Raw genomic sequence first — 60,948 nt, 5'->3', positions numbered from 1 at the left:
GCTTTCTAGAATACCTTGTGGAGAAGCAGAAGAGGATGCAGACTCTGAGGAGTTCAAGCAGAGAGTGTCAAATCTTATAAACCGCATCTGGCAGTCTTCAGATGAATTTAATGTCCTTGAAGCTGGAGCAGTGGGAGCTGTTTGTATGAGGCACGATGTGTGGTTACTGATGAACACTGTGGATGGAGAAACTCAGGAGAACGGATCTGAAGTAGCAGCAGTAGAGACACTCTTGTGTAATGAAGATGCTGTTCCTGAGAATTTGGATGAGCCAGAGCCATGGCCAGGCCAGCCTTCTCTTCCTAGTATGACCCAAAGAGATTGGCATGATCTGCAGAGAGCTGATGCGAGTTTAGCTTGTATGATTGAAATTATGGAGAGGGGAGTCATTAAGGAAACTCTGGACATAGGCAAGGAACTGCCAGAAGTGCGTTTGCGACTGAGAGAGAACTCAAAGCTGGTGTTGAAAGAAGGTGTTTTGTACCGTAAAATTAAGAGGCCAGCAGGAGAGACCTTTTACCAGCTAGTCATACCACAAAGCCATAGAGGCCAAGCATTTGAAGGTGTGCATGATGAGGTTGGCCACATGGGCTTCGAACTATTGAATAAGCAAGAGCCAGATTCTATTGGCCTAAGATGACAAAACATGTGGAAGACAAATGCAAAACATGTGAGAGATGTGTACGGAGAATTGGTGAACATTAAGGTTCAAGGGCCCCTTGAGTTAGTATGCATGGACTTTCTTACATTGGAACCAGACTCCAAAGACATACGGAACATATTGGTCCTCACTGATTATTTTACCAAATACTCGCAAGCCTTTCCTACCCGTAATCAGACAGCCAAAACTGTAGCAACTGTACTATGGGAAAACTTCATCAGTCACTACGGATTTCCTCGCCGGCTGCATTGTGACCAGGGGGCCAATATCGAGTCAGAGGTGGTTTCCGAGCTGTGCAAATTGTCAGGGGTCAAATCCAGAACCACTCCCTATCACCCCAGGGGAAACCCTGTGGAGAGGTTTAATAGAACCTTGTTGGACTTGCTTGGAACCCTGAGTGAAAAGAAAAAGGAGAACTGGAGAAAGTATGTTAAGCCTTTAGTCCATGCATACATTTGCACATGCAATGACACGACAGGGGAGGCTCCATTCCTTTTAATGTTTGGTCGCCAGCCGCGACTTCCAATTGATCTCTCCTTTGGTATTAGCCCAGAAGGTCACAATATAAAAACACACTCCACTTATGTGAGAGACCTGAAAAACAGACTCAAGCAAGCATAACGTTTGGCGTCAGAGAATGCAGAAAAACGTCAGTTGATGAACAAAAGGCGCTGGGATGCCAAGGTAACTGCTGCAGTCATTGAAGAAGGTGACAGAGTCTTGATCAGAAATTTGGGCCTCAGGAGAAAGCATAAAATAGCTGACATTTGGGAGCCAAATGTCTATGTTGTAGTAAAACAACCAGATGAGAACATCCCAGTTTATCTTGTCAGGGAGGAGAACAGTACTGGGAGGGAGCGGATTCTACATAGAGATCTTTTACTGCCCTGCGGATTCTTGCCTGCAAAGCTGAATGATGATGACGAGGAGCCAGGGACCAACCAAAGGCCAGTGACACGAGCTTCACAACCAGTGGCAGAAAAGGGGTCTTCTGATGATTCTTTGGAAAAGATGGATCTGTCCGGCACTGAGGCAAGTGTATTATCAAAGGAGGATAAAGATGGACATTCAGAAACAACACTGAATCCTGATGCACCTGAATTATTTTTGGATTCAAGCGAGTGGCATAGTGAGGTGGATCCTGAAATTCAAAAATTCAAGAGGCTGTAAATAGTTCTGCTGAGTTTGAGGAGGAAGGAGGGGAAAGAGAAGTAGAGGATGAGCCTGCAGTGACTCCAGTCTTGAAAGACAGTAGACCATGCAGAAAGAGACTACCCCCTGCATATCTATCAGATTGGCTACAGAGCCAGTTATAAGCAGCAGATGGTAGTTACCATGCCAAGACTCAGAACTTTGTAGTATTCTAACGGCATTTAAGAGGCAGATTGAAATTCTTGCTCAGTCACTTAGAGAAGGAACTAACGGGGACGTTAGAATTTAAGCCGGGGAGGATGTAACCCACTCAAAATATTAATGATCAAATAAGTTGTAATCCACTCTAAAAAGAAAAAAAAAATTATTAACATCCTCAGAAAATTATAGTAAACTACATTAATTAAAAAGAAAAGAAATAGATGAATAATAATTATAAATAAATAAAAGGAAAAGATTATGGGGTAGTTCACGCTGTTACATCGCGCTGCAGCACATGTTCAGTTTTCATCCGTATAACCTCACTAATACCCTGATTTTATGCTAGATGGGAGAGATCTTGCTCTGTGGGACTACTTTGCTGTGCCCTGTGATGCTGACCGACTGCTGATGCCATGCAAACGGACCCGTGAGGATTTGTTGCTGCTGTGTTTTTTTTTTAATATATATAAGGATCCAAGTAAGAGAGCGCGTATTTCACATTCTTACAATTTTTTTTCTTCAAGATTTTGTTTACCTGCAGGTGAAATTTTATTTTGAACAGAAAGGCCTAAAGACAAATTTTTTTTTGTATTTCAGAACAAAAGGACTGCATTAAGGTGAACCCCACCCACATTGACGTTCAATTCACGGACGCTTAAAAGAAAAAAAAAAAAAAGAAACCACATTCTTGTGCTCTTGTCGCATTGGTACATTGAAAGTAAAAACAAAAGTTCCTACCACGGTATGCTTAGGCCTGATATTTCTTTATTCAGACTCTACAGTAGTACATTGCTATCTGACCCACATAAAACAAGTTTCTCGTTAATCCCTTATTGTATACACAAGGTGGACAGTGTTCCTTGTGTACTAGGTTACAAAAACTTCACAAATGCAGCAGTATCTCCACGTCTTATGTCATGAGAATCCATCACTGTAGCAATCCGCTTCAATGCTATCTGGTGGAGCTGGCCAAATTTATCATTCGGAGCTGCTAGACTGTCAGTGTATAGTGTGGGGGAGTGTAAGTAGGCATCTGCAATCAGTCTTACTTTCTCCAACTTTAGGTAGTCTACTAACACCTGGTATTTGAACAGCTCAGTCCCATCAACTGGTAGAAGATTCTCTAGTGCAATTTTCAAGCGAGTAAACTCACTTGGGTCTCGGCTTACAAAATTGGGGATAGTTCGGTGAGGCCCACAGTAAGAGGCCTCCGTCATGGAGTTGTAGTTACTGAGTGATGGTCTGGGAGGAGGTGGCTACAGCTTTGGGGTGCCCAAGGAGTGCTGTTGGACACCTGGCTGTTGTTAAAGGTGGTGCTGCGTCGTCAGTTGATTCCAATGAGCTCTACCGGATACGGGGGTGTTCTTAGTTAATACTGGAGAAGGGTAAGGAGTCCCACTGGTATGGTATTTCCCTTGGGACGAGATATTATGGACTAGAATTTGTGTGGATGGTCTCTCTGTGGATGTCATACCTTGGTTGCTTGCTAGGGTCTCATTCTTGAGGACTTGAAGCTCATTCATCATCTGGTCAAGGCATTCAGAGAGAGGCTGGTTGCTAGGCGGTGGCACATCCTCTCGCTTATCTGGCCATGGTGGCGGTGCAGGCCAGTCATCATCTTCCTCAATATCTGGTTCAATCTTACAGGGTGACCATAGCTGTGATGAGGCAGGCCCTTGCTGCTTAATACATGAATCTCACTTCAACTGATTATTGTGAAAGGGAGTCTAGCCAAGCTGAAGATGGCGAACAGTATCAACAAGTTTTTTCATGTCTGCTCTGATTGACCGAATTTCGGCTAAATCTGATGAGATATACTGTCGTGATTGATGAAGTAGAATGCACTCATGCTGAATCTCTTCTAACTCTGCTCTGATATCACTTCCGGGCTGTCTAAAGAGCACATGTGGCTGAGAAGAAGTGGGGTGATCTCTCAGCCTCCCATTAAGTTCTTGCTCTGGGTGCAGCTGGTGTGCTGGCTGATTCCCTGCTTTGTGTGTCAAGTTCCTGACTGCGTAGCACATATCAGTCTCTGTTAGGATTTCATCCTGCCTCAGCTGCGGGTGGGGTGGAGAACCATGAGAAGAGCTGGAGTGGGTCATACTGGCCTTTCACTCCTGATGCCCTGTCCACTCCTCTTCATGTCCATAATGATAACCAGCTAAATCTACTTCATAATCTTCATAACGGAGTGGGGGCCATATGTATCAAATCAAATCAAATTTATTTGTATAGCGATTTTTACTATGGATGCTCTCATAAAGCAGCTTCACAGAATTCCAGAAAAGACAAAGTTTTAACAAGAATGTAAAAAATGTAAAAAATCCCCCAGCGGGCAAGCCAGAGGCAACAGTGACGAGGAACCAGGCTCACCAGGGGAGACCCATCCTCCTCTGGTCAAACTACCTACAAGTGATTATACTACTAATACTAATAGCAGTAGTATTGGTATTAGGAATAGCTAGGAGTCTATGAGAACATCAGTGTAGGGTGGGCAGCTAGTCCAAGGCAGGTGGTGGTAGCTGGGGCATGGGCAGCTGGTCTGAAGTAGGTAGCAGGAGGGCTCGACAGTCTGTCGTCCTTCAGTGTCCGGCCGGACATGTGGGCGATTGTATACTATAAAAAACAGGGAGAGTGAATTAGTTTTCACTTGGGACGTCCGCCTTGAGCATCATACTCTTCAGTAGGATCCATCTTTAGGGGTAAACACAGTAACATCCAGCTTGAAGGACCATCAATGTACTGAAGAGTACAGTTAGAAGTTGTGAAAATGGGCACTGGTTAAATTTATACTCTGTTCACTCCAGTGTGTCGGCCAGAACACCACTTGAGACTTGAGACGTCAGTGAGTGCAAAGGTTTAATAGCAGACATGGACATTGATGTTACATAGTTGTGGAAGAGAGAGTAGACTCAAGATGATAGAGCTGTGAGATCGAGTCGGTGTCACCAATCTGTACTATGTTATCATTAACACACAGTCTCTGGTTTTACCATGAACAGAGTTATACTGTGTAGGTAACACACAGCACCATCTGCTTCCTACCAGAAATGACGTCTGACATACACAGCCGCATGACCTATACCTTCAGCCAATCATACCAAAGCAACTGGATAATCATATTACAAACAAAACAATTTTCAAATAATTCCCTAAGGAGCCTAAATCTTCTTGTACTATTAGGTCTTTTGAACAATTAATGTCTATGTTACATTTACATCCTTTATTAAAAGAAAATGAGAACAGTAGCACTCAGCTATATCGAGTAGATTCATATTGGGAAACATTGGCTGAAACAGATAAACAGCTTAGATATAAAGTTCATGTGATTCTTGTAAGCACAGTGTGATGAGAAGGTTACATTGCATACAAAATATTTTGACTAAAATGAAAAATGTGCACAAATAGCAACTGCATTTTTTAAAACTCTTACATTTGTAAAGTCTTTTGTCAAAGCCTCAAAACAAAGAAAGGAATTTTTCCAGCTGTCGCTGCTGTCCATAATTTTTCGTTATTTCATTCCAAAATGAATCTTAGTTTTATGTAAAAATGCTTCAAAAAAGGAAAAAAGAACCTACATGGATCAAAGATAAAAGCAGCTAACAGAGAATAAATAAGCAGCCATGTAAACAGCTGTTGTGGCTGCTTTATCCAGCTGCTTACAGTAACAATAGTTATGAGAAACTCACATTTGTTTGTTGCTGTGGGTCAAAATGTAAAACTTAAATGTGAATGAGGTCAGTATTAAGTCATTTTTAGCCGCCCAATAAGCAATCCAGTTTTATTTTACTGGCCATTGATCCAGTGGTCAATCGCTTTGTTGTTCAATATGACCACAAGATAGGTTATCTGCACACTGCAAAAACTGATATCTTAGAAATGGAAAACATCCTAAATCTAGTCAATATATGTAATGTTTCACTTTATTACATTGCTTTACGAATATTGTAAGATGATGTAACTTATTTGTAGACATTTTACTTGTGTATTATATATATATATATATATATATATATATAACACACAAGTAATATATACTATTATATATTATAAACTACAATAATATAGCATTTGTTTTTTGTCATGTATTATTATATTTATCTTATTTTATCTTTTAAAAGTGTCTTTCTTGAAATACATACTATTATCTTTGTTATTTCTCAAAACAAGTAAAATGATCTGGCAATGGAATGAAATACATTTAATAAAATACAAGATAAAATGACTCTAGGTGTCTAGGAATGAGTAATATAAAATTCTTACAATTAGTAAGAACATTTAGATTGGCTGTTTCATGAAACACTTGCAAATCTTGCAGTCAAGTTTCGATTGCTTTGCAGGATGCTTTACATTTCTGCAATTTAGTTCTGTGTAGGTTTCAAGCAACTGAAGTTGCATTAAAGGTTGACTGAAGCAGCTGCTTTATTTCTCACTGTAAAAGACTGCTGACTAGAGTTCTCATTTGTTTTATTGTACGCTCTATTATAAGATCAATACAAAGAGCACTTGTGCACAAACCAGAGCAACACATGTTGGAGTTTTATGATGCTGACAGAGCAGACGGTAATCAGTCCTGTTGTTGACATGGACTTGGAGAGCAAAACACACTCGACGTGAGTTTGTGCATGTCGTTTTTCCACCACTGTTAGGAATCTATGGGGTGGAACAGGCTGTTAAGGGAATGTGTGGGAGTCCCTCATGTTCTTTTACTTCCAGACTCCGTTCAGTGAATCCCAAAACAAAAGGCTCTCAGAAAGTGTGTAAAATCAGCGCAGCAAGGCTGTCTACAGGATCTGACAAACAGTCTTCGTGCTTGAATCTTGCAGGTCCTCAGGTTGTCCGGGGGGGAATATATACAATGGGAAAGAGACCGTTCACCGCTGGCCTAGACAGCACAAAGACCTTTGGTTGCTATGGAGATTTATGTGTAAACCAAGCCACTGTGCCAAAGGTTAAACGTATGCTGAGGGACTAGGGTTGAGCTCAACATCTGGAACTGCAGGTTGGGCGAATCAGCGAGGCCTGTGGTGGCGTTTCATACAAAGAGCTCTTCCCTGGAGAGGATGTTTACATATCCTGATTGTGGGGTCAACGCTGAGTGGGAGAAAGAGAACGAGAAAAAGAATAGCACCTCTGGGAGAGCTCTGTGAGAGATAGCTAGAACAGCAGGACGCTCAGGCTGAGCTTCTCCAGAGCACAGCAGCAGTGTGTACTCAACCTGTTCACCCAAAATATAAATTACTCCTCTCTTTAATCCATCGCTCATGGATTAGATCCCAAGGTGCTGAAAATTCTCTTAAACCAGGTGGGCACCAGGAACATATAGGAACCTGTTTCACCTTGGCATCATCTAACTACACTGCCAAGTGGCCTTTTTAGCAAGACTAGACAAGATTGCACTGTAAACATTATATCTTGGCAAGTAAAAGCATCTTAGTATGCAGTTAATATGCATAAATTTTCATTATGAAATTAAGTTTATTCAAGTCAATTCTAAACGGTGTTATTTGTTTTAAGTCACTTTCTAGTTAAAAGTGTGCAGCCATTTCTAATTAAGTCTAGTAAAGTGTTCAGTCATTTCTAGTTAAGTCCTTTCTAGTTAAAAGTGAAATGTTAGAGTTAAAAAGATAAAAACACTTGAAATAAGCAAACTGATCTGCCCATAGAATAATTTTCACAAGAAAAAAATATTTAAACTATATGAATAGGTTTAATAAGCTTAAAATATTTTTACAACCATCTCATTTTGAGAAATCCCATATGGAAAAAACAGACATGTATTTTTACATATTTCAAATACATTTCAAATACATTGCAGTAAATGCTGAAATACTGCCACGATTGGCCCCTCCCTGTCCTGTCCATGTGCTTGTGTTGTTTACTTCCCAGTCCTGTCCATGTGCTTCTTTGTTTTGGTTTTTAGTCCGGCCCCTTGTTTTGTGACTCCGCCCCTGATTGTACCCACCTGTTTTCCACCTGCGTCCGGTTATCCCTCGTTATCCCTCGTTATCCCTGTTTGTATTTAAGCCCTGTGTTTTCCTGAGGTTCTTGCTGGTCTTTGTTTGTTTGTTTGATATGTTTGATCATGTTGGGTGTATTGTATTCTCGTAGTGTTTGGTTCTTGCTTGAGGTTCTGTGATCATTTTGTCATGTCTATCCCTCCTGCTCTCCGTATCGGCTGTTTGAACCTGGACCGTTTTGACCATGACCCTGGATTTGCCCTTAATAAAAGTCGCTCATCTCCGCATATGTGTCCGCCTCCTCGCTCCCCACCATTACAAAAAGACCAGCCACCAGAGGACACAGTGAGTAAGCGACACACTGGTCTGTGGTTGTTCTGTTGGGATCAAACTCCAGCTGTTTTTACGCAGCCCAAGTTACCTGTGTCCCAACACCGCCAAGCCAGTGAGAGCAAATACCCTGGTGCTGAGGGAACATGAGCAACTCGTCAGTCCCGTAAGAAGGCGAAGGACCATTCCGTCTTCGATTTGGACAACGTGAGCTCAGGTAAGCGCCTTGGGTCTGCCCGTCTTGAGCTATGCTGCAGGGAGGAGTGACCTGCAGTGCAAGACATGGTCAGATGGAAGGAACATTCAGAAAACCCTTTAGACAGTACTTGGCTCGCAGACTTGGATGTCGCTGCAGGCTCGCCTGCCTCTGTGGACGTCGCAGCCCCTTTGTTCCCACCCTCGCCTGTGTCTGCTGTTCCCCGTGGGCCACCTGTTTCTGCTGTTCCCCATTGGCTTCCTGTTCCTTCTGTGTCTGCTTCTGTGTCACCTGTTTTGTCTGTCCCTTCATTTTTGCCCTTCTCTGTTCCTGGTGTGGTTTTGTTCCCTTCTGTTGTGTCTGTGCCCGTTTCCATTCCCGTTCCTGTTGTGGTCTTCATTCCTGTCTCTCCTTCCGTTTCTGTCCTAGTTTCTGTCTGTGTCCGTTTCTGTGCCTGTATCCATTTTGGTTCCTGTTCCCCTGTCTTTTGCGTGATCTGTCTTGTGTTCGTTTTCTTCGTCCTGTTGTGCCTCCGGTCGTCTCTCGTGTGGCATCGTTTTGTGTTGTGCCTTCTCATCCTCCCTCTGTGTTTTGTCCTTGTTCTGTTTGTGTTTTGTCTGTTCCTGTGTCTGGTGTTGTCTCCTGTTTTCTGTGTCTGTACCCTTGTCTTCTGTTCCTTGTTCTCGTGTCCCTGCTTCTGTGCCCATTTCTGCTTTTGTGTCTGTATCTGCTTGTGTGCCTGTTTCTCTGCCTGTGCCCTTGGCTTCTGTTCCTGTTTCTCTGCCGGTTCCGTCTGTTCCACGTGTCCTTTGGCCTGTCCTTGTTTAGTTCTGTCTCTGTATTTGGTCTATTGGTCTATTGTGTTTTTGTTTGTGTTTGTTTTTGTTTAGGGGTGCCTTGGGGAGGGGGGCGTGGCTGGGTTAGTATACTGTCACAAAGGGCCCCTCCCTGTCCTGTCCATGCGCTTGTGTTGTTTACTTCCCAGTCCTGTCCATGTGCTTTTTTGTTTTGTTTTGGCTCCTGCTCTCAGTATCAGCTGTTTGAACCTGGACCATTTTGACTATGACCCTGGATTTGCCCTTAATAAAAGTCGCTTATGTCCGCATATGCATCCACCTCCTCGCTCCCCACCATTACAAGTACATTCAAACACTAAAATGTATTTCAGGATATATTGCCAAGTTAACAAAATATATTTAAAAATGCATTTATTTTAAAATGTAAAGAGAAACATTACACTCAGAAATTATGATTTGATATCTTGTTTATTTGAAATACATTGTGTGTGAGTGTCTTACTGCAGATGTACATGGTTAATGTAAAGTACAGTGCAGATCACAGATGTCAGTGCTGTTTAGGTATATCTGTAACCTTTACTACAACTACATACAACTGAACAAATATACTACCATACTAATGAATGTATTTTTTTAAAAGTTATTTAAGAAATACATTTTTGGTAAGTTTCATATATTACAAAAAATATATCTGAACATATTGGAACGTGTGGAACATTTTTTTTTCTATATGGGAAATTACATATATTGATTAGATTTACAATGGTTACAGAAATGCATCGTCTTTTTAGGCCTCACAACCAAGTGGCCCAGACCCTTGATTTACAAAGCCCTGAAAGCAGCAGGAGTGTTACAGACTGTCTTTATAAAAAAAATTGTCCACTCTTTCACTCATCACTACCCATTTCACAGATCAAATTTCTCTGAAAAACATGATACCCTCTCCCCCGTCCACTCGAATCTGACTGATACATCAGTCGCCTACAGAAGCCCTAAAGGGTAAGAAAGAAAAAACTATTGAAAGTGTGTTCCTAGCTCCGCCACTATATGAAAAAATAAATTGGCTAACACTTAGCCACATAGCATGCAAGACTTGCTTTAATCAGCAGGGGGCAGCTTTTATGTTTGTTCTGTTTTACATTACTTTTCAGGGAGCAAGAAAAACAGCACATTCTCCATCAATCTGAAGAATGTTTTTAAGATGCTAAGAGCCCTTTAATCATGCAAAGTGTTCTTTTGAGTGCTCATGGTTCTATCTAGAACTGCTTTCTTTACTAAAGAACCCTTGAGGAACCATCTTTATTAAGAGCATACACTCTTCAAAAAGGTGGTTCTTCAGGGTTATTTTGTAATAGGAATTGTTAGAGTGTACTTAAAATGGAAAAGCACAGATGTAGGTTACCTGGAGCTTTAACTGAAATATAATCTCAAATAGACATGCGTACATAAGCAAATGTTGCCAGTTCTGAAATGTTCACACGCACGTCATCCATGCAACTCTAGGCATCCAGAGTCAGTCAGCACATTAACAGGAACGTGCCTTTCAGTGAGACATGTGGAAGAGTCTAAACTCTTCGAAAGCATTTACCGAGCATCCAGGCCTGAGAGAGCTGGAGTGGAAACAGAAGGTCTCAGAGTTGGGCAGTAAACACAGTGGGTGGCAGAGATGGAAGGAGATACAGGTGCTGTGGCTGAGAGAGCCGGAGCAGAGCAGGTGAGGCGCTTTGTGATCGTGTCACTGTCAGATGTAACAATAGCAGGTATCAGATTTAATGCTGTCAAATCCAGCTGCTCTGAGCCATATCTCTGTATCTCTGTTCCTTCACTTTTCTTCCTTATTTTCCACGGAGTCACGCCAGGACTCGCCCGTACAGCACTCAACTGATACAATCACACAGTCACACAGCTCCACTTAAGTCAGGCCATACATACCTGAAGACGGAGATAAGATACTCTTTTTAATGGGTCATAACTACACAGGTGATGTTTTTACAGAATAGATCAAAATATTTACAATTATGCACAACAGTACTTCATTAGAAAAGCTAAATTTAGTAAACAGGCTGTGCAATTACTGCAGTTAATTCTGCATTGAAGAAAAGTTTTGCATTGTATGTAATTTTGCATTATTTTTAACTCAAATTTATTTAACTCAATTATATTTAATTCTGAATTGCATAAGAATTTGCATTGCATTTAACTATACTTGGTGTGTAATTCTCTATTGTATTTAACTCTAAACTATATCGTATATATACAATTATACTATATACTATACTATATACTATATATACTATATTCTGTTTTGCAGTTAATTCTGCATTGTATTTAGGTCTGTACTACATTTAATTCTGCATTGCATAAATTTTGCATTTGACTGTGCATTGCATGTAATTCTGCATTGTATTTAACTCTAAATTACATTCATTTTCATTTAATTATACATTGCTTTTTTTAGGGGAAGTGGAACAAAAATCTAAAATAAGGCATTTATTAAAATACAAACAACACCTACATGGAGTATGACATATCTCTGGCTTTAACATAGTCATTATGTCAGCCTAGTTAGCCCTAGCCACTAGTTAGTAGTGCAATTAGGCCAAAAATTTAATTTTATTTGGCAGCTCCATTTATGAAAAGTCTTACATTTATAATTATTCTGCTTCTTAATGGAAAGGAATTTTGAAGATTAAATAATAGAAACACCTACCTGTATACACTTCTATACATGCACTATAAATACTATATAAGACAGAAAATATCTAGGAAGTTAATAACGACAATAAGTGTAAAGAAGTGAAACAGTAGAATGTAATAGCTGTTGATGATTTCAGCTTTTGTACTTTAATTTGTTTCTCCTCGTCACTATTTTGTTATTTCTCCACAGTTCTCTACTGTAGAGTCACCATCTGCATGCTCATCATCATCTCTGTAACAGTGCTGACCAGTTTAGTCTCTCTGAGCTCCAAACTGTACTCATTATGAATCATATTAGTCATTTAGACTCTGCAAACATGTTACATATTGCACATTATAAACAGTGTAATACTGCCACCTGGTGGGAGACTAAAATAATGAGTCCACTTAAAAGGTCTCATCTTACGTGTTTTAATGTGTGTTTGTGAAATTAATTGTGTGCTTCTTTCACATTTATTCTAACCTTATTTATGATACATAGATGTAGATGCTAAGCGAGCTGGGTCACTTCCCTTTAATTCAAAAATTCAGATCTGACTGACTCCTACTCACACTCACTCATCCTCCATCTGATCAGAGAAATTAAACAATACGACAGCAGCGAGCACAAGAACAAGATTCCGTCTCCAGTGCCTCTTCAGCTATCTTCAAATAGGCAGAGACCATATTTTGGTTTTCATAGAAGAGGATGGGGGAAAGGTGGGCAGCACAGGTCAGATTAAAGTAAGCAAATGTCAACATGAAAGCAAAGCCAAATCCCCAACTTCAGTTCCTAAATATGGTTATTATAAGTGAAAGTATAAATATAATATGTATACACACACACACACACGAATACAGGGTGATTCATCTGATTTCAAAATTATTTATTTCACTTGTTCTCATTACAGAATTGTTTAATTGAGCATAAACTTTATTATGTAATTATTATTAATTATTAAGCACTCAGTATGAACCTCCTCCAGCTGTACGGACAACATCAACACCATAGTCTAATGCATCCTGTACTCAGTTGAGCATATCAGATGTCACTTCACTCACAGCTTTTCTCCAATGAGATTTTGGAGATCATCCAGTGCTGTGGAACAATACTGTTGGAGGTTCACTTCCAACATATATATATATATATTCCATATATATCAGGAATTAACTTTGATATACAGGGAATGAACATTGATATATATATATATATATATATATATATACTAATCTTACATATAGCTCACTATATGTGTATATATATATACACACACATATAGTGAGCTATATGTAAGATTAGTATGCTCTGCTATCATCTTCCTTCCAAGGCTGGACCTTAGACAGCCTTAAACAGAGCCTACAGTTTGAGCAGAAGCTGTGTGTCCTCTTTTTGTAGAGCATCACAATACTTATTTGTACTGCAGTAACAGCAGGTTTTCCTAGGAAGGGATTAGTATTATTAGTAGTCTTTTCACCCTTATGTATACAGACAGACAGTGTAGATAATATATGTCTCAGGATTACATCTGGACTGAATGTGTGGTCAGGAAAAGCTTGAGAAACAGAGCATAAATTTTATCAGGCCTCATTCTTAAACATGTTATTGATAAAGATCTTAAGAAAAAGTCTATGTGGGATTCATAACGTGTTCTTAAAGCGCAGAACTGTTCTCACCTTTGTGCTCTTGATTGTGTGCAGTCTTTCTTACCTAAGAACAAATCCCTAGTAAGAAAACATTGAATGAATCAATGAATGAGTCAAACTGTGTTTAAAGTGGGTTTAAAGGAGAAAATTCTTCTTAAGAACAATTAGTGAATAGGACCACTGAGAGGACGTGAGAGTTCAGCATAAGTGAACACCTCCATCTAGTGGAGCGTTTAGAGAATAACAGCTACAATAAAATAGGCCACTAAAGAAAAAAGAATGATGTTCTAAAATTGCTGTTTATGAATGCAGTCTTGTTTTAATGAGCTTCTGCACACTTTACATGACTAATGAGCCAAAATAGTCAGCAAAATGAACAACTGAGGAACAACAGTTCATCACACTTTGAAGCAAAGATTTCCCCTCTGCAGTTACATCACTCTCCTCAGAAGATGGCCTCGTTTTAATTCTCAGGAGATTCTCCATCCTCTTTTGTTCTCTATTCCCATCTGTGCTGTCTGTACCTTCAACTCATGACTGCTGATGTAAAAGTACATCATGATGCATCGATCTTTGGTGGTGATTCAGCTGTACTAATCTTAAATTCTGAATGTTGATAAACATTCAATAAGGTATGCACTCATTTTTTCACCAAAAAACCCAGCTAATTTTAAATGTAAAAATCCAAAATAAAAGCTTGGTCTGTTGCCTTTATTGTGTATATTGCACTGCTGTGTTAATAGCTGCTGCAGGTACATTTGCATATTCATTTGTTTTCCAATAAAATACTCAAAAATAACTGAACGTGGTGAAATTTGTCAGAGATTTGCCCCCGTATTGATGGTTTTCTCTTACTGGCCATGCTGGAGAATATTTTGTAAATCTTCATTATAATAAATACTACACTATTAAAATCATGATTCTTCAAGGGCTCTTGAGTATATGGTTCTAAAAGAAAATGGTTCTAAAACCATGAACATGCCAAGAACCATTTGCATGCTTAAATAGCTATCTCCATGAAGAAATGGTTCTTCTGACTGATGGAGAATGTGTTGTATATGGTTCTATATAGCACCACGAGGGGTTCTGCTATTATGATCTCAAGCTCAAGAACAGGGGTCGTCAACTTGCTCATCCACAGCAACTTGCAGCTCTTTTACTGTCCTGTTGTAACTGTACAGCAGAATTAGATTTGGACATAAAATTTTTTTTTAAAATCCTGCTTTACAGTAAAATAAAGCTGTGCTGATCGTTCAACACAGTTTAACAATAAATGGTCTTAAACACTGGAGTTAATATAGAACTGTTAATTCACCCTCTAACCCTGAAGATCAGCACAGACTGCTGGTCACAACAAGCATCGCTTGTTTGGAGAATCACTTCAGCTGGTTTCCTGAAACTGTCATACACTAAAATAGCATTCGTTTCCAGCTTCTTGTTCGAATTGTCCAATTCCACCTTAAATAGGTGCAGCAGTTTAAGGTGGAACGGAAAAATTAAAACAAGAAGTTGGAGAATGAGAAGCTTAGTTCAGCTCTGTAAAAAAATCGAATGCTGAGAGACATTTTACAAGAAACTGTTCTACTTTTAGAAGATTTTCCTGCAGGAGATGTGAGAAAAGTAGCTATAGCTGAGCTAAATCTTAAAGCAGAGCTAAGTAAGTCTGTTGTTTTGTTTATATTTTTAGCTTGCACTAGTACTTTAACACATACTGAGACATACTTACAGCCAAGATGGTAAAATGGACATTTTGTGGCTTCTAAGATGCATTCATTTTTGTTAAGTGGCCAACCCCTGCTGTAGAAGACGCCTTTTTGCTGCTTTATAAAACTATCTACAACATATTCTCCATCAGTCTGAAGAACATTTCACCATGCAATAACCATTTAAGTATGAAAATTAAAGATCATGATTTTATGCAGAACCATTGTGTTTACTAAAGAATCCTTGAAGAACCATCGTGAAGAGTGCAGTTTTATGTCTAATATCTTCTAAAAAAGGGTGTCAAGGGCAAGCTAGTCTTGTTAAAGGGATAATTTTATTGATATTTCTGTTTTACTTCTATTATTCACTTCTCTTAATCCAAATGGAGCTGATCAGCTGAGAAGCATTTCTGAAGTTTGCTTCTTTAGTGTTAGAGCTATTAGTCTAATGTAGTTAACAGGCAATGGAAGAAAATCCTCCACCAATAAGCATCATCAAGTTTAGTAATGTCTAATAGATTTGATTATGTGGTTTCTGATACTGTGTAACTGTTATGTATAAACATGGACTAAAGTACACTGCTCAAAAAAATAAAGAGAACACTTAAACAACACAATATAACTCCAAGTAAATCAAACTTCTGTGAAAGCAAACTGTCAAACACTGATTAACAATCAATTTCACAGCTGTTGTGCAAATGGAATAGACAACAGGTGGAAATTATTGGCAATTAGCAAGACACACTCAATAAAGGAGTGGTTCTGCAGGTGGGGACCACAGACCTCTTCTCAGTACCTTTCTGCTTTCTGGCTGATGTTTTGGTCACTTTTGAATGTTGGTGGTGCTTTCACACTCGTGATAGCATGAGACGGACTCTACAACCCACACAAGTGGCTCAGGTAGTGCGGCTCATCCAGGATGGCACATCAATGCGAGCTGTGGCAAGAAGGTTTGCTGTGTCTGTCAGCGTAGTTGTCCAGAGGCTGGAGGCGCTGCCAGGAGACAGGCCAGTACACCAGGAGACGTGGAGGAGGCCGTAGGAGGGTAACAACCCAGCAGCAGGACCGCTACCTCTGTCTTTGTGCAAGGAGGAACAGGAGGAGCACTGCCAGAGCCCTGCAAAATGACCTCCAGCAGACAACAAATGTGCATGTGTCTGCACAAACGGTTGGCATTTGCCAGAGAACACTAGGTTTGGCAAATTCGCCACTGGCGCCCTGTGCTCTTCACAGATGAAAGCAGGTTCACACTGAGCACGTGTGACAGACGTCTGGAGACGCCGTGGAGAGCGATCTGCTGTGTGAGGTGGCATTTCTTTGGAGGGCCGCACAGCCCTCCATGTGCTCGCCAGAGGTAGCCTGACTGCCATTAGGTAGCGAGATGAAATCCTCAGACCCCTTGTGAGACCATATGCTGGTGTGGTTGGCCCTGGGTTCCTCTTAATGCAGGACAATGCTAGACCTCATGTGGCTGGAGTGTGTCAGCAGTTCCTGCAAGATGAAGGCATTGAAGCTATGAACTGGCCAGCCCGTTCCCCATCCGCCACCTCATCAGGATCATGCCCAGGCATTGTAGGGAGGTCATACAGGCACGTGGAGGCCACACACAATACTGAGCCTCGTTTTGACTTTTAAGGACATTACATCAAAGTTTGATCAGCCTGTAGTGTGTTTTTCCACTTTAATTTTGTGTGTGACTCCAAATCCAGGCCTCCATTGGTTAATACATTTGATTTCCATTGATGATTTTTGTGTGATTTTGTTGTCAGCACATTCAACTTTGTACAGAACAAAGTATTCAATGAGAATATTTAATTCATTCAGACCTAGGATGTGTTATTTGAGTGTTCCCTTTATTTTTTTGAGCAGTGTACATTAGCATAACGCTAAAAGTGCTAGCAGCCACCTGGAAGACTTAATTTTGTCCATGTTTATACACAAGTGAGTCACATAATCAAGACTATTAGAAAAACTGAACACCTCCACACAGTTTGGCATCTGTGTGTGATGACTTAATCATGCAGTTAGCACCATGCTAGTTGGTGGGTATAAGCTTCCATTACCTGTTAGCTATATTAGCCTCATAGCTCCATTGTTAACACTGTAGAAGCAAACTTTAAATATCAAACATGTCACAGCTGATCAACTACATTTGGGTTAAGTGGAGCAAACAGATCAAACTATTGCTTTAAATATACTCTTTTGTTAGATGAAGGCTTTTTGCTGGCTGATCTGTCACTGCATCAAAGACTAAAGGCAGAATTCATGCATAATAGACGTTCTTCCCTCGATCCCATGAGACGAGTTCACTCCCTCCATCACTCTCCTATCACATTGGTTGCTAGGTTAGGGCTTCTCTGTTGCTAGGCAATGGCCCCAGGATGCAGACACTGAGGATGCTCTCGGGGGAGGTTAAAGGATGATGTTAGCATCACTGTAGATCATTAATGATGAAAGAGGCTGAGCCCACTGTGGTTAAACACTAAGAGAGTCACTTCCCGTAAATCCAACAGGATGTGGAGAATTTCTGAATACATTTCCATTAAAACTGGGCACGCCAAGCTTTTTAAACTCTTTTAGTACAAACAATCGTTTCTTTTGGTTGCTGTCACTGACCATTTTAAAGCCTAATTAGGTTTATTTAGTAATCCTGCAAATATCTGTGCCAATATTAGTGACAGTGCTGCCTTGGGAATGAAGTCAAAGGCCACGCCCAAGTTATCCTCCTGCTCTTCATAGCAAGCAGCAAGTTCAGCTACAGCCTTCATTCTGCTACTCAACAGTCTCTTACTTTATATTTATTAGTATTTAGTATTAAAGTATTTTAATAATAAAATATCACTCCATACTGCTCCATATTTTCATTCTGCTTTATTACATATTATACACTAAAAAAGAAGGTTCTTCAATGGTTCTTTAGTAAAGGCAATGGTTCTGTATAGACATGTGAGCCCTCAAAGAACCACTTGAATACATAAATTATGACCAAGGGATTCTTCTCTACAATGAAAGCCCTAGTTATATAAGCTTCTTTAAAGAAGCTTATATCACTAAACTTCTACTATTGTTACAGGCCAAAGAACTTAAGAAGCTAAAAAGCTCAATACTGTACTCCATTTTGTTGCGCTGTACTGGTATGATGTGCAATAACAACTGATATGAAAAAAAAATCGATATTCAATGTTTTCAGTGGTGTGTAGTTGTAATAAAGCTTACAGATGTAACTTATGTATTGACGTTTGTGACCTGCATTGTACTTCACATTAACCATGTCTGGAGTAAGACACATGTACCTCAAATAAAGATGTCAAATTATAACTGCATTTTATCAGTACCTACAACACTAACTTTTATCATGCTCAATGTTCATTTACTAATATTTAAAATGAAGATGCGGGAATGCAAATTAATTTCAAAAAGTATCAGACAGGAAAATGCATTATACAGGATTTTGGATATTTTCATTTATTTAAAATGGATCTGGATGGATTAGCTTTACTTATTGGCTGATGTGAAACATACTGTACTCACAAAAAAGTCTACGTCTACACAGAACTGTTAAAATCAAAACCAAACCATTTCACAATGCAAAGAACCATTTAAGCAGGCGAATGGTTCTTTATAAAGCCAATCGCTTAATTGAAGAACCCTTGAAGAACCATGTTAACTATTCTAAAACCAAGCAGGGCCACCCATGTCAATAAGTACTGTTAAGGCTGCTCTTCACTTCTCCACTCTATTTTACTCTCTATTTTATGGTATGCAATCTATCACAGATGCTGTAGCATGCAAAATGAATCCACTATGTCTAAAATCTAATCATTTTTTTGTATGTTGTGACCAAACATTTTAAGAGACAGAACACAATTGGTGTGGCAGCAGAATTAGAAATGGACATGGCGAATATGAATAACATGTAATCTGAGGAACACTGTAAAAACACAGAAATACAAATACATTTTTAACACATTTAAACATCACTGAGAGTGAGAAAGTAAACAGTGTTGGAGTTGGAGTACCAAATGTACCAAATTCTTTTCTATCTATCTATCTATCTAAAGTTCTGTACCATATATTGGAGTTCTTATTTTCAGCTGCTCAGTAAGCCATCTTATGTTTTTTGTCCATTGATCTGACAAAATCAATCATTTTAAAGTATCTGACTTGACATAATGATGTAATGTGTCACTGGCGTTTCAACCGGCTCTTTCATTTAAGAAATCGAGACACTTGCAAAAAGCCAGCCTAACATACACAGAACCAAGCATTAAATATATATAAAACAACCCTGGATAGACATAACAATGTCTAAAAGATTCAAACGAAAGCTTAAAACCATGTACAAACATAATAAAAATGCTTCAAATATACAAATATAAATGTGATAAAAAAGATATATTTAAAAAAATATGAGTGGAGTGACTGAATGTTCTGCGTGCAACTTTTGGCACTTTTCCACTATCAAGCCAAATGGTTCTTTGGGCTGTACTGGGCGGTTCTGTGCTGGTCCGGACTCAAGAGACAGCTTACAGTTTTCGGTTTCCATCTGTTGTAACACTAAATCAGAAACAGAAAATACTCGAGAAAGCTACATAAACAAGTGGTTAACCGCTAACAGGCTAAAAGCCATGCACACACCACCCACTCTAAAACACGTTTGATTCCATCTGTCACTCCAGCTTCAGTCTTCTGGTGTGCTCTCATCTGCTTTATCCTCTAAACAGGTGTTATTTGAACATCTGTTACAGAAACATCCTATATTTGTGAATGCAGACCATGCCTTAGTAAGTGAGATAATGACAGGAGGTAAATTTTGGGCTTGAGTTCAGTACGGCTTCTGCGGGTTGCGAGAAAGCCGAACCCCCTATATTAAAGATCAATTGCAGGCGTGGACAAGGTGGAGAACAAAGGGGAGGAGGTTAGTTGCGAAAATTCATCAGGAGTAGGAGGAGTGAATAACTGGTATTTATAGGATGCTGGAATTAAGTAGGAGTTTAGGCATGGTCTTTTCTCACACTTCAGTTATGTCATAACTCCATTTGTGGTGGGTTTCACCTGTAGCTGAATAACTAACCACCTTAGCATTAGCACCGCCCGGGAGACTACAGCTCTAAGCACCACAGAACAATTCTATTTTTTTTTTTATCTTTCTGTCATTTCAGCATCCGTCATTTGAATTTGATACAAGTCTTCGCCCAAACAAGTATTTTTAATCATCAGTTCACTAGAACCAAGCCCATAGTGCAGTGGGAGGCAACATGCACGGGTGTAAGGCACTACAGAATATGTTCGATTTCAGTTTTCTGTCCCTTCAACACCAGTCATTCGACTTTGATCTTGCTGTTGTAAGTTTTATTGCTTGTGATGTCAGAGTACCAGTTAGTACAATCGAACCTGCACTGGAGTGTTCAGATCTTTTTAGCTATGCCAAGTCAGCTAGGAGAGAGGAGCTTTCTAGCATTAGCTTAGCTAGCTTTCTGTCCCTCTCACATCAGCTGCTCATTTCACTTCCACAGAACTGAGTTATTATCATCTAAACTTGTGTCAGTAAAGCTTTTGTTAGTCAGAATCAAACCTACATCGTACAGCCTTGTATCTACATCGTTACATCATCCCACCCAACAGTTATGTGGCCCCCAGTACAGTTAGCAAACAGCACCGTAAAATCCATGTTTTTAAGCTTTCCATGTCAAACTGTGTCCATGTGGAAATGCCACTGGAAAGGTTGCCCTCTGTGCTCAGAACTGTTCAGCCCTGGAAAAGAGGCCTTTGAGTTTTTTTAAACTGTCAGAGACAGAAAACCCTTATTACATTTTCTGCTCTTAGAATTTGTGTGTTCTTCTTTAGTTTTAGTATTGGAATTATAAGGATAATGTATAGAAGCTTATAGTACACCAATTAACCTGATGCTAACTGCCTAAATCATCACTCACTATCCTGAAACTGCGTGGAGGTGTTGAGTATCTCTAACAGGCTTGTTTATGTGGTTTCTGACACTGTATGACTCATTGTTATCTATAAACATAGGCTAAAGTACTTTCTCATGAAGCTAAAAACAGCAAGAGCCACCTGGACGACTGAGTGTTTACAGATTACAGTGTGTAATACAATGTCAGAAACAAAGGTTGTGTGCAGGTACTTTTTGTTCATCAAGGTACAAACAATGGAAATGTTCCCTCAAAGGTACAACAGTGGTTTTAAGGTCCAATTGTGAATCTTAATCTTTTAAATCTTTTAAATCTTTTTTTCCAGGTAAAAGTGCATATTTGTATCTTTTGATAACCTAAAGTTTTAAAACAGAACAATAAAATATAAAACCTGGAGACCAGATAGGGTGTGTGGATGCAACATGGAAAATAGAATTTCAATGGATTATTATGGTACAGTTATGTTCCATGACGGTACTGCGATGTACCCTTGAGTATTCCACCCCAGTGACAAGTGGGTTACTGTCCCAGTGACAGTTCTGAGATTGTCAGAAACCACATGAAATTACTTCACATGATGGCTGGTGGGGTATAAGCTTCTGTTAGCCACATTAGCCTCGTAGCTCCAGTGTTAAAATTGAAGAAGCAAACTCCAGACACCAAACACGTCTCAGCTGATTGAACAGATTTGGGGTGACATAAGAAGGGAAACTAGAGTGAATTTGTCAAACTTTCTCTTTAATGTGAGCAGTCACTCAGAGGCCAGAGCTGCTACTTCAAAGGATTTGTTCTGAGAGATCAAAGGCTGGCGTTGTTTATGATGTGACTGGATGATGTGATATTAGAAATTCCAGAGAAACAGAGTCAAATATCCATCCATATATCATTCAGCAGAGCAGAGGGACTGTGAGAGAGAGCGAGAGAGAGGCAGGGGAACCTTTACTCTGGGCTAAACACTCAAGATCAACAGGGTCTTTTTTCAGCCACTAACATAACTTTTTAAATAGAAATGTAATTGAAATTTAAATTTTGAATGTCCCTTTCAAATAGTCTGGTTCCAATCACCACCACTGTGAACAACTCAAGATTCTCTAGTGCAGAAATGTTTAAAAAACTGGTGGACTTCCCCTGTAACACTATGAATGTTAGAAAGTGTAAGAACATGCAAGTAAAAACTGATAACTATCTCTGTTTTAAATGCCAGGTCACAGCACTTGATTGCTTGCCGATGATATCAATATTTTTGGCAGCACACTGTAAAGTACAGAGATTCTGAGGGCTGCTGGACTGTTTACATGGGAACGCCACTGGCCTCTATCTCTGTTCACCATGGTTATAATAAAAATATTTATGTTATGTGTTGCCGTGCATTGATTTTTAGTCTGGAGTTAAATGATGAGTAGCAGTTGGTGAGAAGGGGACGTGAACTCTCCATAGCTTAGGACCTCAGCTAGCAGTCTGGACAGCATTAGTGACATTTCTTGGCAGTAACCAAAGACATTCTGTATATAAACACACTTCGTTTTTTAGCCATGGCCTTTATAAGGAACAACATAGTCCAGCACTAATATCCAGCACCATAATAGGCTTCAAATACACTGTGACTTGTAATAACAGGCCCCCAGTCACACGCTGTTCATTAGAGCTGAACAGGAAGTTTTCACAAGAAATTCAGTTGAGATCAATATCACAGCCTGGTTGCTCCACCAAACAAAACACAGCAGTTTCACAATTAATGTGCAAGAGCATCATAACCCTTCAACATGCACACATAACCCTTAAACACGCACACAGTCAACATTTTATTGTCTTTATGTTCAAAATAGTGGATAATTTTAATGCACCAGTAGTGCTGTTTTACTTTTGCAACCACAAAAAAAAAAAAAATTATAGAAATTAGTATCCACAAGTAAGCATGATGTCTTTTGCTGGATGCTAATAGTTGGCTATAGGATGCACCAGTTAGAATGTCAGTGACTAGATCCTAATGACAACATGATGCTTACTGCTGAGTATAGCTACCATAGATAGAAGCTATCCAACAGTTAGCAAGATGTTATTTGCTTGAAGCTAATTGGAAGCTTCATGATGCTAATGTCATTTGCCTGATTATAACTGGTGACGTGATGCTAATTAGCAACTGTTATTTTCCGTGAATGGAAGCCGGTATCCACCAGTTAGCATGATATCTTTGCTTGATACTAATTGTTTGCTACATTATGCTAACTGGTGACTATACTTCCATGAAAAGAAGCGTTTCATCTGTTAGCATACCATTTGCATGTAGTTTGTAGCTAGCCTTGCCTTCTCTAGCAAGAGGAAAAGCTTGCTTGTATCAAGACACTAGTGTGCATCAATTAGCATGATGTCATTTGCTTGATGCTTAATGGTGGCTATAAATGCTAACTGGTGACTATTACTTTCAGTGAATGGAAGCTGACATCCACCAGTATAGTGTCATTTGCTTCTTCATAATTGGTGGCCACATGATGCTGAAAGACGACTATTAGTAGCAAGGCAAGGCACACACTTATACACTGCTGTCATAAACAGTGCTTTACAAATGGGAAAATCCACTCATTTTACTACTACTCATTTTACTATTTTACAAATACTACTATTTTAAATATTAAACAAGAATAAAAATTAAAGCCATAACAGAACCATTATTAAAGCAATAAATTAAAAACTTCAATTAGGTCAAAAAAGTGCCGTTGCAGAGAACGCATGAAGGTGTTCAACGTTGGGGTGCTGATATTTTAAACAGCATACATGACATGAATGTTTACATTACTTGCAATTATTTTTTTACATTTGACATTTTATAGTAATGTGTCATACTCACTAAATGAAGCGAGACTGGTCATTTCATTTGATCCATCCATCTTAAAATTTACATACAATGTAAAGTGCAAACGCCCACTTTCAAATTATGTCAGAAACTGAAAAACAGCAGCGTTATTTATATTTATATGCTTATGTATGCAAGTATGTGCTTATGCTGTTTAAATGCTAACTCCAACAGCTTTAAATTGCTCTTTGCTTTCATTCAGTATTAGCAGCCAAACTGTCGATTTAAGCTGCCGTTGCCCGTCTCAGAGCCTCCTCAGATTCCCCCCATGCTTCACTGAAGTGGGCGGGCTGGAGCTGCAATATTATCTCCAGTGTTTTTGGTGCACAATGTGACAGAAGCTGCTGTGCTAGAGTCTGACTGAGTCTAATACAGCCTGACTGAGGCTTTTTCACTGTTTTTAGGACCAGTTTTATACATTCATAACAGGAACCTGTTAAAGCAACCATGGGAAAAGTAGAAGGTGGAATGAAATGTGTGAAATATCTGCTCTTCATATTTAACTTCATATTCTGGGTAAGTGGTGCCTTTATTCTAAATGCCTATATGGAATGTATGAACTGATTAAGGGTACCATTAAAGGGTCCGTGCTTGTTCTTGCATTTGTGCATGCTGTTGATGTTGACTTGGTGCGGTTTTATGGACTGTAATATTTTGTTTAATGCAGAAATGAAGGCAGATTTGGCTGATATAGAGAAAGCAAAGCTCCTTTTTCTCAGTGCGGGTCTGTTTATCACAGCGGAGCATGGAAAGGCTGACAGGGGCAGGCCCCAAATCACATTTTCCATGAAGGAAAAACCCGCCACCCCTTTTCCTCCTGCGGTGTGTGTGTGTGTGTGTAACGGGCATGGAGCTGGAACAAGAGCTTCAGAGCAAAACACACTGCTTTACTGTTCAACCCTGTTAAAACTATATGAGCCTGGAGCTGTTTTAAAGGGCTCATAGCATGGAAAACCACAATTTTACCCACATTTTGTAATATAACGCAGTACAGCATGTAAGTTGTGTTAAGGTTTAAAAAACATGCCATGTGTGTTTTTTTGTGATATCACAAAAACACATTTACATCTGCTCATCCATTCAGCTTTTTTTTCGAGGCATTTAGCCATGCCCCCTCACACTGAAGTTATAAGGAGCGTTTCTACCAACACTGCTATCTGAATGAGGCACAGCCAATCAGAATGGAGCTTATTTACATGTATCAATCTAACCAAAACATCCTGTTTAATTCTAAAGGAAAAATGTCTATATAGAAATTAATTATGACTATTTTTACCACATAAAACCACACAAATGTTATAAATTAACCTAGTCATGACTTGAATTGTAATGTAAATGGGCTCAAATGGGACATAACCCCATGATTAGATAAGCCCAATATTTTTCCAACATTTCTGCATAATTAAGTGGTAAAGTTATAAAAAAGGCACTCAGAGTGGCTAATCTGTTCAAGACAAACAGAATAATTCACAGTGGTGGCAAAAAGAACCAGAAGTCCACCTCTAAAAGCTCCCACACAGAAAAGTAATATTTAGTTTATGGTTATGAATCAACAGCTGGATGTTTTATGATAGTTTTGAAAAGATTTTGGCCTTAAAATTCATTCATGGTGGAAGGATACATAGTATGCTGGGTGCTGTGAGGACGAATAGTCTCCAGAGAAAACTAATTACTTTCAGATTTTCCATCTTCAACATTCATTAACATCCATATAAAACTTAGAAGACGCGGGTGGGTTCACTGGTGGTTTTGGATAGTAAATGAAATATTTCTATTTGTGTTGTAGTCATGGTGACCCCTTCTTCCTATCACCATCACTGTAAAGAAATCTGAACCATTTCAGACCAAACAACCCTAAATCACTCTGTTTGCATCTCACACACTGAATTATGGGGGAATTTTGGTAAATCAATGGAATTCCTCTTTTAATAAAAGCACAATAATCTCAGCTGTTGTGTTTTTAAGGATTGCTGCAGGATTTTCTCAGTTGTGTTCAGTGATATATCTCAACAGGTTGAAGAAGTTTTGGAAAAAGAGATGGATTAACAAGTTTTAAAGTCTACATTTTGCACATGTTCAGCATTAAATATTGTGATTACACTGTGATTAGACTTTGTGTAAAATCTCTAGGGCAGCAAAATCAATAAACCGGTTTATGTTGTGGTTTACATAAAATCTCTTAACAACCGTAAAAGATCTTGCTTTAATTGGTTTCTTCACTTTTAATCATTAATTTTACAGCTCATTCTGAAACGTCTGTGGCTTTCTTGCAGCTGTCATGCTGAGTGTCTCTCAGTTGTACTGTCAGGTGTTTGTGAAAGCTGTGTCTGATAACAGGCCTATGTTTTAAATTACAACTGACATTTCAGGTTATCACTGTTTTGGTGGGTTTTGTATTGTCCTGTATAATTAGAGCACTTATCTGATAGAGCATGTGGGTAATTAAATTTTCATTTCTGAGATCAGGAATCGATTCTGTTTCCTGTCAGTTCTGAATTAAAGTGTTTTAGACTCTACAAAGGTAATAATTATGTACTACTGGTTGGTTTGTCCCAGGTAAATGAAGGTTCTTTTTTAGAGCTGTTCTCTATTAGAGCAGCTTCTGCTGCTCCCTCTAACAAAACAAATCCCAACCATCACAACCTCTACAACTTTTCCTCACCATGATAGAATATACTCAGATACATGAACCTCACCCCAACCCTTCCTCTGTATTCTGACTCACTGTATTCTAACTCAAACGCAAAAGCCCCACCCATTTCTGCCCAATTCACTCCTGAAGGCTGTGTCAAGATGCTTAAATCGCGCCCTCTGTCTGCCTATGTCACTCTAATAGGCTGCATCCAGATAAATAATTGCAGTTACTTCACTCTAATAGGCTGCATCCAAACAACTAAGCCCCACCCCTCTCCATCCATTTCATTCTAATAGGCTGAGTGCAGACACAAGCCACACCTGTCTCCATAAACATCTAAACAAAAAAAAGCCCCAGCTCTCTCCACCTACTTCATTCTAATAGGATGGATCCAGATGCAAAAGCCCCAGCCCTCTCCACCATTTTCATTATAATAGGCTGCATCCAGACACAGAAGCCCCACTCTTCTCTGCCCACTTCACTCTGCTCCACCTCAGGAAATTCTCAGGAATTTCCACAAAACAGCAGTTGATTGAAACACTGATTGAATCACATACTCTTTGCCAGACTGAAAAGCAGTCACTACAGTGGAGAAATATAAAATGTAGTGCACAAATGATGTTACTGTTCCATAGTGAGATATAGAATGCGAGCCAAAATGAAAAACAAACTCAAATTCCCTGTTTCTTTGTTTCTCAATCTTTATGATGATCCAGCACAGAAACACAGTTCAAAGATTCCTATTATCATGAGATCATACATGACTCACATCCGGAGTTATGAGGCTATGAAGAGGGACTGAGATACATTCATGGAAAGCTTCATTCTTCATTTAGTCCACATCAGAGACACATCTGAAATGGCGTGCAGAGAGTTTACTGCTGCTGAAGTTGCTGTACCGGTTTTGGAAAGTAGTGAAAAAGGTAATGAAGCATTTTGATATGAAACATATGAGGATCATGTTATATGAAGAGCCTTTAAAGAAGACTAAGAAGAGATGAACAAATCAAGAAACCCCTCAGAGGGGTGTAAACAACATTAATCAGTGTAATATGTTACTGTTTCAACTGTGTTTACTGCATTTCACTGTTTTGGCTGCATTTCAATGAGGCAAATGAATTTGAAATACAAAATAGAAGTGAAATCAGTGTAACATAGGGTTTGTTTTTCATTCTAGCTCATATTCTATGTCTCATTATGGAACAGTACTGTGATGTGTGCATTACATTACACAACTGCGTTTTAATTTGGCACATATGCTTCTCCTTAAAGCACAGATGAATGGTATGTAAATGGTATGTTTAAAAGAAAAGGCATCCTCTGTGTAGTTGATTACTGTTACATGGTATCCATTATCATCTTCATGCAGTTGTGGGGGTGGGGATGCATTACCCTGCAGTTCATCTGTGAATTCTCTGCTCAACAATCCAGGTCGTTGGCCTTAAACAATGCAAATTCTCCAGCATTGTCCCTCAGCGTTCTACTCTGCTGGAAGAATGAGCCCTAAGATTAAAGATCAAACTGTATCCAGCTCTTATTGCTTGGCCTAAACAATAGAAACATTTTGTAAAAATTGGTGGAATTTCCCTTCAAGAACTCTTGAAGGGAAGCTTGGGATGATTCAGCCAAGCAATTTGCAACACAGTGAATGTCCAAATTTACCAAACAATGACTTTAAACTCACACAGGCTTGTGTAAGTGTGGTGATGTTAACAGAGGTTAAGACAGCAGTGTTACTGTAGAGGGAGAGGGAGAGGGAGAGGGAGAGGGAGAGAGAGAGAGAGAGAGAGAGAGAGAGAGAAATAATTAAGCGTCAGAAAAAACAGAGAGGTTGGTGAGATAAAAAGATGAAGAGATAAAGAGAGAGACAGAGAGAGAAAGAGAGAATGATTGGAAAAGAAGATGATGAGGAGCAAGAGCAGCAGGTCAGTGGGGTATAAACAGGGTTTGTCACAGATTGAATCACGTGCTAGTGTTAAAGACAGACAGTTGGTATGATCTGACCTAAATAGGCCGGGTGAACAGACAGGTCATCAGCAGATATATTGTGGACGCAGCGCTGACTGTATCTACATACACACATGCATGTGTTCAGAGTAGGTGGATATATGATATCTGATCAATAAACTGAGGCTCTAACTGATGATCCACTGTCAGGCATTATTACCTACAATTCCCTTCAGATCAATTCCAGACTCATAATCTTCACCGCTGCCACACCCAGTGCGCTAAACACAGAGAGAGGAGGGGGATCTACAGTGTACTGGATACTGCACGTCTCTATAACAGAACACGTTTAAAAAATAAATACTGTAAGGGAGTTTTATTCACTCACGTACTAGGCAATAATACTGAACCTACAAACCACAAAATTGGATTTGTAATAGATTAGGGAGCTGTAGTCTCAAATATAAGACATGTAGTCACGTACTACTATGTCTCAGTTCAGATATGTGTAACAGAAGAAAATAAAAACTAAATAAAACTTCAGTTGTGCTAGAGTTGTACTCAGTCACAACCTATAGGACTTCACAGTACTGCGCAAACAAAAATAAATTACACACAGTTGGACTTTAAAAAAAAAACTACATTAAAGACATGTAGTGTCATACCACAGTGCTACAGCATTGTAAACAACATGTAAACGTTTACATGCAGCCTAATAATCTGTTAATTAACCGACTAATAGCTCAATTGGAATAGAATACGTCCATATAAACACCTCAATTGGAATAGTATAGTCTAGAACGAGGTGGGTAAACCTCTAAATAATCCGCCAAATAGAAGAATATTAGCCGTGTACGCGCCTGAATCCGATTACACTCCAATCGGAACGAGTAGTACGTTCTGCGCATGCGCGTCGCGTCATGGCGAAAGGTTCATACCGTTCAACATGACGAGCAGAAACTGGTCTACAGAGGAGACGAGGTTTATACTCTGAGCTTTAAAAGACGGCGGTAGTACGGACGTCCAGCTTATGTGTCTCAGAACACGACGTCTTCTTCTCGCCGCTTCCTTTATAAGTACATGTGAAGGATGTTTTTCTGAGTCTGACACCAGTTTAAAGCAATTAAAAACACAAGCCTGCCAACTGGAAACTCATCTCACGCGGACTGGACATCACGTGATGTTCGCTGTCAGGGTAACGTTTACTCTAAGCTTTTCTAAGCTAAGATTTTCATCAGATTGTTGAACAGAGTGAGAATATAAACACCTCAGTCTGAATCTGTTGGCAAAATTGACAAAAATATTTGCATGTAAACAGCCACTCACTCCTCTACTCTTAATGATCTCGAGATGCCGCGCACAGTCAAGTCTATATATATATATAGTTCATGTTGAGACTTGACATATATATATATATATATATATATATATAGTTCATGTTGAGACTTGACATATATATATATATATAGTTCATGTTGAGACTTGACATATATATATATAATATATATACACACAGAGTTGCTAAACTTTGTTGTGTTTAATTACAGAGCAAATTACAGGCTTATAGAACCAACTAAAACCTTGCAGAACCATCTACGCTGCTGCTGAGAGTTCCTAACACTAACAGCACAGTGATAACAGTAAAACTGGGTTCTGCTGCTGATAGAAGCTGATCTCTGATTGTGAGTGTGGAAATTCACCTCAGGGCTAAAAAAAGTCACGATAAAAATCCAAAGCCAAGCTGGAATTTCTGTGTTCATAACAGCATTTTGGAGATGGAGGTGAGATGAGCTCTTTAACTCTGACACTCAGTTCTCACAGTGCTCACAGTTTCTTACTGACTCACCATGCTCTGTTTGATCACTGCAGGTTTTCCTGACTTTGCCAAGAACTGTGCTCTGAAGATTCACACAGCTTCACATTTTTGGTGAATGATCAAGAACGTATGATTCCACAAGTGTGAAATTACTGGCAAAAAAAACAGCATGAAGGAAAAAGTGTGAGAGGAGCAGAGAGGAACTCATACCGGTTCTGATGTTCACTGGGATTTACATTAAATCTACAGCAGTCTGTAGACACCAGCATTTATTCTGAAATTAATTAAACTGTTTAATGGAGAATTCCTGTATAATTCTCAGTCATTCTTTTTTTGAGACTTTAAAAAAAAGTTCAGTCAGAACAAACCACCAGAATGGTTTGGGGAGAAATGCTCCATTATAGAGAAACTTAACAAGTCAAAATGAAGTTCTAATGAAATCAATATCCAGAATAAGGTTCTAATACATTTAATATGAAGAATAAGGTCCTAATATACTTAATATCCTAAATAAAGTTCTAATAATATTAACATCCAGAATGAAGTTCTAATAAAATTAACATTCAGAATGAAGTTCTAATAAAAATACTATCCAGAATTATGTTCTAATAAAATTAACGTTTAGAGTAAAGTTCTAATGAAAACATCATTAAAATTTAAATTATAATAAAATTACAGTGTAGAAAGTGGTGATCAGATTTCAGGAGTAAATTAATATAAATTAAAAATTGTATATTATTTATTTTTAACACTTTTTAGTGAAAAATCTTAAGAACATTAAAAATCTTTATAAAATATTCTTGTGTAACTTGAGTATTTTTAATCTAAACAGTTTATTACTGGTTAAAATAATAGAAGCTATTAATGTAGTGAACCACTGTAGTGTTTTAATATGAGGAGATTTGTTTGGGTGATTGTTAATATCTGATTAAGCTGTAAAGCTGAGTTTTCTGTCAGTAATTATGGGATGAAAGGTGACTGTGGGTCATTGCTGGTGTTTATCACTGCAATCTCTCTGAACTCTGTTTACCCACAGAAATGGAAACACACAGGCTGAAGATGTGAGGACAGGGCAGATAAATTGAACAAAGCAAAATATGCTGTCTGTCAAATGAACACTTCATCTTAAAGCAAAAGTTCCACAAAGTCCCCCAGTCCAACCAACATTATCTAAAAAGTAGTTACCTTTGAAATAAGGTACTTTCACTCGACAAAACAGTTTAAAGAATGCGGATCACATAGAACATGACTTTCCTTGATTTTTGAATTTTGTGTAAACACATTTACAAATTTATTCAGTCTGCAGTGGTTTAGCTCAACCCATTCTGTGTGCAGCAGTTGAGCCCCACCCATTCAGCCTACAGAAGCTTAGCCACACCCATTCAGCCTACATCAGTTAAGCCATGCCCATTCAGCCTACAATTGTTTAGCCACACCCAGTCAGCTTACAGCAGTTAAGCCCCGTCCATTCAGCCTACAGCAGTTAAGCAATGCAATTCAGCCTACAGCAATTAGGCCACACCCATTCAGCCAATAGCACTTAAGCAATGCAATTCAGCCTACAGCTATTTAGCCACGCCCATTCAACCTACAGCAGTTAAACCTCACCCTTTCAGCCTACAGCAGTGAAGCCTTACCCATTCAGCCTACAGACGTTTGGCCCCGCCTGTGCAGCCTACAGCTCAGCCCATCCATAGCTGAAATTATAAGGAATGGACTGCCTTTTCAATTAAGTACAATACAGGACAGCCATTCAGAACAGACCTCCTTTACATATATCAGTTTTAAAGGCACATGAACATGAACAGTGTGTTTAGTTGTAAGGGATAAAGAGAGGCTGGAAAATGATGAGATATAAATTAATCATGACTGTGGTACAGAAAACCATAAACAATATGAGTGGAGCTCAGAGAGAAAATAAAATGCAACCAACAAGTGAGATATGGGCTCTGTAACACAATGAAAAATGTGTAGAAATAAGTTGAATAATCTTATGGTTTTCATAAAGGAAAAAACATTTGATAATATTGGCTGGAGTTAAGATTAAGCGACTAAGATATTCTTTGCAGTGAATTTACTGAACACTGATGCAGTTGAGAGAACAGTGCGTTCTGGATATGTTCTATGGAGAATGACAGCATCATAAATCCTCTGTAATGATGTTAGTGTGTATAGCCTGGCTCTCAGAGCACAGGAAGACATTAGAGTGATTAGTTGTTTCCTGAGCTTCAACACAGAGCAGATAAATGATCCATCTTGTGGTTGAGTGACAGAAAGTACAGCCTGGACCAGAACAATCAGGCTTCTGATTGTTTTCTTTTCATCCTAAAAATAAACAACAGAATGTTTTAGAATCATGAAACATAAAATAAAATTTATGACAGTTAAAATGAAAAAGAAATGTTTTGTACTAAAAGCTCAAGAGTTTTTTTTAACCTGTTCTCTTCCAGTGAAGCTTGTGTTCCGACTGGGTTTGATCTGCTCATCAGATGACCACTGTCATTAAAGGAAAAGAGTGACACATCATAGGAACTTTTATCAAGATCATTTAAGGACTAATACCTCCTATCCTTGTGTATATGTATGTTTATTGAGGTCATTTAAGGACAAATATCTCCTCATCTAGTGTATAGGAGCAATTTATAGGGTTGTTTATGGGCTAATATCCCCACTGTATCCAACTGGAGAATTTATTGGGGTTGTTTATGGTTGAATACCTTCTATTCTAGCTTAAAAATGCATTTTTTGGTCGTTTATAGACCAATATCTCCTATTTTCACATATAAGAGTGTTTTATTGAGGTCGCTTATAGACTAATATCTCCTTTTCTGGTGTATGAGTGTTTTTTGAAGGTGTTTATGGACAAATATCTCCTATTCTAATATATAGGAGTGTTTTTTTTAAGGTCGCTTATGGACTAATATACCCTGTTCTAGTTTAAGAGTGTTTATTAAAGGTGTTATTGACTAATATATCCTATTTTAATATATAGGAGAGTTTTTAAAGTCACGTACGGACTAATATCTCCTATTCTAGCATATAGGAGTGTTTATTGGGGTAATTCATGGATTAACATCTCCTATTCTATAGGATATATTAATCTGTATTATATAGGAGTGTTTGTTGGGGTCATTTATGGATTAATATCTCCTAATCTAGCATATAGGAGTGTTCTTTAATGTTGTGTATAGTCTAAAATCTCCTACTGCAGTGTACAGGAGGGTTTTTTTTGTGTATTCATGTGTATCCAGCGCTTCTAATGAGTTTACAGTGTGGAATTGTAAGGGAGGGTGTGTTCCTGATGTTATTGCTGTGTTCTGTATGGCTCTATTCATCAGCACCCTAAAGAACAGCAGTGGAAATTTCCTCAGCAGTGGACCGTTTAACAGCAATGTAAAAACACAATAAAGCTGAAAGAGCTCAAATGTTTCCACACATGTAAAAGCATCTGTCCATCTCCAGAAACGCCACAGAGAGTCGTTCACTCTGGAAAAATGACTTCAATTCAGAAATCTGGCCCTCTCGTTTAGGGCACCGTGTTTTTCCGCAAAACAGAAGTGATTTATTTTGTTTTCAGCTTGTCTGCAGAAGTGAAACTCTAGACATCGCTCTGCATTTGAAACTCACTAAACGGCTTTGTTTGTCAGTTATCATTAATAGACAGCGAGCTGATGCCAGTGAATGGGCGATGCACAGTGGATGTATTGTGTGCTGGTTTATGAGTTTTTAATGGGACTCAGGCAGATGGGCAGGGGGCAAAGGGAGGGGCACAGAGGTGATGTAATGCAGGGTGATGTTACAGGCAGATGGTGGGGGGTGGGTCAGTGGTGGGGAGTGGTTTGGTGAGGTGTGATGATGTTTGTGTCATTAAAGATGCTGCTTATCCTCAATGCTGCAGGGATACAGAGTGACTGATTAAAGAGAGTTCAGCAAAAACTCTAATTAACCCAATTTGTATCACAAATATAGTAAAAGGACCATCATCACATGTAGCAAATCAGACAAAAAATATTATATCAACCTTAATTTAAACTTGGAATACACTGAGGGTGGCCTTCGCTTAGAGCATCATACAATAATAAAAGAATGACAAAGAGAAAATATAAATTTATGATAGTAAAAGTATAAAGAATGCAAATAAATAAGATCAAAAAATTATTATTAAAACAATAAGACAAAAAAGCTGTTTACAAGTCTAAACAGTCAAATTTAACTATTAGACCACCAGTAATAAAAATAAATAAATAAAATAAGTAGGGAACACACTTAGAGAAGATGCTTCTTCAAGGGTTCTTTAGTAAAGAAAATTATTCTTTACACAAAACCATGGACACTCATAGAACACTTAGCATGATTAAGGGGGTCTTACTAGGGTGAAATGGTTCTTCAGTATGATGAAGAATGTGTTGTGATATTGTTTTATGTTTTGAACAGGGTTCTATATATCACCAACAATGGTTCTTCTATTGTTACCATGTCAAGTTACAGTGTAAAGTCAATCACGTACAGCTCCTCAATTTAACTGCAACAGAAAGCAAGAGCTGATCAGGCCATTTCTCCTTTAATGGTCAGCCTAACAGTGACCATTACTCACTCTGACACTGAGAGGGGGGGGGCATAGATAGGGAAAGGAGAGTGAGAGATAGAAAGAAGGAGGGAGAGAGGGAGAAGAGAAAGAGGAAAAGAGAGATAGAGGAGAGAGCTAGGGAGAGGAGAGAAAAAGGGAGATAGTGAATATGAGACATAGAGGAAGGGAGACATAGGGTGAATAATAGGGTGAAGAGAGTAGAGAAGGATACAGGGAGAGGAGAGGAAGGGAGGTAGAGGGAGAGAGAGAAAGAAAGGGCTAGAATGAAAAAAGAGAGTAAGTAAAGTTGTTTTTTCATAGCAGCAGCAACTTATTAACTATTAAATGTTTACTACCCAGATACACAGCTTTACACAGCACTTTCTCAGATACCTCATTTTCTAATAGTCTAATAATAACAGTTGTAATAATAATAATAATAATAATAATCTCTCTCTCTCTCTGTGTAGCTGATGGGCTCTCTGGTGTTAGCAGTGGGTTTATGGTTACGGCTGGAGCAGGACACTGTGGCCCTGCTGGGAAGCGACGGAGCACCTGAAAACTTCTTCATCGGTGAGTGAAACTGTCCTGTTTACACTGTTCATCACCTCATTCTTCAGACCCTCCTAATAAAAAAACAATTCAGAAAAAAAAGTCAAAGCTGATTAAAGCCTTACACTGGGAGTAAAGGCAAAAGCTGCCACTGCTGCTGTATGATTTCCATTAAAAAGCACTGACCAATAGAAGGGGATGCTCTGGAAGTGCTGCACATGATCCAAAGGTCACCATGTAGAAGGTAGAAAGGCCCCCAGCATTGGGCTGTGGAGCAATAGAACTGTGTTCTCTGGAGTGATGGAGCTCCATCCAGTTTTTGAGATGAGTGATCCAGAACTGACCATCCAACATTAGCACCTGACCTCACAGTTCCAACATCTAGTGTAAAGCCTTCCCAGAACAGTAGAGGCTGTTACCACAGCAAAGGCTCACAGACTCCTGATATGTTGTGTTGGATTGACTCACATCCATATGTGTAAAGATCACATGATAATCTGTATCTGTCAAAACACACATTAACACCCACAAAACACACACACGGCTGAATTTACTACAGTTGTGTTCGTCTACAAATAAAGCATTAAATTATCTGTTGTAAACATGCTCTCTGCTCTGCTCTCCTCCTACAGCAGTGCTGCAGTGTTTTTAAACCCATACAGAAAAAATATATGGATATAGATTTTACCATATTTTAAATATTGTAATTTGTATTCCAATATCTTCATTTTAAATATTAGCAAATGAACCTTCAACATGACAAAAGTGAGTGTTGTAGGTATTGATACTCTGTGATGCAGTTATGATTTGATATCTTGTTTATTTGAAATACATTGCGTGTAAGTGTCTTATCTGAGAGCTGATTAGTTAGCCTTACTGCTACTGAGAACTGACTAGTTAGCATTACTGCTACTGAGAACTGACTAATTAGCATTACTGCTACAGCGCTGATTGGTTAGCATTACTTCTACTGACCTAGAATAGAACTGTAAGTTCAGCAGGTTCTTGTTTCATTCAGTTCTGTTTTTAAAAATGCAGTGGAAAAGTGCATTATGACTGTGATGGGCTAAAATACAGTAAATAAATACATAGTTGCAAATGTCAGCAATTACTATAAAATGATCGTAGTTAATGATGTAAATGTATTGAAGTTATTAAAATACTCTGTCAGCATCAGCGGTTTAGCACTTGTGAGTTCTCAGTCAGCTCAGAGGTTGACTGATCCAGGATGTTGACACTTCGCTTGGGTTAAGCACAGGAAGTTGTGGTTGCGGATATAAATAAATGCAGTTAAACAGCTCCCACATATCACTACCTGAACCAGTCTAAACCACCGCACAGTGATAGAGTGAAACTGTGGAGAATTTATGGAGGACTCACAAGTTAAACTCCTGTATGAGCTTTTAGTGACTCAGAAGGGAAAGAAAGTGAGTCAGGTGTAGGGGTGGGAATCTTTAGGCACCTCACGATTCGATTCGATTTATTTGCGATAAAGTGAGCAGTTATGGTGAAATAAGATGGTGGTGGATGTCCACACAGCACATGTTACAGCCATCCTGCCTGTTTACTTCAGTGATTTTGTAACTTTGGATTTGGTCTCGCTGCGTCAGTAAAATATTTTCGAGACTGGATGCTGAATCTTGGTTCCAAAGTGTGCTGCATAGCACAAAAGTTGTTTCCTGGTGCGATAAATCTGCAATGAGAGACTGTCTCTCTGTAAAAAGCTGCAATGATGAAGTCGCTTCTATTTCTAATTTTTCTGTTCTGCCTTAAACAGTGCAGCAGTTACATTCGGCTCCTCAAGCAGTAATGAGTGGGTGAATTTAAGTTGGAATGGGGAAAGCCTCATAAATCTGACAAACGTTGAAAGATGTTTTACAAGAAACTGCTCTAGTTTTGAGAAAAAGTTTCCTGGTGGAGATGGGAGGAAAACGGCTATAGCTAAAGCTTAAAGCAGAGCAAAGTAAGTCTGCGCTCTCATTTAGACATTTAGTCTGTACTAAGACATCAGCACACACTGAGACATATTGGACATTAAATGTTGCGGCTCCCAAGGTGGCTTGACTTTGTTGAAAGGACAAAATGGCTCTTCTTAACATTTGGGTTGTGACTCCTGACTAACCTGGCTTTAATGCAGAGGGAGCTGGTCGGATTTCTCACTCATCCGCATGTGTTTTTTGTTATGTGCCGCCACAGACTGTCCGGGCGCTGCGCTTACCCACTCCCAAGTTTCACCTTTCATGTTCCGTCATCATTACGTTATAAATTCAATATTTAGAAAATTGATTTTTGACATTTATTAATTGATTCAGAATCGTTCACTTCTGCATTGCGATGCATCTAAGAATCGAGTTTTTCTGTGAGTAATTGAGTGATTCAATAGTTCAGTAAAGATATGTGTGATTCAGTAAGTTAGCCTTTATTTAAGTTAAGTTAAAGTGACCCTTATTAGTCCCACAATGGGGAAATTTCACCTCTGCATTTAACCCATCTGTCTAGTGAAAAACCCCACACAGCGCCCGGGGAGTAGCTGGGGGTTAGATGTCTTGCTTGGCGCTAGCTGTAGAGGACTGGCCAATCATACTTTTTTCAATGGCCCCAAACCATCAGGTATGTCAGACACTGTTGTTAAAGCCAGTCTTAGAGATGAGATGATGTCACTCTGGCATAGTGAAAGTGTCTTTAGGCGGCATGCTCTGTCCGACCACTCAGGGTCATTAAATGTCCACCTACAGTCCAGACTCAAAAATAAATCATAGCTATATTTAACTGCAGTGGGTCATTTTCAGCCTACACCAGCTCCTGAGTGTTGAAGGTGCCCTGAAATAAAGTCATGAACTAGACTTGATTTCAAATGATTCAAATACATACAACATCTAAACATGAATAACACATTTACTGCCCAAAGTGAGAAAACAACAATTTCTGTACAGTATTAATTAACAGTATAATTGATCGCGTATAATCAGTGAATGTAAATGTAAAGGTGTTTGGCTGATTTGTTCTTCACTTACCTTCTTTCACTGAAAACACTGTTAATGATCGGAACTGGGCAGCCTTTTAGAGTAAAGTGAGCAGAACGGTGTGGGGCTTATTAATCTAGGTGTGTCCTAACAAAGTGAAGTGAGAAGGGGCGGGCTTATTTATCTAGGTGCATCCTAGCAGAGTAAAGTGAGCAGAAAGGGGTGGGGCTTATTTATCTGAGTGTGTTCTAACAAAGTGAGAAGGGGCAGGCTTATTTATCTAGGTGCATCCCAGCAGAGTAAAGTGAGAAGAAAGGGGAAAGGCTTATTTATCTGGGGGCATCCTAGAAGAGTCATCTCAGCAGAAAGGGGTGGAACTTAGGTATCTCAGTGAATCCTAGCAAAGTAAAGTGGGAAGGGGTGGGCCTATGTATGTGCATACAAACAGAATAAAGTGTACAGGGTGTGTGGCTTAGGTATCTGGGTGCATCCTAGCACAATAAAATGGACAAGGTGCCATGGCTTATGTATTTGGATGCATCCTAGCCGAGTAAATGGGGAAGGAGGTGGGGCTTATATATCTGGGTGCATCCTAGCACAGTAAAGTGGGCAGGAGGTGGTGTTTATATATCTGGGTGCATCCTAGCACAGTAAAATGGGCAGGAGGCATGGCTTATGTATCTGGGTGCACCGTAAAGTGGTCAAGGGGTGTAGTTTATCTATCTGAGTACATTCTAGCAGAGTAAAGTGGGCGAAAAGGGGTGGAGTAAATGCATGTGGATATATCCTAACAGAGTAAAGAAAGAGGGTGGGGCCTGTTTATCTGTGTGCACCCTATCGGAGTAAAGTGAGCAGGGAGATGGGGTTTATGTATCTGGGTATGTCCTGGTAAAACAAAGTGGTCAGGGCTGAAGCCTATGAATGTGGGTGCATCCTATCAGTAAAGTGAGCAGGGGGGTGGCTTATGTATCTGGGTGGATCCTTTCAGATAAAAGTAGGCTAAAAGTAACTCTGTAGAACCTAGAACATTTTAAAACAGAAATCAGAATCAAAGATCTAAAATAGAACCTGAACATATATGCTGCTGCTGTTTTTCATTCCTAACAACTAGCTGAAACCTGCTTAGACAACAGCTTGATTCACAGTCAGCGACATATCTAGAACCTCTAGGACTTTTTTAAATCAGAGAATAAATCAGAGTGTGATTGGTTGGTTCCTCTGTCACTTTCTGATTACACTGGTAGTTAATCTTATGTGTGAGGCCTGCAGCCCAGCTCCTGAAGACTTAACCAATAGGAGAGCTTGCTCAGCTAAATCTGGCTAGACATAAAAGAGAGAACAATCCTGATTGGCTGATTTTCTGTTGGATGTTTTAAGATTTTAACCCAAACAAACAAACACTGAATTAAGAGCATGACTACTATACTTAAAGATTAAATGCAACAAACATGATGATTCTATTAAATTAACATGAACTAAATGTTTGAAAATCTAAACTCTAGACTAATGAAAATCTAGACTAGCTCTAAGAGTTCCCCTCTCAAGAAAAAGAATGATTGTTCTTGATGTCCTGAGTCTTCGTTGCGGAGCTGCACTCTTTGGAAATGACTCTGCACGCTCTCTCACTCTGCTCTGTCACTCACACACACACACACACACGCGCACACACATGCAGACACACATACACACACACACTTGTTTCCGTGGTTGCCATAGCAACTGTGTAAATGTTATCTGAACATGGCAGATTGGGTTTGGAAGGAAAACACACACACTGTTTTGATGGCCCGTCCCGTCTCCTCTGAACTCGCTTTGCTTTTCTATGAGTTTGGAGGGCAAGAGAGTCAGAATGGAACACATAAAATGAATAATAGAGCAAGAGTCCATTTCTCATAATAAAATAAGAAAGCGGACATCTTAGATTCTATCAAAATAGGTAAGGATGGCTGGAATGTCATGTTCCATATGCAGCGAGAACACTATAAACAAGGGCTTAGAGACCCCTTCGTTTTTAAATCTATCATTTGTATCTGTTTGAAGAAATTATCTCATAAAAAAACACTATTAACTATTAACTTAGAATTGTCAGATAATGTGATATTATTGTTTAGATATTTTGGTCAGTTACAATTATTAAATATTTTCAAGAGACAATCACACATACCATATATTGTTATTTTCTGGGTTGCTCAGATATCTCATTCATGCTGGGTATTAAAAACTCAGCAAGACATTATTTTTCATTTCAGACTAAGTTGCATGTTTACTAACATGAGAGTTCTGATGTGTGAGTCATGTGTGAAAACATGTCATACAGGATCTAACTCACTGATGCTGATGTCACGGCTTGATGGCATCACTTTGGCTAGTGAAAACCGATTCTGCTGGGTGTTCTGATATGTGTATAATGCCTGTAGGCTAAACTGTTCTGAAGCTGTGAAGGCTAGAAAGCAGTTGTGCACATTGCCTGGAAAATGCATCAGAGGCTTTCAGAGATGTTAAGTGTATTTAAGTGGAATACTGATGGAGTTGTACTCTGCTGAGTGTTTACACATCATAACACTTACTTCTAGTGCAGTATATTAGTCTTCTTCTTCTTTCGGCTGCTCCCTTTAGGGGTCATCTGACTCCATCTTGCCCTATCCACTGCCTCCTCTACTTTTACACCAACCATCTCCATGTCCACCTTCACTACATAGTGCAGTATATTAGTAAATAAATGAATCTACTTTGTTATTTACAGAGTCATATTTAGTTGCTATCTTGACTTAATTGTTTTGTGGTCTCAAGATGACAAGCATTGTTGTCTTCAGATCACAACTTAATTATCTTGTGATCAGTGTTTTTTTTTTTTGTACTGATATTTTATACTTTAACTCAAGTTGTTTTTGTTTTTTTATAGTGTAGGGTGTTTGCCCAGGTGGGGATTGAACCCCAGTCTACAGCATAGAAGGCAGAGGTGTTAACCACTACACTACACCAACCACATCAATACTTTTAGTCAAGTATTGCTTTACACTACTTTACCCTCCTGTCATGATTGGCCCCTCCCAGTCCTGTCCTGTGTTTGCGTTGTTTTGGTCCAGCCCCCTCGTTTCATGACTCCACCCCCGATTGTCTCCACCTGTTTCCCGCCTGGCCCTCATTTGCCCTTAAGCCCTGTGTTTGGCCCATGTGTTTGTTGGTCTTTGTTGTTTTTTTTGAAGTGTTGTTTGTTGGAGGTACTATGTACTGTTGTGTGGTCTGTTTGATTCTGGTGTCTGTCCCCCAATCAGTCCGTGTTGCAGACATCCCAAGTGTCCCGGAAGCTCTGGGAGTCTCCCGCATATTATACGATTATACATAGCGGCTCCCTGATGCCCACAAGCCAGATAAAATCTCCTGGAATCTAGAACGAGCGGCCAAGAGCGCACACAAACGCACACGTAGGCGACACAGACTTTTTTTTCCCGTTCACGAAAAAACTTCCGGGAGACTTGGGATGTCTGGTGTTGGATCTATGACCCTGGACCGTCTTGACTATGACCCTGGATTTGCCCTTAATAAATGTCGCTTATCTCCGCATATGTGTCCACCTCCTTGCTCACCATTACAGAAAGACCAGCCACCAAAGGCATGTGGCTGTTCCGTTGGGACGAAACTCCGGCTGTTTCCACGCAGCCCGAGTTACCCACTTTCCAATGCCGCCAAGCAAATGAGAGCAAATCCCCTGGCGCTGAGGCAACATGAGTGCCTCCGGAACCGCCGCCAGTCACCGCGCCTCCGGACCCACCGCCTACGCCCATGGACGTTGCAGGCCCGCCTGCTCCCATGGATGTCGTTGCAGGCCCGCCTGCCTCATGGATATTGCAGCCCCTTTGTTCCCGCCCATCCCACCCTCGCCTGTGTCTGTTTCCCGAGGGCCTCCTGTTCCTTCTGTGTCTGCTTCTGTGTTTTCTGTTTCTGTTCCTTTGTTTTTGCCCTGCGCTGTTCCTGGTTTTGTCTTGTTCCCGTCTGTAGTGTCTGTGCCCATTCCCGTGTGGTTTCCGTTCCTGTGTCTCCTTTCGTTTCTGTCCCAGTTTCTGTCTCCGTTTCTGTGCCGGTGTCTGTTTTGGTTCCTGTTCCCCTGTCTTTTGCATGGTCTGTGGTCCGTTCGTGTTTTCCTCATCCTGTTTCTGCGGTCATCTCTCGTTCTGTGTCATTTTGTGGTGTGCCTCTTCATCCTCCATCCATGTTTCATCCTCGTTCTGTTCCTGTTTCGTCTCTTCCTGTGTTGTCTCCCGTTTCTGTGCCCTAGTCTTCAGTTCCACATTCCTGTGTCTCTGTCCCCATTTCGACTCCTGTTTCTGTCTCGCATTCTCCTGTCTCTGCTTCTCTGCCCGTTTCTGCTCCTGTGCCTCTGCTCCTGTGCCGGTCACGATTGGACCCTCCCAGTCCTGTCCATTTGTTCATGTTTTGGTCCAGCCCCCTCGTTTCGTGACTCCACCCTGATTGTCTCCACCTGTTTCCTGCCTATCCCTCATTTACTCTGTGTATTTAAGCCCTGTGTTTACCTTTGTGTTTGCTGGTCTTTGTTGTTTTGAAGTGTTGTTTGTTGGATGTATGGATGGTCTACATACTGTTGTTTGGTCTGTTTGATTCTGGTGTCTGTCATGTCTGTCCCCCAATCAATTTGTGTTGGATCTATGACCCTCATAGATCATATGACCGTCTTGACTATGACCATTGATTTGCCCTTAATAAACGTTACTTATCTCCACATATGAGTCCGCGTCCTCGCTCCCCGTTACACCACCTCTGAAGCTTTACTTCCAAAAAAAAGAAAAATGAAAAAATACAGGAAAATTTTCACATTACACTAATTTTATTTGAAGAGGCATTCATTGTGAAGGCAGTACATACACTGTAAGCGTGCTTTGTCAATTCAACCTGAACAAAAACTGTATTTAACAGGCACTTCATCTGATTTTATTCAGCTCAAATAAATACTATGAATTAATGAGGTAGTTTAGTTTAGCTGAACAAAAGCCATAGATTTTGTCAATTAAAACCTTAAAAACACTTCTGCCTTACTCTAGCAGGTATGATATGGGGGGTCAACTCCATCTCGCCTCAGATAGTGTGGTAAAAAGTGTTAAAAAGTGAATCGTGCAGCCTGTGACTGAATCCCAAATTAATTTCTGTTCCACACGATGTGCAATTTGGAACTATTAGTTCATGACCTACTTAGTGCACTACAGAGGGAGTGACAGAGCCATTTGCGATTCAGGAGATGAGAGCTGTTAGACATGCACGTCATACACTGCAACATTGCAACATTTCCACTTCCTGTCATTTGCCTTGTAGCCTTGTCAAACTGTTTATTACAAGCTAGAATGAAAAGTCTGTGAAGTTTGAAAAAGCTGCTAATAGCACTTAAGCAATGGTAGAAGATGGCTGACTGTTTTTAATTGGGTTTATGCAGTAATTGCAGGTAGTTGCTGTGGTGTTGCTATGAGGTTCCTGTGGTTTCCCATCTAGTTGTTAAAGGGTTGTTTGGTGATTAAGTAGCTTTCATGATGAGATAGGTTGGTAAGGAGTTGCTACTCTTACTGTGGTATCCCAGGTGGTTGCTAAGGTGTCACTCAGCTGTTGCTATAGTATCCTAGGTGGTTCTAAGATGTGGAAGGCTGTTGCTATGGAATTACAGGTCGTTGCTAAGGTATTGGTAGGCCATTGCTATGGTATCCCAGATGATTGCTAAGGTTTTGCTAGGCTGTTGCTATGGCATCCATAGTAGTTGCTCCTACGTGTGTGTATACGGGTGCACTAGTCTGTATCTAGTAGTTACCTTTGATACTTCAGAACATTTCGCTATTGCTTTACTGTAGGAAGAAACATCTTTTAATATGCACTGTATGAAAACTGTATGTCCAGTCACTTAAAATAGTGCAAGCAGCCTATTCAATTATCTATTAGAACAAATTAGATCTTGATTATGGATGATTACTAGAAGCATTTCAATATGAGCTTTTAACAGTAGTTTAGAAAAAAAAACTGTCAAAACATTATCCAGACAAAAAAAACGTGCTCTTCATAGTAAGAAGATCATCGAGTAGCTGTGCTGAATTTACAAGTTCATGTAGTATGTTTGATGGGTTTTGTTATGGAGTATGTAAACAACAGAAAAGCAAATAACATATATAAGTAAACAGATGTAACTCAGGGTGATCTAGTAGGTCCTTAGAGAAGCTCTCTCTCTCTCTCTCTCTCTCTCTCTCTCTCTTTGTGTTCTCCTTCTCATTTTGTGCTCTGCCGAGTTATGCAATTACCCCTAAAAGACTGCACACTAGCATGGATTCAGCATGTCTGAGGTTTCTTAAAATGTAGTCGATCAGTCAAGATATTTTTGGCTTTCAAGGTTTGCCTTATAAGTTTGTAATACAATATGTCACAAAATGTGTTAAAATATATAACAAAGTGTCACATTCATTTTTGAGAACATTTAGCACTGGAGCTATGAGGCTAATATTGCTAACTTGTAATGAAAGCTTTTACCCCACCAATTAGCATGTTGCTAGATCTTTACTTTGTTTATGTTGCTAGGTCTCATACTGTGTGAAGGTGTTAGTATCTCTGATAGGCTTGATTATGTGGTTTCTGACACTGAATGAAACACTTATCTACATGGATTGAGATACATTTTCATAAAGCTACAGGCAGTAGTAGCAGTCTGGAAGCTTATGCATTTCATTTTTGCCAAACTATTTAGTTCATATGAAGCTCATTGTTTAAAAGCTATTTAAAAAGAGGAATGTTTATTATATCACTTTCAGGTTTCAAAATTAACTACTTTCTCTTTCAGTTGTAGTCATTAAAGGAGAATTCCACCGATTTCCCCAAATCCCCCCTTTGTTCAATGTTTGTAAACAGAGTGACCCAGAGTGGTTTGGTGTAAAATGGTTTAGATTTCTTTACAGTGGTGATGATAGTAACCAGGGGTCACCATGACTACAACACATATATAGACATTGTATTTACTGTCCAAAACCACCAGTGAACCTACATGTCTTCTTAGTTTTATATGAAATGTTGATAATGGGATAACGTTGATAACGTTTTCTTTTGGGGACTATTTTAGCTTTTTTTACACCAAAATCTTCACAAAACAATATTTCAGACATCAGGCAGTGTATTCATAACCATTTTATGTATTACCTTTCTGTGAGGTAGCTTTTAGATGTGAATGTCTGGTTCCCATCACCACCGTTGTGAAACTTTTGACTTGGTAAGCTTCTGTGGAACCGAGCATTTTACACCAAACCACTCTGAACGACTCTGTTTACATCTTGATCATTTAAATATGCAGAATATTTAGAACAATCTGTGGAATTCGCCCGTAATACTTGATAAGTTTATTTACTCTGATGAAGGTCATCTCTAGTTAAATTGGCCTTAAACTCTGACTTTGTTTGTAGGTGTGTATATCCTGATTGTGGCTGGTGGTCTGGTGATGTTGGTGGGGTTTTTTGGCTGCTGTGGGGCAGTGAGAGAGTCCCAGTGTCTGCTCGGCTCAGTAAGTCCAACAAAAACACTTCCTCTCCATGGCTTGCCAGACTGTTTTTATAGTTCCCTGACAAAAATGTCCAAAACCCAAAAAAAATGCATGAACAAACACCCAACAAAAAAATATATATCAAAGACAGTGTGACGTCATTTTAAACTCAACATGAAATAATACAGTATGTGACCAACATGATAGTAATAATAATTTTCTTACATTACATCAGTTGGTGAATGGAAATAAAGGACGTTTATTATGAAATTGCCTATTGCCCAGTTTCCTCCCCACTTACCACAAATGTAATGGATTAGATTTCTGTTTGCACATCCAAAAAAAATAAGTCAGTTCTTCCATCACATCCAGTTCAAGGTGCATTATATTAATAATAATTTAGTGCTTCTCATACCATCATCGTGATCTCAGACAGCTCATATACAAAACATCATGTTTTTCCACTGTTTCACTGTCTGTGACTAAATCTTTGTTTAATTTCAGTTCTTTGCCTGCCTGCTTATCATTTTTGGGGCAGAAGTTGCTGCTGGTGTGTTCGGATTCCTAAATAAAGACAAGGTATGAGAGGTCTAGTTCTGGAGTTACTCCTGTCATTTTTCTCTATGTTTAATGTGCATTACATAATTATTTAAATGCAATTTCTCATTTTTACAAATTAATTACTACAACTGACGTGCCAGAGTGTGACAGCTGCACTATTTAAAATACAAGTAAGAAACTGTATAGGAACTGAAGTCTGTTCTTCTCTTTTTGGATGTATTTGGTCTAAAATAAAACACTAAAGCTCCCAATAAGAGGAGTGATCAGTGTTACAGCAAGAATATCAGTTGAACCTGCACACCAGAATGAAATGAAAGAGAATTAGGTGGTAAATACTGATGGCTAAAAAGAATTATGGACAAAGTATGTTACTTTACTCACTAATATAGGTGAGAAGTTAATGGTCATTTATACTGTTCAGAATAATGTAATTTTCCTCTCTCTCGCCAACAGATAATTCAGGACATTCAGACATTTTATAAAGAATCTGCTAAAGACACAACGAGCAACAACACTGTCATCATCTCCAGCTACCACAGAGTTGTAAGTCTAATTGTTCGTTATTATGGACATTTTTATACTTGGTATGACTTTTTAATCATCTGGAGCTGTTTCTTTCCACATTGACCTGTACAGTGTCACACAGTTTATTCATCTTATAGCATCAGTGTAGTGCAGGACACAGGAGAGGCCAAAATTCCACCACGACACGTGCTGTTTATTTAACACAAGCAGAATTGCACACACAAAACAATGAACTTGCAGGGAACGTCACCACTAGCCATACACTTCACCCTCACAGTGACCACAAACTCCAACTAAACACAGTTCCTAACACAGAATGACAGAAGCAACACATGCCACTTTCTGCATAATTAAATGGATACTTTTAGGCTGGGCTGCAGTACATGACTTTTAAAATCCTAACCGATCTCTAAAATGGAGAGCATCACAAATTTAACATGAGTTTGTCACAGAATGTCTTTTCTTTTTGTTGTGAGGGCACTCACACTAGACCACAAGCCAAAGAGAGAGAATAACACGCATAATGAGGTTCAGCTACAAGTAAGAACTTAAACTCCCAGATGTCCTCAGAGATCACATGACACACACAGAGCTTAACTCTCTGGAGCTGTCTGGAGCTTTTATACACAGAGAAAGCACAAACTGGGGACTAATATGTGGTGAGAAACGTTGATATTACAGTGAGATCTGGAGAAATATTTCTCTACAAACTGGCAGCTGAGCTGAAACTGTAAAAAGTGTGACCAGACATCTGGATCTATACATTATAAACATTATGTCTTCCTGTGTTTTACTCTCAGCTCCTCTGTCACAGCTCCACTTCGCTCTTCAAGCTCTCAGATTGGCTGTTGTTTGAATAATTTATTGAGAAAATCTCCAACTGTCAAACACTGAAAACACTTCCCACAGCATGCTGCATCAACCATACAGGAGGGGGCACAAGCTGCAACAGCGGTACTCCACTTGGCCATCTTACTCTTCCTCCACCGCCCACCACACCATCAGCGCTGGCATGAGTGTCGCTCACTAACTAAACCCACACAGAATACACAATAAACACATACCTTTAACTGACTAACAATAACATAAGCAACATTTAAGTCCCTTTTCTGGAGGAAGCATATTCCCTGGCATGGCCAACAGCATGGCCACATTGCCAGTAGCAGATTAAAGCTTTTAATGGTTTTATCAACAAAACAGCAGCAGTAAATCAGTGTGGGAAAGTTTTTCATTTTGATTTCTTTAAATGTTAAAGTTTAGTGTGTAACTTTGCAGACAGAAGGGTCAGTATTGGTCCTCTCAGTGTTGATTGCTTCAAACAGCTGAAAAACATTGCCAAGCTAGTTTAATATGAGAAGAGATATTCTCTATAGGGTTTAAATCTGACCAGCCAAAACCAAGTGTCAAACCACTGCATTTTTTTTGCTCGGTCTGTATTTTCAAGTATTTATTATACTTTCCTTCTGTATACAGAATAATTGGCTAATAAAACAATTCTATTTGTCCTGTAGCTGAACTGCTGTGGCACTACTTCAACTCAGTCCACCCAGTGTCCCAATATCCCCCCTGATACTAAGGTAATCAATTTTTATAATGACTTAAAAATATGCTGATTTATCTCTATAATGTCTTTCACTGTAATAATGTATTACTATAATGACTCTTTCTTTACTCACCGTTTTCTGTAATATTTCTTTCACAATACAGTAATTTCATTCTCAGTCTCAGAGAGGCTGACTAGGTTCTGTTCATATAACACAAAAAAGGCTAAAGTGGATGTTTCAGTTTAATCATTATGGATTTTATAATCTACAGGACTGTGAATCAGCCATTGAAGAGTTTTTCAACAGTAAGCTGTTCATTATCGGTTATGTGGGGATCGGAATCGCTGGAGTCATGGTAATACCACCTTCATCATTTTGCTGCACTGATATTACACATCTACCTCTTAAAATCTAGCCTTATTATTCATTTATTACTCTTGAAGCTTTAAAATTCAGTATTCACAATAAATTGTTTGGCCTGTACAATAAATAATTCAGTATTAAGTATGAATTATTCAGAATCTACTATGATATATTCTATGAATTGTTCTGCATCTACTATGAAGTATTCAGTAAATTCTATTAATTATTCAGTATCTGCTATGAATAATTTAGTATCTGCAATGATTTATTCAGTATCTGATATAATTTATTCAGTATCTGCTATGATATATTCTGTGAATTACATTTATTCTCCACAGATTATCGGTATGATCTTTAGCATGGTGCTGTGCTGTGCAATCCGGAACAGTCGGGAGGTGATCTAACAAAGCCTGTCTGACCTTTTACCTCTTATCTCCGTCCACCGCTGACTCCAAATAGCACACAGCTCTGAGACGAAAGAAACATCCTTCTGTCAGAATACTTAAAAATCCTTAATCAGGAGTGAGCCGGAGGACGACATACAACTGATCATTTTTCCCTCTCAGTCTAACCCGTCTGAGATTCTTAACGTTTGTTTTTTTTTTTCATTTGTTTTATTTTTGCTTTATTACCTGCTGGAAAGGTGTCAGCAATGTTCCATTTTGACATGAGGGGTTTATTTATGTGTCTGTCTTTGTTTCCAAGTTCTAAATGTTCTGGACACTGTTCGAGTGGAACTCCCTCTTGGCCGAGTTATTTAAAGACGGGCAGATTTCTCAGCTGTGCCCGCCGGTGCCAGTGTGGCATCACATGACTGATAAAGATATGATGTAATGTGAACTGCAGGCAGCCTATGGCATGCTGGGAGATTTGACGGGATGGGTTTGAGTCATGACTGCAGTCTAACCTCACAATTTCCATTCATACTCACTATTGCTCAAGCTTTCACCTTCATCCAGACAACCGCTTACAAATAGTGGGGTCCAAACATCTGAGACCACTTTGAAAATCTAGGATTGTTATTTATTCCTGAAAATAAACAATGAAAATATTAGGATCTTGAAAAATGTAAAGCAAAAAAAGGTTTGACAAGAGAAGGTAGAGAAGACATATTAAAAATTCTGGATCACAATTCAAATGTGTGAAATTGATTAAAACAGATTTTAAAAAGAGTAGAAATTAAAAAGGGAACTTATCATATTTTCTGGTCACTCTACAGCCTCTATATGCATCATCCTACCAGTGCAGTGATAAACAGGGTATGAAAATGATGTAATTCTGTTATATCGAACCACATCCGTAAAGTTAGAACACCACTGACAACATTACTAAAGTCTGAGCTTTTCTAGAAAATACTCTACTGCATATTCTCCACTGCATTGTATGTACATTAATAAATTACATTTTTAAATTACCAATATTGCACACATTATTTTGTTTCAATTTTCAAATCACAGTCACCATTTTAGCCAAATTAGAAATGTAAAATGAGAATTCACTCAGATTTCTGCCATTGAGAGGTCCATACAAGAAATCATTCAAAATGCTTTTGGCATTTTATGTTTCTGGACCAACACTGAAAACAAATCTTGGAACAAAAGTAAAATTAATGAATGCAGCAGATAGTCATTAGATTTGTACAATTTCAACCAAAAAACAAGCATCAAAATGGCTGTTTCACATAAAAATAAAATTTAATCATCTGTGAAGTTGTTGCTGTTCATTTTCACAGGTTCAAAACTGTGGGACCCCATTCACCACTGCACTGGTAGAAAGTCCCATATCTGTGTCCACAAGTTTGATATACAACCATTTCACCCTCTATTTACTCTCATTCTACCACAGTCTTATCATACAACTACATGCTAACATGGCTTTGCACATGTTAACATATCTTTACAAGTTTCACACATCACTCTACATGGGTCTATATATGCTAACATATCTCTCTACATGCGAACATGTCTCTGTACATTTTAACATTGGTGGTTGGTGTAGTGTAGCGGGTAACACCTCTGCCTTCTGCGCTGTAGACTGGGGTTCAATCCCCCACCTGGGTAAGCACCCTACACTATACCCATAAGAGTTCTTGGGCAAGACTCCTAACACCACCTTCACCTGCCTGTGTAAAATGATCAAGCTGTAAGTCGCTCTGGATAAGAGCGTCAGCCAAATGTTGTAAATGTAACATGGCTCTACACATACTAACATATGTTATTACATATTACATTTCTACATGCTAACATATCTCTCTACATGCTAACATGAGTTTGTAGATTCTACCATGGTTCTTCACACACTAACACAGTTATACACATGCTAACATATCTATACCTGCTAACATGGTTCTTCACATACTAACAGTTCTACACATGCTATCATCTCGCTATATGCTATCATTTCTCTCTACACGGTTCTATTCATGCTAACATTGTATACTAATATATTTATCAATATGCTAGAATGGCTCTACACATGCTATCATCTCTACACATGCTAACTTTATATGCTTACATGGCTCTACACATACTAACATAATTCTACACATGCTAACATGGGAGTCCACATATTAACATGGATCTACCCATGCCATTATGGTTCTGCGCATGCTAACATGGTTCTGCACATACTAATAAGTTTGTACATGTGCTAACATAGTTCTATACATAATAACATAGTTCTGCGCATGCTAACATGGTTCTGCACATACTAATAATTTTGTACATGTGCTAACATAGTTCTATACATAATAACATAGTTCTACACATGCTAACATGGTTCTACACATACTAACATGATTCTACACATACCAACATGGTTTTACACATATTAACATAGTTCTGCACATGCTAACATGGTTTTACACATAATAACATAGTTCTGCACATGCTAACATGGTTCTACACATAATAACATAGTTCTGCACTTGCTAACATGGTTCTACACATACTTACATAGTTCTACCCATGCTAACATGGTTCTGCACATACTAATAAGTTTCTACATGTACTAATATAGTTCTACACATGCTAACATGGTTCTACCCATAGTAACATAGTTCTGCACATGCTAACATGGTTCTACACATAGTAACATAGTTCTGCACATGCTAACATGGTTCTACACATAGTAACATAGTTCTGCACATGCTAACATGGTTCTACACATAATAACAGTTCTGCACTTGCTAACATGGTTCTACACATACTAACATGATTCTATGCATACTAACATGGTTCTACACAAACTAACATAGTTCTACCCATGCTAACATGGTTCTGCACATACTAATAAGTTTCGACATGTACTAATATAGTTCTACACATGCTAACATGGTTCTACACATAGTAACATAGTTCTGCACATGCTAACATGGTTCTACACATACTAACATGACTGTGTGTTGATATTTTGGAAGGGACAGCAGCTAATGAAAATTTAGCAACAAAAGTTTATCCTCTTATATAAAAGCTTCCTCTGCTCAAATTTCCAGCTCAGAGTGGGTGGAGTTTTGGTCATAGTGTTGACACTTCTCAGCAAACATGCATGTGTGAGGGTCATGTTCATGTATGTGATGTTTGGAGCTAAGTAAGGACACAGCAGGCTCAAATAGCAACCACTCCCAGCTGCTAGCATCATAGTGCAGCCTAGCCTGGTCACACATTGTGATATAAACCAAACAAATGGGAATTTTGAGGTTCTTTATGCATTTTTAATTATTAACCAGGACCAAATATGTAAGACTTCCAATTGTTTGTTTAGTGGAACAAATTGGACATTGAGTCTGTTCATGTTTTAAGCGTTTTCCCTCTAAGCATTACAAAAGTAATTTATTTTAAAGTTATATTAATAGTTATAGTAATTTTTCATTGTCTTCTTCACTGTTGCATTTCAAAGGCTTTCAAAGACAACCTTGTACATATTGTTGAGATTTTTCTACTTTGTTCCTGTGATGTGTGTGTGCTTGTGGATATCTTTGATTAGTGTAGCACCTGATTATCAACATTTTAAAGTCATTCCTGTTTGACGGTGATTTATAATGAGATCAATTAATGTGCCTTGCTTTTTTAATACGTGTATGGCCTGTTAGAGAAGGTTTGAATGTGTAAAGGTCAGGTTTTCATTAAATTTAGACTCTTGTCATTACTGTCTAGCAGTATCTGCAGAACCAGTCAGACGTTTGGACCCACCTTATCAAAAAGATGTGTAGTACAATCTCAAAAAACCCTAATTTTAAGGCTTACTGTCATATGTTACTGTCTAAGGTCTGTGAATAAGTAATATTTTATGTTTTATTTTTTTACTAATATGTTCAATTCAGCAAAGAAAGTGTGTTCTTTGTAGAGGATACTTAAACTTATTTCATATCAATGTTCCAGGCTAAATGATAAAATTGATGCCCATATATGAATTAAAAGTTGATGCCCATATATTAATGTAAAATCTTTATACATTTTTTATTTCAGCTACATTAAATGGAATATCAAGAGTCGTCCCCTAAATGTGGGCTGTAACTATTAGCAAAAAAATTTACCAAAACATTTAAAGTCATGCTTCGAGTACCACACAACTTGTAACACTAGCAGAACAATTTTTGGTGCTAAACAGAACCATTTTTCAAAAGGTTTTCTAAAGACCAAAGGAAAATATACAAGTTTTCCATCACAAAGAACCCTTTAACCATGCAGAGAACCATTTCAGTTGCCATGGTGTGATATAATCATTGCCTTTTCTAAAGAACACTTAAAGAACCAACATTTTGTGGGGCTTGTGAAGAATCTAACTTACTAGACATTTCAGGAACTTTATCATTCACTACATAATTCCTATATACACTCCTAAAATGATGGTTCTTCAAGGGTTATTCAGTAAACATAGTTGTTCTGTATAGAATCATGAACACTCAAGGAACCTTTGCATGATTAAAGAGATCTTAGTATGGGTAAATGGTTCTTCAGATGTCAGACGAAATGTGTTGTATATGGTTCTATACAGCAGCTAAATGGTTTCTTCTATTGTTACAAGCTTGAAGCAGTAGGACTTTTTTGGTGCTATTTAAGTCCTTTTTCTATATAGAACCATATATAAAGAACCTTTGAAGAACCATCTTTTTTTAAGCGAGTGCATCCAAACTTATTGACTGGTACTGCGGACCTCGGCTAATGAAGTTGAGCATGCTGGATGAAGAAGTGTGGATGTTTCAGATCCTGTGAAGTGTTTGGGTGAAGAGGTGCAGAGCTGAGTCGCTGTAGATTGTGAGTGCTGGTTTAGGTGTTTGTTCTCTGTCCCTGAGTTTGTTTTTGCTCTGCCTGTTCAGAATGTAAGAGCACCCGTCTGGTGTGTGTAGCATGGCTTTCTGTTGGAGCTTTCTGATGATCAAACTCTGTGTCGTAAACTTTGTGAGAAGAATAATGAAGAGAATTTTTGTACTGTAAACAGAACAACATTGCTGTTGTTGTTGTTGTTTTTCCAGTGTTGAAATGTGTAATTTATTTATGGGCTGATGAGTTCAAACTGAATTTCAGGCTTCTCAGGAAGATCATTGTACCTGAACAAATAAAACTTCTCTGAAGTTTCTCCAGCCTGTGGTGCTTCTGTTTTCTGTCATCAAACATGCAAAAAAAACAGAAAAGTTTATGCATGCTAGATGACAATCCTGCTAACTACTTCCTCTATGAATTATTCATTACCTGTACATTTTTCATAATAAATTATGTAGTATTTATGATGAATTATTCAACAGAAATTATTCAGTATGTGCTATGAATGATTCAGTATGACTTACTCAGTAACTACTTTGATATATTCAGTAACTACAATGAAATATTTAGTATGAATTATTCAGTATTTATTACACATTTTTCAGTACCTAGTATGAATGTTTCTGCATCTACTGTGAAGTATTCAGTATGAATTATTCAGTAACTACTATGAAATATTGAGTACATGCTACAAATGTTTCAGTATGATTTATTCAGTACCTAGTGTGTATTATTTAGTACCTACAATAAATTACTCAGTGTCTACAATTTTTTATTTTTTTAATTATTCAGTATTTACTATTAATTATTCAGTACAAATTATTGAGTATGCACTGCAAAACATTCCATATAAATTATTCTATATCTACTATGAAGTATTTGATATATACTATAAATAATTTGGTATGACATACAGTATCTATCAAGTATTATGAATTATTTAATATTTGTGATTAATTACTCTACATGAATTATTAAGTATAAATTATTCAATATCTAGTTTGAATTGCTGAGTGTGAATTATTCAGTCTGTAGTATAAATTATTCAGTGGGAATTATTCAGTATCTGCTATGAATCATTCAGTACAGTTCATGTATAGACTGTTGGAGTTTAAGAGGTCAACTGAGTAGTCTGATAACTGTAATTATAAGTCAGGTTCACTTTGCTGTATTGTATGTCAGCCATCTCATATTAACATCTCAAATTTCTTCTCTCTTTTCTCTGTGAGTCTTGGCCAGAGGTGGAGGGAGGGTTGCGAAAAGCTGAACAGGCTTTCTCCCGGGTTATACTCAGAAATAATGCTTTATAAATTTGTGTTATTTTAAGTTACAGCATTCAGACTTTGAAGATGTTAATATATTCTTGCTAACCCAACAGCTACATGCTTCAGGTTTAAGATTAACTTTGGAAATAAAAAAAAAAACTTCTGCAATTTTAATGAACATAATGCTGTCAATTAAATGCAACAGAACATGAATAATGGTGAAATCCTTATACTAATCCTTATATTATCCTTAAACATTGTGTTCCCTCAAAAATATCATTGGGAAAATTTGAGTCAAGGTTCTGAGCCTTCTTTCAGTCCCAGTTAGTCCTGCTGCTCTGAATTTCTACTGAATGTAGAAATTAGTATGTCAAGATGTGTTAATTGTTGTTTCAAACAATGATGAAGAATGGAAAGATTGATCATTTAATTTATTTAATTAATTAATAAATTACATTGTTGACTGTAATACACTTCATTTTTAATAATACAGTTCTCCAGTTGAATTACTTTATGACTGTAAGTAAATCTCCTTCTAGTTGCCTTACAGCTGGGTGAAGCTTGCCTCTCTGGAGCTCTGCTTTGCCCAGAGTTTCATATTTCCTGTTTGAAATGGGGGTAACAGCTGCAGGTAGAAGTTATGCAGCAGCAATGCAGAAGCAGCAGGTTTAGTTTCAGCAGAGTGGGCACATTACAACCTGCCTGGAAGCACTCCCTTTGGCGGGTTTTTATTCATATATATATATATACTGCCAAGATTTTGAGAGAATTAATTGGCCTATGTTGCTCAATCTGTTGAAATGCAATTCCAATATACTGACAAGACATTGCTCTAAGATCCTAGTACTGTGAGGCATTCCCTGTCCCATCCAGTCCTAGATATTCTACTACCTGACTCCACCATAGTGCCATATTGACATTCATTGCATTCACTGCTCTTTCTTGTCTTTTTTCTTTGCCCTAATTTACCCTTAACTCATTTCTTCTAGCTTGTGGTTATTGTTTGGTTACCTGGTCTGGTTGTGTTTCTCATTTTTCCAATAAACTCAACTCTTGTGTCACGCATCTGGATAACTCCTGGAATGAGATGGACTTAATTTCCCAGACTCCACTGGGAGATTACATGACATCTTCCTTCTGGAAGTGATGGACTCCATTGCCCACAATACTTTGGGGAATCACATTACTTCTGACACTCTCTGGCACACCTATGAGCACTCACAATCTCTACTAATGGTGTTCACCTGTGTATGTGGTCATATGACTAGAACAGTTTAGTATTGAAGCCTGGGCTTTAGTTAGAAACAGTGCAAGGTATTGTTTCTCTGACCCACACCTGTTGTTGGACCACATTTTTGCATAGTGATAATAAAACCACTATTGTCCTTTTTACCTGCGAATGTCTGGTTTCTGTTGATTTGTCACAGAATACCTCGCCTGACATGCAGACATTGGACCCAGAAGCCTTTCAAAAGGCTCTGACTGAACAAGGACAAATTCTGGGCCAACACCAGCAGGTTCTATCCGGAGTGACTCATTCCCTGGAGTCACTAGCCCACCAACAAGCGGAACATCAAACTTAGTTGGCCCAACTGGTCACCAGTGTGAAAGGATTGGCCAACTCTAGAATATGAGCCTCACAGAATGTACAGCAAGCTCTGGGTTCTCAATTGCGACAGCTGAAACCTCAATGGTGGTCTTCATAGACATAGACAGGATTGGGAGGAGCCAATCTTGACAGTCCCCCCACCCCAAAGGTGCACAGCTCCAAAGCGTGCCAAAAAAACAAAGACAGACACAAGGGACCAAAACCAGGTACAGTACTAAACAGGGACAGGAGCCGGGGTGAAAAGAGCAGGGACAGGACACAGGACATGAGGAATAGAGGACAGAACAGAAACAGGAACAGGAATAGAACATGGAACAATAGGAGCCGAAGGCACAGGCACAGAAACAGACAACAGAGCAGACATAGGAGAATACAGAACTGGAGCCAATGGCACAGACACAGAAACAGGAAAGGAAACAGAAGAGACAGCACCAGACACAGAAACAGAGGAAACACGAACAGACTGAGGATGAAACAAGGGCCTGGAGGGAGGACGAGGAGGCACAACAGAAAACGAGGCTGATCAAGGGATGAGAGGAGGCACAACAGGATGAGGAAAACAAGAATGCAACACAGACCAGGCAAAAGACAGCAGAACAGAAACCAGAACAGACACAGGCACAGAAACCGACATACAAACAGACACCGGGACAGAAACAGAATGAGAAACAGGAACAGGCACCACAACAGAAACAGGCATGGGCACAGACACAACAGTAGGGAACAAAACTAAACCAGGAACAGAGGAGGGCAAAAACAAAGGAGCAGAAAAAACAGGGGATACATTTGCAGATACAGGCAGAACAGGAGGCCCACAGGGAGCAACAGACACAGATGGAACAGGAGGCCCATGGGGAGCAGCAGACACAGGCAAGGGTGGGACGGGTGGGAACAAAGGGGCTGTGATGTCCTCTGAGGCAGGTGGGCCCGCAGCAACGTCCTTGGAGGCAGGCGGGTCTGGAGGCATGGCGACTGTTGGCAGGTCCGGAGGTGAGGCGACTGATGGCGGGTCCGGAGGCGCATGCATGCCATGAGTTGTGCTCACTGGAACAGGCTTGCCATGGGGTGTGACCATGGGAACAGGTGTGTCGCGAGGTGCGGCCACAGGAACAGACATGCCATGGGGTGTGGCCACAGGATCAGGCATGCTGCAGGGTCTGGCCACGGGAGCAGGCATGCCATGGGGTGTGGCCATGGGAACAGGAACTTGGGTGGTGTCCACAATGCCAGGAACTGGAACAGGCTGGGCTGCATCCATAATGCCGGGAACGGACTGCTGCAATAACCTGGAGGAACAAACAGAAACAGGACCTTCTCGGCCACTCCCAAGGCTCACCTGAGCTATGGGAAGCTAGCAGTGGCGCTTGAAAGGGAGCCGAGTGCTGTATAATGGATTTACTGAATGTTCCTTCCATCTCACCTCATCTTGCGCTACAGGTCGATCCTCCCTGCAGCGTAGCTCAAGACAGGTGGACCCTAGGCACTTACCTGAGATCTCATCATCATAATTCAAGACGGGTTGGTCCTTCGCCTTTTTATGGGTGCGACAAGACACTCATGTACCTTCAACACCAGGGGATTTGCTGTCTCCGACTTGCTGGCATGGAGACATGTCTAACTCGGCCTGCTTTGAAACAGCCAGAGTTTCATCCCAACGGAACAACCATATACCAGAGTTACATACCATATACCAGGCTTAAATACAGGGACAGGTAACGAGACACCGGTGGTTAACAAGAGGGGTAACAGGTGAAAACAGTCAAGGGCAGGGTCTGGAAACATGGGGGCAGGACCAGGAAGGAAGCAAAACAAAAGTACATGGATCAGACCAAAACCAAAACAAAAGCACATGGACAGGATTGGGAGGAGCCAATCATGACACCCAATGCAGAGGCCACATTTGAAATTCCCCCAGAGTACAGTGTTCAACAAGCAGAATGCCACCAAGTTGCCGCCTCATATATCCTATGATTATGCTATCAAGCTTATAAAAAACCCTGTTTTCCCCAAGTCTCGAGTATATCCCTTGACCCTAGCAAAAGGCTCTCAATGTTTACATTCAGGAATCCCTCAGCCAAGGATTCATCAGACGTCCCCCATAGCATCCAGTTTCTTTTTCATTAAGAAGAAAAATGATGACCTACGTTCTTGTGTTGATTATCGAGCCCTTAACAAGATATGCAAAACCTACCCCTATCCACTTCCATTGGTTCCTGTAGCTTTAGAACAACTTCAGAGGACCAAGTATTTCATTAAATTAGACTTACTTAGCGCCCATAACCACATTAAACTAAAGGAGGGAGATGAGTGGAATACAGCCTTTTTGACCACCAGGGGCCACTATGAATACCATCATGCCCTTCAGACTCTCTATCACCCCTTAGTGTTCCAGGCCTTCATTAATGACGTTCTTAGAGACATGTAAGAGCAATATGTCATAGCATACCTCGATGACATCCTTATTTATTCACCTAACCTAGAGGTCCATATATAGTACATCTGATCTGTACTACAAAGACTTCCAGAGAACAATTTATTTTTAAAAGGGGAAAAATGTGAATTCCATCTGCAGCCTGTGTCCTTTCTGGGGTACATCATTAGCCAACAATGAGTCTTAATGGATGAGCACAAGGTAGATGCTGTGGTTCAGTAGCCCCCACCCAAGTCAGTCAAGTAACCACAGAGATTTTTGGGTTTTGCTAACTTTTATCATAGATTTATTAGAATTTTTAGCAGTATTGCAGCCCCTCTAACATCCCTGCTAAAAGGAACCCCCAAAAGAATCACAGGCAGAAAAGGCTCTCCAAAGTCTCAATAAGGCATTCACAAGAGCTCCCATTTTGAGACATCTCAATCCTGCACAGCTATTTGTAGTAGAGGTGGATGCCTCAGAAACCAGAGTTGGAGCTGTGCTGTCCCAACGAACTGGGTCTTCTCAGAAATTACACCCCATCGTAAGTTGCCACCGGCCAAGAGAAATTACGGTATAGGGGACCGTGAATTACTGGCTGTCAAGTTAGCTTTGGAGGAATGGTGACAATGGCTGGAAGGAGCCAATCACCCTTTCTCAGTCCTAACAGATCATAAGAACCTGATCTTATTATCTGTTAAACGACTCAATGCTTGCCAAGCCAGATGGTCCCTATTCTTTTCCCACTTTGATTTCATCATCACGTATATGCCTGGCTTTTGTAATACAAAGGCCGATGCATTATCCCGAATCCATCAAAAAGAAAATGCCACACCAAAACCTGAGACTCCCGAATGCATCCTGCCCCCTGGACCCATCCTAGTTACCATCTCCTCTATTCGATGGGAGATTGATGAAGACATAGAAAGGGCTCTAATCAGCATTGAAGTACCCAGCCAATGCCACCCAGGGAAACTGTATGTACCTGAACATTTCCGCACCCAGCTTATCACATGGGCCCATTCCTCTCTAACATCTGGACATCCCAGGGAAACACACACATAAGCTTCTAGCCCAGCATTACTGGTGGCGATTTGTACCCTTCACAGCCATTGCCAGTGCATTTCAGATGGCACAAACGTTATTCCAGCAGGTATTTTGTGTTTTCGGAATTCCAGAGGACATCATATCAGACAGGGGACCTCAATTTACATCTCAGGTATGGGCTGCATTCTTTGAGCACTTTAGGGTTTCTATTAGCCTCTCATCAGAGTATCACCTGCAATCCAACAGACAATGTGATCGGATGAATCAAGAAC

At 39.3% G+C, this 60,948-nt stretch overlaps 1 protein-coding gene across 1 annotated transcript; it reads left to right on the top strand.

Annotated features, from left to right (window-relative positions):
• Positions 1-24,427: 24,427 nt before the first annotated feature.
• Positions 24,428-50,498, top strand: tspan2b (tetraspanin 2b). The gene is made up of 8 exons (XM_017693363.2): positions 24,428-24,614; positions 35,534-35,636; positions 46,015-46,112; positions 46,596-46,670; positions 47,106-47,195; positions 48,689-48,754; positions 48,993-49,076; positions 49,423-50,498. The coding sequence occupies exons 1-8, from the start codon at positions 24,546-24,548 to the stop codon at positions 49,486-49,488; spliced, it is 651 nt and encodes a 216-aa protein (XP_017548852.1). The 5' UTR covers positions 24,428-24,545; the 3' UTR covers positions 49,489-50,498.
• The last annotated feature ends 10,450 nt before the right edge of the window (positions 50,499-60,948 follow it).

This window comes from Pygocentrus nattereri, chromosome 9 (genome assembly GCF_015220715.1).
Source record: "Pygocentrus nattereri isolate fPygNat1 chromosome 9, fPygNat1.pri, whole genome shotgun sequence".
Classification (NCBI taxonomy): Eukaryota; Metazoa; Chordata; class Actinopteri; order Characiformes; family Serrasalmidae; genus Pygocentrus; species Pygocentrus nattereri.
The sequence above is the reverse complement of the archived record's forward strand: the minus strand, read 5'-3'. Positions and strand labels throughout refer to the sequence as shown.

What these genes read in the sequence shown, in the direction of transcription:
- tspan2b (XM_017693363.2), top strand. Translation starts at nt 24,546, where the DNA reads ATGGGAAAAGTAGAAGGTGGAATGAAATGTGTGAAATATCTGCTCTTC. An exon ending in TATTTAACTTCATATTCTGG is followed by an intron (nt 24,615 to 35,533) that starts GTAAGTGGTGCC and finishes CTCTCTGTGTAG; the next exon opens with CTGATGGGCTCTCTGGTGTT. An exon ending in ACCTGAAAACTTCTTCATCG is followed by an intron (nt 35,637 to 46,014) that starts GTGAGTGAAACT and finishes CTTTGTTTGTAG; the next exon opens with GTGTGTATATCCTGATTGTG.